At 38.8% G+C, this 68409-nt stretch overlaps 2 protein-coding genes and 1 long non-coding RNA gene across 10 annotated transcripts; 2 read left to right on the plus strand and 1 right to left on the minus strand.

The window, feature by feature from the left end:
* The first annotated feature begins 8001 nt into the window (after positions 1 to 8001).
* Positions 8002 to 29002, plus strand: RIPK2 (receptor interacting serine/threonine kinase 2). Of its 3 annotated transcripts, none has more exons than XM_041412669.1 (11): positions 8002 to 8358; positions 11992 to 12145; positions 13294 to 13449; positions 15702 to 15859; positions 18825 to 18874; positions 19218 to 19379; positions 20696 to 20781; positions 20985 to 21074; positions 21915 to 22020; positions 26004 to 26183; positions 27310 to 29002. In XM_041412669.1, the coding sequence occupies exons 1-11, from the start codon at positions 8168 to 8170 to the stop codon at positions 27633 to 27635; spliced, it is 1659 nt and encodes a 552-aa protein (XP_041268603.1). In that variant the 5' UTR covers positions 8002 to 8167; the 3' UTR covers positions 27636 to 29002. The 3 variants fall into 3 exon arrangements, with proteins under 3 accessions (XP_041268603.1, XP_041268605.1, XP_041268606.1); XM_041412671.1 differs by lacking the exon at positions 27310 to 29002 and adding an exon at positions 26973 to 27298; XM_041412672.1 differs by lacking the exon at positions 11992 to 12145 and having other exon boundaries at positions 8194 to 8358.
* On the minus strand, positions 26134 to 33478 carry LOC121340152. Its single transcript, XR_005953266.1, has 3 exons — positions 33358 to 33478; positions 26650 to 26710; positions 26134 to 26271 (listed from the first exon to the last, which is right to left on the minus strand). It is a non-coding gene; the product is annotated as an uncharacterized LOC121340152 (long non-coding RNA).
* Positions 29438 to 51166, plus strand: LOC121340151 (Y+L amino acid transporter 2-like). Of its 6 annotated transcripts, none has more exons than XM_041412675.1 (11): positions 29438 to 30691; positions 32367 to 32619; positions 38894 to 39411; positions 40833 to 40958; positions 43646 to 43790; positions 44654 to 44777; positions 45462 to 45565; positions 45839 to 45935; positions 46910 to 47059; positions 49297 to 49480; positions 50192 to 51166. In XM_041412675.1, the coding sequence occupies exons 3-11, from the start codon at positions 38910 to 38912 to the stop codon at positions 50281 to 50283; spliced, it is 1524 nt and encodes a 507-aa protein (XP_041268609.1). In that variant the 5' UTR covers positions 29438 to 30691; positions 32367 to 32619; positions 38894 to 38909; the 3' UTR covers positions 50284 to 51166. The 6 variants fall into 6 exon arrangements, with proteins under 6 accessions (XP_041268609.1, XP_041268607.1, XP_041268608.1 ...); XM_041412673.1 differs by lacking the exon at positions 29438 to 30691 and having other exon boundaries at positions 31707 to 32424; positions 32506 to 32619; XM_041412674.1 differs by lacking the exon at positions 29438 to 30691 and having other exon boundaries at positions 31707 to 32424; positions 32537 to 32619.
* Positions 51167 to 68409: the final 17243 nt, after the last annotated feature.

Genomic DNA, 68409 nt, shown 5'->3' on the forward strand with positions numbered 1-68409 from the left:
GCCAGCCTAAAGCTATTATCTCCCTCATGTCAGTCCAAGCTGATGGTCTTATTAAAAATAATTGGGCAACTAAGAGTTGCATAATAAATGAGTAATCAGGACACTGGAAGATTTTTTTTAAAATATCAGGTGCACAAAACTTATCTTACCTGTCCTCCTCCTTGTTATTTTCTCCCTCTTTCCCATCTATTCCTTGTACTCTTCAATTATCTTTGATCAATTTAGACACTATTTAAGAAAACAGAATATGTTGTTTGTGTTATTTGAAGTACAAATACTTCTAACCCGAGTTTAAGCCTTTGAATCCTAAAGAAATAATTAATTTAAAAAATTATTGAGTATTTTTGTACAAGAACTTTAAACCCTTCCAGCCTTCCACAAACAGGTTAGACTAAAATTTCCAATCTCAACTTGTCTCAGAAGTTCTCATTTACCTGAAGCATAGATGAGATTAATTTCCCATTTTGACACTCAAAGTGCAACAGGAAAACAAATTTCCTAATTGTCTTAAAACTGAAATGTTTTCCAATTTGAAAATCTAATTTTTTTTTAGGTAGTCAAAAATCTTCTATAATCATAACAGTTTGATAGATTTTCCAGAATCAATTTCTCATGACAACAGTTCCTGAAAAGTCAGTACTGACTAAATCCCAGTTGTTTCCTTGCCCATGATTCTACGCTAGAGATGAAAAGGATTAACATCCTAATATTTCCTCTTTTATTTTGCCTATATGTACCGCACAACTACTACAACAGAAATGCCTTCAGCTTGAAGGTGATGTTTTAAACTAATTTGTATTTGATACTCTTGAAAGGTACTCTATAAAACTCTTGAAAACTTGGGTTCAGTAAATTTACTGAGATATGAATCTATACTGGAGTTTTTCAATTATTGAAAATATTTACAGAAATGTATTTCCAGTTAGCCAAATCATACACAATTTCTTTTTCCTTGAAGACCACAAGGTGGCATGTGAAACATACAGTAATACTAACAACATACTTGAAAGAATACAGTAGAAAAATGGCATGCAGTTCTACTAGATAACCACAATATAAATACTTAAACAGTTTTAAGAACCAGTCTTTTGTAGAAGTTTGCCTTTTTCAGTCCAAGCTCTTTGCATTGGAAAAGGAACAAGATGTGCAAGTTCTTATTAACAAGAAGGGATTATTCTTTTTAATATAAAAGTATATTAAGGCATTCTAACAGACAGTGGGCCTTGCGACCCACAGAGTGATCAGAGTGAACTCCAACAAATTTCTTCCAGGATTTTCATTTAGCCATAAGAATCAGATGAATCATAAGATCATGCATGCAGCTGTGGTGTGCTAAATCTTCATTTTAGTGAAAAGTTATTAGGAGATTTTCTTAAGCATGAAACTGTATTTTAAAATGGAAAAATATTGAATCTGGTACTGTTTTGCTTCACCATGAAGTTCTGAGCCTGTTCACACTGATGTCCGAGTACAATAAAAAGTTTTTCACTTACCTCCCATACTTCTAAATTCAACAGATTCAGGAGATGCCATTGGGATGCCTAAAGGACACAAAAAATACAACAGTGTTAACTGTTAGGAGTGATTGTTGAGGTATCTTCTTCTCATATGCTTTACGCAAGACGATAATATTACATTTTTACCATTGCCAGCAAAAACTGAATCATGTTGATGCGTCCAGTTTTCTGAATTGAGCTCCAGAGAATCACCTTCATTCCTCAGATCACCTCAAATGCATTCCAAACCCAAATTTTCTGCTCCAGCCCAACTACAATCTCAGCCCTCTTGGGTCATTTTACCCTGTACAAAGGTGAGCTGTGGTAACCCCAAGCCAGTTAACTCCTTAAAGGCATTTCCTATATTGACCAAGTGTCAGTGTGTTCATGGAAGACAGTCACAGAAAAGGTCCATCTGCTCTGCTCTATAAACACTTGTGAAAGGCTCATGTTAATGACCTATGGGCATTCAGAAAAATTGAAACTGTAAGAGTCTTGTACCCTGTGTAAACAGAGCCCTCACTTAATACAGGTTTTGCATATATATTGTTCATGAAAGTATTCCACCTTCATTTCTGTTTTGGTTTTTTGGTCTGGTTTGGTTTGGGGGTTTTTTTGGCCTTTTTTTTTAGACTATTTTCTAGAATTTACCCCACTGCAAACTGTTACATTTGTGACGAAAATATGCCTTACGTTATTCCCAGATGACACATGCTAATTGTTTATAAAACAGGAAGAGAAGGCCATGTGTTTATGCCTCAAAAAATGATTAACAGGTTGATTCATTCTGTCTTACTATAAATTCCTCGAAGCGTAAGCACTGTTGCTAAAAGTCAGAGACTTTCAACATAATACTTATCAGGAAATACCTGCTCCTAAATGAGCAAGAAGTAATTGCACTTACTAAAGAAATTACTGAGGCTTTGACTACCAGAATCAAAGAATCTAGGCAAAATTTTTCCTTGGAAGGTTTTGAAACCTGGAGCTGGAAATTTGGGCTATATTTCCTGTTATGAATGCAGTCCTATATGCTGCTAAGTATGCTAAGTTCTTACAAGTCTTAACTTCTCATTTCATATACAGATAGGCTGCATCTTAATTTGATTCCAAAGCACATAGATGTTGTCAAATAAACATGCCAAATTTCCCCTTATTTAAGTGCCAACACAAACCCCAAAAAAAGTAAATGTAAATGTATAACATTTCCAACTCCCACATTTCCCACCTGGTTCTGTGCATCACTTGATTATCTAGACCTTGCCTTGCATTTTTGTAGTTAAGTAATGAATGTTGTTCTCCTTTATGACTCTGTCATGACTGATGGCTTGACAGCTATTTGGAAAGAATTGTAGCTATTCAAGCTAGAAGACAGAGCTCCAATACATTATGTATTTCTGAGAACTGAAATTACAGACCTAGCAGATTTGTTACACTCCAGGAGGTGCCTTGAATCATAGAATCATAGAATGGTTTGGGTTGGAAGAGACCTTAAAGTTCACCTAGTTCCAACCGCCCTGCCATAGGCAGGGACACCTCCACTAGATCAGCTCGCTCAGACTCCATCCAACCTGGACTTGAACACTTTCAGGGATGAGGAATCCACAATTTCTCTGGGCAACCTGTTCCAGTGCTTCACCATCCTCACAATAAAGAATTTTTTTTCTGATATCTAATCTAAGCCTACTCTCCTTCCATTTGATTCTATTTCCCCTGTAATGACATGCTCTTCTAAAAAGTCCCTCTCCATTTTTCTTGTACAGTCCTTTCAGATACTGGAAGGCTGCAAATAGCAAAAAGCTTTCTCTTTCCTAGGCTAAACAACTCAATTCCATTGTCTTTCCTTGTGCAAGAGGTGCTCCATCCCTCTGATCATCTTGCTGGCCTCCCATGGGCTCACTCCAACAGGTTCATGTCTTTCCTGTGCTGGGGATCCCAGAGCTGGATGCAGCACTCCAGGTGGGTCCCAGCAGAGCAGAGGTGAGGGGCAGAATCCCCTCTCCTGACCTGATGGCTTTGCATCAACTCTGCTGCACTTGTGTAATAGTGTAAATTTTGGAAGAGAAAATAAAAGGGGAAAAAAAACTTTCCCTAATTCACTGCTGAAAGACAATTTTTCAGTTTTCTCTCAGCTGAGCTAATTTTATGGGAAACACCAAGATCAGTAGCATTTTAGACTGAAAACCAAAATAAAGGTTAAAACCTAGGAGTAGGGGAAGGGGGAAGCTGAAGTATTTGAGGAAATACCCAGCATAAAAAATGCACATAGACTAATCCTGAATGCAGCAGACCACTGAACACCTAATGCTACCTGTGCTTGTAAAGTTGGAGGTGTCAGGGAATGCTCCCAGGCCTGACACTCATCTTCCAACAGGAGATAATTCTGTAAGAATTCTATTAGAATAATCCTTTTTGGCTCATGAGAAATCCTGCTCTCCCAACAATATCAGTGGTTCAGGAATTAGAGCTAGGAACTACTCTTAATGGCATTTCTGATGCAGATTCTGTTTCAGATGGATGACAGTCATCCCATGCTAGCTGTCCTTGTTGCTAAAAAATGGTCAAACACATTTTTATTGGATTCACACGTAGGATGGACCTGGGCTTCATCTGGCCCCAGAGAATCCACGTGCTAAGAAAGGTACAGAAGAGTACCACAGTGTTGTGTCTAAGGAGAATCTTTCAAAATCACCCCCTCTTTTCCTTCCTCCTCTGCCAAACTTTTGCCTCTGCATTACTTCCACACAGAAAGGTTCACTTGGTTCATGCAAAGCCAGGGGCTAGGAAGAGGACTACCTTCATAACGTTGCTCATTCCCCACAAGCAAGTGGAGAAAAGAAGAAGCTCAGTGAAAACAGCAAATAAGCACTGAAATGGTTAAAGTGTGGGGTGGCTTTGTTAAACTGCTAGGGCTGAAAAGAAATGTCATTTACTTTCAAAAGAGCATCAAAGAGTTACTTTCTTTACCTTCAAAAGAGCATCAAAGCATCATAGAGTTTATCCTGGTGTTACACTCATGATGTGTCATCACCACATGGGCACCGTAGCACAATATTGAAGTAAAAATGCAGGTGACTCAGAAGCCTCAAACCCCAAGCACTCCCTCCCTCCCTCCCTCCAAACTGCTAGAAAAGCTCTCAGCAGCTCTGTTCCCTGATTCAGTCAGCTGGGTAGTGTCAACATGTTGTAATAGCTGGATACAAGTACTTTCATGCAGCTCTCTTAATATAAAATTGTGTCAACAGACATCTAAAACCATAGGTAAGAACTTCCAAAAGAGCTCAGATGCTCAGGAACAGCCCACCTAGAGTTTGGCACATGCTAACAAAGAAGAGTTGGTTGAGGCTGGCAGGAGAATACACAGAGGATTTCAAAGGCTGTTGGTTTCCATGGTTGTAGGACTCATAACCAATAGATCTGAGCAAGTGTATCATTACACTGCCAGCGTGACAGCAGGCAAAACAGGATCTCAGCCAGAATCTAAGCACCTGATGCGTTATTTCAGAAAAAAAATACTTGCTTCAGTAAGACCAAACACAATTGAAGAGGTTACTACCAAAGTCCTTCATTCCTGCAATGTGGATAGTACAAAATATCCAGGCAAAATATTCTTTTTAAAAAGGCTATTATAACCTAATATCCCTCATTTTTTTAATGTAAAAGCTTGAAAAAAATCCCACAAAGTAAAAAGCAGGGACAAAGGCACTGTGATTATTGAATGAAAACTCATTTTCTAAAACAGGGTCTTTTATGCAGCTCCAAAGACACAACTAAGAATCAGAGACTATCAAGTGTTAAGGGAAAAAAAGTGCCATTTCCCCAAATTTTTCAGAATATTTAGTAGGCAACAGGGTCTGTCATGTTTAAGTTCAACAGCAAAAATATGGTAAAGTTGTTTGGGATATAAAATCACCATCATGCAACCACAGCTTTTTTCAATCTGAACATCTTGTCTTGACAACAAAGAGATTCCTGCCATTGTGGAAACACAGTCAATAGATTTGGTGCTTAATATCCATAAAAATGAAGGCACTAAAAATTTTTGGTGGAGGAACAAGACTGACACTGAAAAAAGAAAGTCTTTATACTAGCAGAGACATGCAGGTAGTGTGATTTTTTTTTAACCATACACATGACTGTAAACAGGTGCATGTATATCTATGTATAAGAGGCCTGGTTTTCAGGTGGAGGTGCACAGGGAGAGTTATGTACTTTATACCCTGTTCTCAACATCAATGTGAATACCAGTTTACAGTAGAAATGTAAAAGGTCTTTCCAGACTATGCTGCCCACAGGGAAGAACGTCAAAAAACAAATTCCATCTCAGTCTGGAAAGTGTGTTTAATTTCAGTTGTTATTTTACTTGATCTTTTACAGAGATACAAGGAATGGAAAGTGTTTTACAAGTCAGCATCATGATGTACTGATCACATAGTAGCTAGCTGCCCTCCTTGATTTCGCAAGCTGGAGGAAGACTAAGCCCATCACCATAGCTTTCACACTTTCAGAACTATTTTTTTCCAGTTTAAATTCAAGTAAATTACAGTTATGACAACAGTAATCAAACCACTATGAATAATCACACAGAGAAAAAGTATCCTCTTTGCTGTGGACTTCGCTTACCCAGTCGGGACCTTCAGGAAATTTCCATGTGAAAGGACAAGTCAGATCCAACACTTAAAAATGAAAACAACTATGTGGGAAAACTCACCAGTTAAAATCTCAAAGAAGTAAACCACAGGAAGCTATTTATCTGCCACATGCTATAAATACTGTTTCTATAATTTAGAAACTGTTTTTAACAAAAAACTTTAGTTTTATCAAAAGTTTAATCTACCTCAGGACCTCAGCCTCACCCCCAAGCTCCCATTAGGGTTGGGGTTAGGGTTTGGGGTGTCAGAAGGACTGCAGCTCCAGGAACACTGTACCTGGAACAGGCATGACAAGAGAAGCATGGCACTGCTCCAACAGTGCTGCCTCCACATCCACTTTTAGAATTATTATAATTTTCCTGGAGTTTAAGTCAGTGTACTTAACACTATAAATATACATTAAATCCACACAGCACACAGTAACAAGATGCACAAATAAATCTTCAGTATAGTGACATTTTAATGGCAAAGACTGTAATTATGTATCTACACAGTGGTTTTATAATGCAAGCTCATGGTAATTGTCCTTTGCATGTAATTTTCTTTTGGAAACAAAATCTTCCTTATACACCAAATTTAAAATGGTATGACTAATGGTACTACCAACATGGTTAATATAGAGAGGGATATGCATAAACAGATACCCAAAACTTGCGTATTGAAAACATTGCCTCAAGATTACAGTTTTGGGAAACCACCTAGTGTGTCTAAAGGACATGGATTAACTGAAAACTGAAAGTAGAGTAAGTAACTAAAAAATGAAAGTAGAGTAAGTCACTGGTTGCTTTATATGGTTGCTCATATGTTCATAATGCTGAAGCATTTGGAGGACATAAATCATCAAAGATTTATTGGAAAAGTCGTAAAACTAAAGTGTTAGGACCTAGATAGAGCTGAAAAGTTGTTGCCATGTCTTAAAATGAATGCTGTGAAATATTGAACATATTATAGCTTGAAAACTTAGGTCTTTTTCCTTATTCCATTCTCATTGTCCATATCCACAAGTGGGAGAAAAGAGAGGTGAAAAGCCACAGGCACCTAGCTCATGATCCAAACACATGGAAAGGCAAGTGAGTTGCTCTATTTACCTTTATTTCATCCTGCGGGACTGTCACTGCTTGTGGAAAGCTACAAATCGCTACCTTTAAGTTAAATTACTTTGTTAGTCTGTGAGAACTTGGCTTGGTGTACAGGCTTTAGAAAAGCTTCCTGTGCAACCTTCACATAAAGATCCCATAAATACATCCATGTATCAGCATAGGCAGCTCGCTATGAGCACGGGCAAGGGTGAACTTGCACTTACTGGAAATTTCGAAATTGTCTTTTTGAAATGTCGCTATCCTGAAAAATCTTCCTAGGACAAGCACGGAGGAGATAAGCGACTGCATGAGACAAAGCTTTTCTCACTTTGCTCGAGCAATGAGTACACACCAGATGGGGCTCTGAGCAACGTGGTCTAGTGGAGGTGTGTCCTGTCCTGGCAGAGGATTTAGGACTAGATGATCTTTAAGGTCCCTTCCAATCCACATCATTCTGTGATTCTATGCAGTGAGCCATTCACTGCGGCGATCTGCGCTCGGCTCTGGCATCCTGCATCACTTTTCGAGCGCAGAACTCGCCCGCGCCCGGGACGGAAGGCGATGCCTCCTCCTGTGCAGCGCAGGGCACGTTCCTTCGGGCGGGATGGGGGGACGCTCCATCCAGGGCCCGAGGGACGCGGCCCGCCACGGCGTTCCCGCGGGGGCCCAAGGGCGAGGCCGCGGCCCCGGCACGGCTCTCCGGGGCACGCCGGCACCGCGCTCCCCCGGCTCGCTCCTCCCATCCCGGCTGCTCCGCCTTCCCCGACCCGCGAACCGCGGGACGCTTTTTCCGTGAGGAAGTGGCTCGTCGGTGGGGTGGAAGGAGGAGAGAAGCGCTGGCCAACTGGAGAGCAGGCGGGGCAGGGAGCTGCCGGGGGAGAGCGAGGAAGTGGGGCCAGAGGAGCGGCGCTCCGGGCCCCGCTGAGCCCGGCGGAGTGCGAGCATGAGCGGCGGGGATGGCGGTGGGGGCCGGGCGGGCGCCCTCAGCTACGGCCTCCCCTCCATCCCCTCCAGCAAACTCCCGGACTTGCGTTTTATCAGCCGGGGCGCTTACGGGACCGTGTCCGCCGCCCGCCACGCCGACTGGAGGGTCCCGGTGGCCCTCAAATGCCTGCAGGGGCCGCTGCTAGACAGGTAACGGGGTGGGCAGGGGGCCGCCGGCGTGGGGCATCCCCCGGGCAAGGGCCGAGCCGAGCCCGCCTTTCCCTGAACCAGCCCCCAGAAAGGGTGGAGGTGCCGGTCGAAGATGCCGGCGTGGGTTTCGGAGATCTGTGGATCACATCCTGGTGTTTCCGTAGGCAGCCTTGCTTTAATTGCGCGGGGAAAGGGGAGCCCACGAGGATGATTCAGCTTGGGCCAAGAGAAAGCACGGACCGGTCCCGGAGCTTCCTCTCTTTCGATTGTTGTAAAGGAGTGGTTTCGATCTCGGTCTCCGAGACACTAAGTTCTTTCTTTTGGAGTTTTTTTTCTTCGGCACTGTGCACCTTGAACCCTCCTCATGGTGGGATTGACAGTTTGGTTTCTTGCCACAGAAGTCTTGCCAAGGGTCTGTTGGTTGCTAACCGTTTTCCTGAGGTATCCGATCGATATTAAAGTACAGTGATTACTGTAGATTTGGAGTTTACATAGAGAGAGGAATATCGGCAGTATACTGTTCTATCCACTAGAGATTGCTTCTAGAAGAAGCTTCTCTGAGACCATGCAAAATTGTTATTTATCCCCAGATGTCACAGTACTGAGAGAAGCTGATTTAAAATAATAGGCTTGTAGACCCCCCCTGTAAAACTGGTATCTTCCGCGTAACAATTGGATTCCCCGTTTTCCAGGAACTCAAGTGCCAGCATATTTATTACAGGAGCTGTCACTCATGTAAGAGCACAGCAAGTTGTACTTTTTCATTCATCACTTTCTTCTTCAATCCCGATAGTTACAATTTGTTAACATATCAATGCAAATTTGCCTCTTCTTAGGTTTTCTGAAGCCTACCTGACCATAAACCTGCCTCTGAGTCTTACCTTGCTGTCTTCAAGCTTTTGCCTCAGGTTTCCTTGATCTAGTTTTAGACCTTTAGATAGGATAGCTTCACTCAGAAAGGCTTCTAGTCTTGTGACTCAATATACTCGAATATGACAAGTTGTTTGTTTTAAGCTCTTTCACCTCTAATTGCCTAGGTTTGTGTATACACAGGCTTTATGTCTGAAATCTTGCCAGAAATGGAATCTCAGTTATGTTGTGTTCTCTGACAAGCTGGGAGAGGGAGGGGACTGACGGGTGTTGTGGGGGATTTTTTGTTTTGGGATTTTTTTAATGTCTTCTTAAATCCCAGCTAATTGGAAATACAGCATTTATCCTCAGAGCACAGCTAGGAGAAACCACCAAATCTATTTTTAGCCTTGCAAGAATTTGGATTAGTGGGACATCTAACCTGTGAAATTATGATTAGAGGGCAAGTGAGGTAATCAAAATAATTCAGTCACCTACCGTGATGCCTTAGGTTTTAGCTTTTATATTTTTCAGATTCTGTACTGCTTTAGTATGTAGTTCTGAGCTTCATATTAAGGGATGGTAAGCTCTCTTCACAGAGAAGTTAGACAGAGCAATTCCTTTCCTAGCTTGGAACCAAGGACAACCACCCAAATTTCAGGCACGAGAGCATAAACAATGTGGACTGAAGAGAGAAAAACAAGAAGGATCAGACTTCATAACCTAAAGCTATACTTACACAATTAACTCCAATATGCTAATGGACCAGAACTTATAAAAGTGTGAGACTTCGTGACTGGCAGTCCATTCTATGACCATTTTGGGTTCATCTTGGGTGTAGCCTTGGCTGGGCTCTTGTACTGCCCAAGGTGTATCCATTGACGCCTTCTAATAAATACCTACTTTATTCTTTAACTCTGTTTAGCTTCTGTTCTAGGTCAGCCTTGATAAGGCATCACCATATATTATAACACAAAGCCCAGAAATGCTTTCAGAAGACTCAAAGCTATGAAAAAATCCATTATACCCAAGTGTCAGCAGCAAGTGCTTTGTTGGTTGTACAGTAGGCAATATAAAATGCCAGCCTGTAAGTGTTGTCAGGAAAAGGGATGAGTTCATGATGCCATTAATTCCCTGAGTGGGAAGCATGTGCTGTGCATCCCAGAATATGGTATGTGACCAGGCAAAGAGCAAAGCCAGTTGGAAGCTGTTGTGGGAATGTGCTCATTTAGGCGTTACTCAGTGCCCCTCTGGCATGGAGCAGACAAAAGTGAAGTGACTGACAGGCACAGGAATAGACTGCAGTATGTCGCAATGCAATTCGTTTCCCAGCCACAGCTGAATCCCATGCTAATGTGCCTTACTGTCTGGGAAAACCCCAGACTTTCTCAAACCTAGTCATTTCTGGAGAGAGGGAGGAAGGTGTAGAGTTGTCTCTTCCATCCCGTGCTTGTCTCAAAGGCTGCCTTTTTACTTCTGTCATTTCCTAGAGTTTCCTGTAAGTCTTTTTCCATCACATAGATAAAAGGACCTTAATTTCATATCCAAATTCAAAATTTCCTGCTGCTAAGAGCTGCAGGCTTTAGTTCACAAGGCTTCCTCTTTTCCCCATGTATCCTGACAGCCTTTTCTTTGTGAGTGCTAAGCCCACCCTGATGGATCCAGACTGCCCTGAGTGCTTTGGGGTGCCCTGTGCACATAGCATAGTGCTGTGCTGAACAAATCGTGGTGGGCATAGCCCTGGCCCCAGCACAGCCCTGTTGCTTCTGAGTCAGACTGGCTCACATCCTAAGGATCAATGTGCTGTAAATGTCCTGTATTTGAATATCCTAGTCTTGTACTTGTGTCTGCACCAGTCTCCACTAAGATCTATGTGCTTTTTTCACTGAATTATGCTTCATGGTCTAACTATCCTCATTGACAACAAACCCATTGTTTTCAAGACTATTTGAGATATAAGGCATACCAAATGGTTTCTGTTTTCAGGGATGGAATCATTCTTAAATAAAACTTAACCCTTTAAAATCCACATGCTGCAAGGCCTGAGTTTGAAAAGATGCATCAAATCCACATTTATGAGGAGTTTTGAGGTACCGGAGTGGATCCACACAGTCAAATTCAGACATGCAAAGGCACCCATCATGAGGCTGGTCTGTTCCTGCTTCCTGTGCATCTAGGGGACGTTTTTTCCAGAGAGCAGTTCAAAGCAGGAGCTGCTTGAGGGAACAATTTATGTGAAAACAAAGCATGGTTAATTATTCCTTTTCCTTCATAAAGGAGCTTACTTTCCTTCAGAAGTCAAAAGTGCATTCCTTTAGCCCCTATTATATTAGTGTACATTAGAGTTGACTCGATTTATATGGTTGGAGAATCATGTGTATTAATATCTCTAGGAGGTAAATATTGGGCTTGAGTGAAAAGTCGGGGTTTGAAGGTGTTCAGTAAAGTGAGAGAAATGCAGATGGTTGCTGCTATTATGGTTACAAGGAATGGTGGAAGCTGGAGGTTCTGACTTTATCCTTATTTATTTGAAACATGGATGAAATGTGTAATGGGAATAGATTTGTGTGGTACAACAAAACCAGGGAAGCTCTCTTGTCTGCATTTGCAGATTCTGATTTGTCTTACACTGTCTTGTTCTCAAAGCAGCATGGTAGAAATCAAGTGGTGAAAATGTGGTGCATACAGGGAATTGACAGAGAATATAGTGACCCCAGCATTTGCTTGGAGTTTCATAGTACTGGTATGGTAATGTATTTTATTTGTTTACTTGTTTTCTTTAAGCGATAGAAACCACCTTCTAAAAGAAGCAGAGATATTACACAAAGCCAGGTTTAGTTACATACTGCCAATTTTGGGAATCTGCAACGAGCCTGAATTTCTGGGGATAGTAACAGAATACATGACCAATGGGTCATTAAACCAGCTATTGCATGGGGTAAGTGTACTTATGGTCTTTAAATATGATACCTGGCTGCTTCAAGTAGATTGCAATTTTCATACTTAATTAGTACAGTGAAGAATTTTATTTATAATATTTCATGCTAGAAGACAGTCAGTGTCTCTAGCAGTTTTGGTGCTCAGATAGACCTTCTGTATCTCAAAAACACAACTAAACTCAGCTGACTTAAGTTTTGTTAAACTTTTTCCTTTAATGTTGTGACAAGTTTTTGTGTTGAATTATTACATACAGTCACTTTCAGTCAAAAATCTGAGATGTCCTCTAATTAGATTCTGAAATACTTATGCTTGCTTCTGTCTGGGTTTCTGAATTACTGCCGATACAAATATTGATTTTTTTTTTCATGAGTTTGAATAATTTCTTTAAAAATGAATATTTTGAGTTTTGTTTATAGAAACTAAATATTGCTAATATAAACAGGTATGATTATTTCTTCCAGATCTTATTCTTTGAGTAACTTCTCCTGTGCTGAACTATCAGTTGCTCCCATTAGTTTGGCCTGAACAGTGTTGCTACTGCAGTTGTGTCTCAATAACACTAAAGTCTCTTCTCTGCCTTTAATCAGTACACATCTCATGCCTTACAGAGCTCAGCTGTGTTTTTCATAAAAACATTAGTGTCAATATAATTTTTAAGACTTCAATTGAGTTTTACTGCATTTTTCTTACTGTGTTATTATTTATAAAGGTAGTATTTTGTGCATAGTTTCAATACAGTTTTTTTGTTTTTTGTTCCCCAGTGTCAGTTTCAGATATAATTTTTGCCATTCTTTGTGTAGGACTCATAAGTCGTGTGTTACAAGTTTCATGCAGAAGTTCATCTGTAATTCATATTTCCATGTGAATGAGTAGTGTAGTAAATGTTCAATGTCATGATAGCTGTCATGAACTACTAAGTGAATGCTAGGAAATGGAAACATAGCACTGCATAATTAGTTTTTGATAACTTTTCTTTTAACAGCTAATGAGTCTTAATGACGATTACAATTTTTTTAAGGAGTTTGTGTAATGTGTGTTTTAAAAGATTACTGTTTGCCCAAGTCACTTTCTTTTTATAAAATAAGTCTTTGTGTGTGCTGTTAGAACAGAGGATGATATTCTGGTTTTGTGGTTTTATCTTGGCAGAAAGATGTATATCCTGACATTCCCTGGTGCCTGAGATTCCGCATTCTTTATGAAATAGCTTTGGGAGTAAACTATTTACACAACATGAATCCTCCATTGTTGCACCATGACTTAAAAACCCAGAACATTTTGCTGGATGATGAATTTCATGTCAAGGTAGGGTTATTTCATTCTTATGTTCTTCAGCATCCAGAATGAGTGAAAATGTTTTCATTATTGTAGAGGAGGAAGGGTGAGGTTGTGGCCATACAGAGAGGATGTAATTGTATGGTGGATTTTTAATTTTATCCTTGCAGACAGAACTTTAGAATTTCTCTTTTGGAAACTCTGTTACACAGTTGTGGATTTTATCTGTCTAAAAAGACCAGGAAGTTAGGCTGTTTCTGCTATAGCAGTAGCTGACACTCAGTAGTGGTGACACTCTTTGTTTGTCAGCCTTCCAAGGCTTGCACCATCTGGGCCTTCCTGAGAAGAAAACAGAAAGTGTTCCTGCCTGAGATGCTCTGACAAGTCACTTCTGATAGGTAGTAGGTCAAATTCAACTGTTAATGCTCGATTTGATACTTACCATGCAATATGGACAAATCTGTTCTATTGGTGTAGTAACAGAACGTGTAAAGCAAAACTTCGAAATCTTACTATGTTGGAAGGTGGCTTTTGGGAAGCCCTTAGAACAGGCAAACACAATGCTGAAGTATCAGTAGTTAAAAACTTTAATTCTGCCTGTTAAAGTATCACTGCCATGACGTGAAAAAGAGACGGAAAGTACTTCTGACAAAATGTTTAGGTGCTTCCATAATTGCAAGAGTTTGTTTTGTTGTTTCTTGTTATTTTAAAAAGATCTGGTTTTATAATTGATAGAATATATTACTCAAGTAAATTGATATCTTGCACTAAATTTATACTTGAAAAGTGAATGTTTCAGTTGCTACTGTAAGTTGACTCTCCTTGTGCAAAGATCCACTGCTGGTTTCTTCTTTCCCCATTGCACAGAAATTTTTCTTGGCACCAATGTGCCTCACGTGGCTTTGTCTCTGCTCACACCCTCAGCAGGTCATACTTGCTCCCACTCAATTGTGCTGGTATTGCCATCTCTCAAGCTTCCTGATAAACCTGATCAGGGAGCTAGTCCAAGTCATTTTTTTATCCACTCTCTTTTTAATCCCTAACAGCTTTGGTGTGGCCTGGTGCTCTGCCTGATCATATCTGAACAGTTTCTTTCCTGAGGCACTTGAAGGGAAGAGGTTAACTCTTGCATACCTGCCCTGCCTCCTGTAAGGAGTGTCCTTAGGGTTTTAAGTGAAGCAAGATTCTGTAAACTAGTACAGTGACAGGAAATGCAAACAAGATTTATCATGCGTGCCAAACAGAAGAGATACTGCATATATATAAAAGTAACAGCATTTGCAGGGTGCTTCTAATTGTCTCTGATCTACTGAATGAACAAGACTTAAGACCAATTACAATGAGGAAGTCTTGATGAGAGTGAGTTGTAGAGAAGGAAGGTTACTTTTCATTGTAGATTTTGATGTATGCCCTTCAGAAAGCTTGTTTCTGTTATCTTAATTGGCACAGTGCTTGCACAGGCATCTTTGTTGAAAAATGTTTTTGCTGTTGTGCAAATGCTGGACAAGTGCAGAGCTGGTAGCTGGCTGCTTATCTCCCATGTATGCCAGACACTGCAGCTCAGCCAGCAGGTGCATTCTGCTAAATGTCTCTCTCCTTATCCATAACCTAATCTGACATCTGTTGCCCTGGCTCCTGAATGTCTGAGGAGGTAAAGGGAAGTCAGTTGCTTCTTCATGTATGCACACTGTATCCTGTAGAAAGGAGTAAGGCCCCAGAGTGCACAGTAAAGAAAATATTCAGCAACTTTATGCAGCACAGAATTTCAGAATATCAAATTTATTAATTCAGGATTAATACATCTTAGTTTTGGGAGTGAGGTGAAGTGCCCTAAAATTGTTCTGTGAGAGGAACTGCCGTGGGATATTGGCAAACTGAGTTATGGACAACTACTACGATTTATACTAAACTTGTGCTTTCTTCACAATCAGGGAGCTACAAGTAATCAATGATTTTTTCGTTTGCTTTTTTTAGCACAAGAAAGTGATTTTCTTCATATGGCACAGCTATCTACAGCAGATTCCTCATCCATAGTGTACATGAGTTCTTCCTTAAAAGAACACGATAGGGCAGCTCTATAGGTATAGCATGAGTCATGACCTGGGAATGCATTATGGACTGGAGTTGATGTTTCCTGTTGCTAGGATAACCACATACTTTTTGTGTGTCAGCTTAAGAGCTTTGGGTGACCCCTTTTGCTGGGTGTATTTCAGGAATTTCTAACACGTGTCAGCAGATAAAACCAGTTTTTCTTCTCAGAGCAACTGATTTGACCTTTCCAGATTGCAGATTTTGGCATGTCCAAATGGCGTGTCATATCCATGTCCCAGTCCCGAAGTGAATCCTCCTTGCCGGAAGGAGGGACAATTATCTACATGCCACCTGAGGATTACAACCCCAGTCAGAAAACCCGGGCAAGTGTCAAACATGATATCTACAGGTAACTCCTGTTGTTCTCTAGTGGGGCTTGAAATCTGAGCTCAGATATGATTTACTGAACTTAGATTTTAGCATATTCTCAGCAATTTTATTCTTTTCAATGATAATGTAGCTATATAGGCTAAATGAATTGGGAAATAACGAATTGAGTGATAGATGGATTTAATGACTTCTGTGCTGTGACAAGTGTAATTTTTCGAAATTAAGCTGAGACTACAGAAATAGGTGGGGGACTGTTTTCTGTAAATGAGTGTGCACATACAGACAATGCAGGGAAAGACGAAAGCCATTCACACCATCAAGTCAATGCACATACTGCACAAATAACAAGAAGTTGTGTAATTAAATAACGTAATTTTTGGAATGTACTTGGGGAAAAGAAGAAAATGTATTTTTGGAAAGAAGGTGGATAAAAACAGGATAGTGGGGTTGGAGAAAGTAATTACAGTAATCTCGTTAATGAATAATTTACTTTATGAAAGTTGTGGTAGTTTTGTGTTGTCCTGAGTACAAGTAGTAGAATAGTAAATAGAGTGGTGGTGATCCATATAACAAAAGGAAATCTCTCTGAGGATATTGGAGTTACAGTTGGCTGGTCTAAAATGGTTTGGAGAGCTCAGAGATTACTTGAAGAATTTTGGGAGGAATTATGTGTAAAGGGAGATTGAGGAGGCATGAACTGGCCAATCACTGTGACATCATTCTGGTGCCACCTTTACCTTCACTGATCTCTGACATGGTTATATCTTGGTGAGAGATGACTCAGTCTCAGAGGGTCCTACTGACTTCCAGGGAATCACTATTTCCCTTAATTATCTGTTACGCTTAAGAAGCAGGTGAAGTTCCTTGACATTCCTGTCCAAAGACTACAGATGACAAGACACCTGCTTTCTTTACCCTTTGATGAGAAGATACGGATAAGGAAAACATTGAAACGAATAAAAGGTGTATTGAGGGGAAAGAAAGGGTGACTGGCAGCTTAATGAATGGGTGGAGAGGAAGAAAACACATGTTTCTTAGAAAATAATATTTTCAGAGGAATAACAACCAAATAGGAGGAAATATGAGAACACATCAGAAAGGTATAAAAACCAGATAAATTAGGAAGGAAAGAGATTATGTGAGAAGAAGAGAGACCGAGACAGCATTGGGAAGAGATGTTCAAGGCAGGAAGATATGAAGGTGCAGAGGCAATGAAGGACCATCAGAAAGACCACACAGGAGGTTCCATGCTTATGATCAGAAGGAGATGCTACAAAGCAGAAATAAGAAAGAAAAACAGGAATAGTGTAAAGGGGAATGCTGCAGTGTTGTAGAACTGAGAAAAAAATAGTCTTTAACTGCAGAGAGATTCCAAACTGAATAAAAGATACTATTAAATAGCAGGATATTTTCTGGATGTCAAATTAATTGATCACAGCTGAGTGTTGCTGAGATAGTGAAGCTAATTTGGGAGGAGGGATCTTTCTTAAATAAACAAATTGTTTCAACAACAGTCAAGCAGCTTAACTTCTACAAAAGGGATTATTTGCTATACCAATTGCATGGATTTGCAGGAATACATCAAAAGCAGACTTTTCTAACAGGGAGGACTTCTTTTATTAAAAGCTACATGAGTAAATTTTGTCACTGAAGAATGTTAAAATGTAAGCAGAGTAAATAGTTAGGAAAAATCAGTTTATATGGTTTGATTTTAGGCATCAGTTATTTGGTTTTACTTCATTTTTTTTAATTCTTACTTGGTAGCTGTCAGATGGTACAGTGTTTTAAGGCACTTAAATATAACCTATATGCAAAATTTCTTAGTGATGTAGGAAGGAAGCTCAGTACATTCATACCAAGGGTGGGGAGCAAGCCTTAACAGCAGTTGATCATGGTGATTATTTTCTGGAATGACACTGCCGCAATGCTTATAAAGACTTGGACTGAAAACATGGAAATACACACTTGTCAGCACCTTGTGTGTATTCTGAAGTTATGGAAGCACTGAAGCTTTAGCCTGGTTTGTCCTTTCTAAATGCAGAACCAGATCCTTGAATACAGTGCCGTGATTAATATTAGGATCTTTTCGTGGAATAGAGCTTCATTCAGAGTATGTAAGGAAAAGTTGCAGAGAAGGGCTGAGAGTTCAATGCTACTTTTAAATGAAATCAGCTAACCTTATTTAAATTACAAAGTTGTTTAAAGTTATTTCATTCTAATATAACTTGATGGCTGAAGAGAGTGACTAGTTCACTAAAGATGGGCAAGTTTGTACTCACTGAACGACTTGTCATTCATATGTGAATAGAAAAGGTCACTGAGGAAGCACATCTGTGTTCAATCTCATGGCATTAGTTCAGAGTAATCTTCCCAAGAGTCTGTTCTGGAAAGCAAATGCTGTGTGTAAGTGACATCTCTCCCTATGGAGAAGATTGCAAATGTTGAAAGCATGTATGGGGAAGGAGGAAGCTGGAGTGGGCATCCCAAGTGCAAGTTTGTATCTTACCTGTCTCTGTGACACTGTGTTGGGATAGAGCTGTGGATCAAAGCCATCCTCCCTGCAAATACCCAGCTTCCCTTGGGAATGTCAGGAACGTCAGTCCATACTGGGAAGATGCCAGAATACTGCAGTTAGGACAGAGCAGTTGGCTCTCTGGGGGTCACTTTGTGTGCTGAGATTTAAACTCCACGTATGTAATTCACAACGTATCAGCAGAGCCAAGTTGATTCAGATTTGGAATAGGAGTTTATATGCCATGGATCTTGTCTGTACTTGATAGCATTAATTAGTTCAAGATGAGGTCAGCTGCTGTTTTTCCTATATTCATGTCAACATTTTAGTTAGCTGTAGTCATGTGTCCCATGTGTCCTTGCAGGACCGTTTTAGCAAAATGTTTATAATAAAATGTAAAGCTGAGCATATTGTGTTGTTAAGTGTTGGTAGTCTAAAATAACATCATCTTTACTTTTTATGCTGTAAACAGTTATGCAGTTATCATATGGGAAGTGATGTCAAGGAAACAGCCATTTGAAGGTAAGGCCATGTCTTCCTTTAATTTATTTTTCCCGCCTTGCATAGAAGTTAAACATGAAACCTGGGGACTTGATTTTAAGGGTTACTTTTTAATAATTCAACTTGTAATCTTGTTGAAGTACACTTTGAAATAGCTTTCAAATTAGACTATTTTTTAGTATCTTTTTTTTTTTAATTACAGTGTTGTTTCATAAATTAAGAGTACCTTTTTGTTAATCAAGAAATGTAACCTTATTTTGATGAACTATAAATTCTATGTATGCAAATGGAATTGTTCCTCCTATACAGTAAGCTCTTCATATTGCATATATTTCTAATGACTTCACAATGTCTGTTTTGACAGAAGTTATAAACCCCTTGCAGATAATGTACAGCGTGTCACAAGGACAGAGACTAGACTTGAGTGAAGGAAGTTTATCAATGGACATTCCTCATCGAGGGCTTGTCATAAGACTGATGGAAAGTGGATGGGCACAAAACCCAGATGAAAGACCATCATTCTTAAGTGAGTTTACCTTGCCACATTTCTGTTGAACATGGTACTTACAGAGCAAGGCTATAGTCTTGAAAGGGAAGTCTTAAAGATGTCAGGAGATCTATGTGCGTGGTCTTGCTGCTTATCATAAAGTGCTTGGCTGCTTCCTTCATGTCTGTAAACAAACTTTTATGAATGGAATTATGTATGTGCCATAAAACCAGGTTGGTTGTTGGAGTCTTGTGCATTTACCGTCTCTTAATTTACCTGTATAAAAGCAGCATGTTTTGTTTAACTACTTATGTTTGGAGGTTTTTGTTTATTGTTGAAGATAATTTGGGGTTTTTTAAGAGGGGGTGGGAAAAGTAAAGTACAAAATGAGTACTGTGGGATTTATGAGCACCCAACCAACACCAATGAGCCACTGCACATCAGATAAGTTGTAGTGACTTCAGCTTGTATTTGCATCTCTGTGTAAATCTTTCCCTCACACTTTAATTGTTGCATCACCTTTATCAAGCAAGAGCTGGATTTTTTTTTCCAAGCAAGTAATTTAAGCGTGTGGTCACACTGAAGGGAAAATTATCTGGCATATGTACTATAGTATGAGCTAGCTTGGATTCTCTTTTTAGTGCCATGTGTGTAGTAAGATGGTCTTTGAAAAAAAAAAAAAAAAAAAAAAAACAACAAACAAAAACATGCATTGCTTTTGCCACTACTTTGCTATCATAAAAAGAAAGAAGAAGTTGCAAAACTATTGCAAAATTAGGGGAAGTGCAGCTCACTGATGGGGAACTTAAGCAATTACCATAGCATAGGGACACAGACACACTGAGGCCAGTGTCATTTGGTTTCACTGGATGTGATAGGTCAGTGCTTTGATTATCCCATCTTCTCTGGCCCTGCCTCATGCCTTAGGCATGTGTTCTGGATATTGCTGTGTTTGGGGTGTGTTTGTTTATTTTTCTGATATAAATCTTTAACACCTCTTCTGGAGTGAGAAGACAGCAGCCCACTCTGAGGTCTTATGGTGTGTGGGTCCTATTCTGCTAATCATGCTTGATGGGGCTACATTAAAACACATCAAACTCACCAATTGCTCCATTCCATGAGTGTGAGACTTGCATTATCCTGGTCCAGCATTATCGTGGATCTCTTCTGGTACACATTTCTTTTGGTGGTGTGAACTGTTTGAAGAGAAGAAATCAACTTCTGTTTTAGCAGCATAAGTGGTTTGATATGTGTCAATAGAAAAATTATTTTTGTAAATGTAAGAAGGCATTTTAATACAGTGACAACTTGATTTCCACTTCAAACCATTCACCAAGTACTCTTCCTTTGTTCAGAATGTTTAATAGACCTGGAGCCAGTTCTGAGAACATTTGATGAAATAGCTATGCTGGAAGCAGTACTTCTCTTAAAGAGATCAAAGGTAAGTGGCTTTTGTCACAGTCATGAGTTGGTCAAGTAAGTTGGTAACTTTCACTTGCTAAAAGAACTGTAATCTCCTTTGTCATTTCTCCTCAGTTTCCTTTGTCTAATCTAATCTTGTATCTGGTTGAAACATGCATTTGTGCAAGATCGTTGTCTTGTTTTATAGCAGAAATTTAATACAGGTAAATATTTCTCTTCCAGTCACTGTATGAATCACAAAGTATTTACAAGAGTGGAAAGAAAGCAAATGTGGAGCAGATACCTCTAAATATACCTCTGAATCCCGAAAAGGTAAATACTTTACATGTTGCATTTGGTATGTCAGCATCCTGAGAGATTAAAGGAAGTTTAACTTGGTAAGGGGAGCTGTTCTGCACTTTACTTCTTGTGCAGTCAGGAAAGGCATAAAATGCATTACTTGAGCCAGGTGTAAATGAAAAGCCATATATATGTGAAGATAGAAGAGGGTGAGTATGCAGAAATTAGAAGGGCGTCTAAATATGGGAAAGCTCTAAATATGGCATGAAGCTGTCCAGGGGAGGTTTAGGTTGGATATCAGGAAAAGGTTCTTCACCCAGAGGGCGGTCAGGCACTGGAACTGGCTCCCTAGGGAATTGGTCACAGCACCAAGCCCAGCAGAGTTTAAGTGTTTACACAATGCTCTTGGGCAAATGATTCTTGGGGTGGTCCTTTGTAGGGCCAGCAGTTGGACTTGATGATCCTTGTGGGTCTCTTTCCACTCCACATATTCTGTGTGTCTGTGATGCCCTCAAGGAGGAATGCAGCACATAATGCCTTCCAATAATAAGAGATTGTCTACTGCTCCCTTACACCTCTATGGAGCTTGCCTGTATAGGGTAATATAGATTTGCATTTATATTTTGATTCTTAATGCTGCTGCTTTTGGTTCTTACTGGTAGTTAAACTTGTATACAAAATTGCTGTCATGTTTGAAAATACATAAGTATTGGGATTGCATACTTTGTTCTGATTTACTGTATTTTAATTGTGCTGTTTATTGAGCATTTAGATAGCAGGGAAGACATGGATGATGGGAAGGTTATTCCCATCATCATGCAACTTCATATTTGTTTAATGTGCCTGTTCAATATACACCTGGATTTCTTTCAGCCAACGTACTCTAGCTCCATAGAGTGTGATGCACTTCCCCTTCAGAGCATTCCTCCAGATACATCAAAATTCAAGTCTATTCCCCAGTGTAATATCCTCTCATCAGGTGAGATACTCTTGACTTTGTGTAAATTTAAGTTGCCATTGCAGCTTTACATTCACACTGTGACATTGCATTTGTGTAGTAGAAAATTTGGTTTCTTTATGTCAGGAACAAAAGTCTTCGTGAACCTCGTTCTCTGGGTAAAAAACTAGCCTTTTTAAGCTCTGATTTTCTGTTCCTATCACCTGAGGAGTCTTTGCAGCTCACAGGTTCAGTTTTCCTCTTCAGAGTTGTGAGTGCAGAGCTAACATTTTCTTGTCCCTTCAGACTCTTGTCAGTTTAGTTAACTGGATTTGTTTGGTTGGTTGGTTTTGGTTTTGTTTGGTTTTTTTGTTGTTTTTGTTTGTTTGTTTGTTTTTGTTTGTTTGTTTGTTTGGGGTTTTTTTTGGGTTTTTTGTTTGTTTTTTTTTTTAACTACTTCTGAATATTAAAAAGGCTACATATTTTAAGACATTCTAGAAGCTGAGTAAACGCAAAATTTCCAGTGCAAGTTTCTAGATAATTTTTAATTCAGTAAGTAAAAGTTTTTAATAGACTGCTTTGCAAAAGTATCTGCACAGACCTTTTGTAGATGTCCCCTTTTATGAAAAGTTCCCTGAGAAAACTCAATTTTGAAGTTTTGTTGACATCAGAAGCCAGAAACATACAAAGGAACCCAGGTGGAATAGCAACACATTATGAAACTAAAACTGCATTTAAGTTTCTTCCCTTGATGGAATGTAAACATATGTCAAAAGAATACAGTGTTCTCTGGCATTGCAGGGACCAGGAGTATGAAAGCAGATGAGACTATTGACTTCACTGCTAAAAAAAATGACATCAAAAAGTATTCTGAGGTGCTACAAAACCAGAGATATTCTGATAGGAGAGCAAAGGCAGTTCCTGTTTCAGCTCCTGTTTGAAGGCATACACATTTTTGAACTTCTACTCGGTGTACTAGAAAGGTATAAATACAGGAAGAACTTGGGTAAATAAATTACTGGAGGCTTAAGGACTTCCAGTTACTGGGAGAAAATGGCAGAAAGCAAGTGCAGGGTACTTCAGCTGTACCTCAACTGAAGTATTTACCTATGCAGCATAAAAGCCTCAAACATGAAGAATAACTCATATTTACCTAGCTTAATAAGTGTGTTGTGATGAATTTTAGAACATGGAGTATTAGTTTGAGCATGAGCATGGACTCTAAGGGTAATCACATAAGATAACAAGAAATATCAGCCTTTCTTGCTGCTGGTTTCTGTGGTTTCTGTGGTGAATTGTGTCTGCCTGTGGAGGGAATCAATGAAAATTTATTGGTACAATTAATCTTATTGGTCAGCTGGTGGTTGTTTTATAGAGTAATTGCTCAGATTTTATTGTGTTTATATATAGATACTGTACAGCTTGTGAAAATAGTGCCTACAAAACTCTACTGCAGAAGAGTTTGTTATTACTTCGCCAATAGCTGAATCCATTAGTGTTGTAGTGGGAAGCAAGGCTGACATTAATCTTGCTTTTCAAACTCATATGCAATTGTTTCAGGTGAAAATTCTATTCCAGGTAGCTGTTAGCAACAGAGCAGTTTGGCATAGCACAAAAGCAGAAGTAAATGGCTACAGAGTCTAGCTGAGTTAATGACTATAGATTCCTGGTTTTTCTATCAGTACAATCAGAATACTTCTTCAGAAAATTGCTTCTTCAGAGTTTATACTTGTCTTCTAGCTTTAGCCTTTCTTTTCATCTTTACTTTTTTTTTTTCCCGTCCCTCATGAGCTTTTTTTGGGTATTTCATTAAGCAGCTCTTTTCCCTCTTCCCATTTCATTTCTGATACAGAGAGTAATCCTTTAATATACTTTGTTTTGCTAGATGAACAGGATGCACTCTTTTGAAATCCCATTGTAAAATAAACTTCTTTATTCTCATAGTATCCTAACTAGTCCTCCTGGTGCATGTTCTAACTTAAGTCAGTGATATAAGTATTATGAGAGATGAGAAACTTTTTTTGTCTACAAAAGCCCCCTTACTTACTGTACCTTAGAATTTTATTTTTCCTTTCTCACAAGTTCCTTCATTACAGAATAATCTACTTAGGAGTTGTTTTTATTCATCATCTCATTTCTAATCATTAGCCCCAGCTTGAAACAGAAAGTCTAGATCTCATGTTTTTCCTACTTTTTCTATTTCTGTTACTCCATTCTTCTAGGTCACCCAGGTTCTTTTTTAGTAACTTGAGTCAATCTGTTTCTTTCTGAATAACATCTGAATAACTCTCAGTAGCATTTTTTTGAGGGAACTGGGGTTGTTTAGCCTGGAGAAAAGGTGGCTCAGAGAGGAAATTTTGCTCTTTTGCTCTCTGCAACTACCTGAGAGGAGGCTATGGCCTGGTGGGGGCCTCTTAACTGACAAGCAATAGCAGCAAGCAGTAGGATAAGAGGAAATGACCCTGAGTTGTGCCAGGGGAGGTTTGGATTGGATGTTAGAAAAAATTTCTTAATGGAAAAAGTTGCCAGGCATTGGAACAGGCTGCCCAGGGAAGTGGTTGAGTCACCAGCCCTGGAGGTATTTAAAGGATGTGTAGGCGTGGCATTCAGGACATGGGGCAGTGGTGGACTTGGCAGTGCTGGACTCAGTGATCTCAAGGGTCTTTCCAACAGAAACAATTGTGTGATTTTATGATTGCATTTTCTTATGTTGTGTTCACTGGTCCAGGTATTCTCTCCTACTAATTTGTTTTATATTATGTACTGGTATTCTCTCATACCAGTACAATCCCAGTAGTCTTGTCTTTATGTTATGAAATTAAATTTGTGTGCCTAAAAATGTATAACAATCTATCCCAGCACAGCTGCTTAGAATACTTCCCTGCAATGATCTTTCACTCACAGTGGTTGTCTCCTATTCCCCTTTTTCATGCAGTAGATAATATCTGCTGCTTTACAGTACATAGCTCTGCCCAACTTTCTCCCTTGATCATAAAATAAAATACTAGTTACTATGAGTTCTAGTCCACCATTTTAAAATACTGAGAATGGAGTTTCTTCCACATTTTCCTATTCCTGCTCTGTGTACTTACAGACATATTCTTCTACAGGTCAAGAAAGAGCTGGGAATACAACTTCAGATTTCCCCATTGGACAGGTAATCTCAAGTTGTCCATGGGGCTACCTTGTTGTGTCTTGAGATGCTCATCTGAATTCTTGCATCTCTGGTTCTTAGTTACCATCTTAGTTATTGTGTCTTTATCAAGTGACACTGTGAAAGTCTAATCAAAGCTATTTGCAGAGTTAGGGACAGGTCCTGTAGTTTTTTTCTCACCAGCTGTTTGATATCTCTTCCTTGTGTTATTCCTACTGCTGCTTTCATATCTGTCACCATTTCTACTATAAAAAAATTCTAAAGCTAGAAACTGTTAAACTTCCCCCCGATAGAAATCCTTTCTACTTTTATTTGCAAAAGTTTACTTGTAGCTTTCCTGAAGTCATATCCTGTTTTGATGGACTACAAAAAGCTTCTATTGGCTTCCCTCTGAATGTTAACTTCTCCCACTGTTCTTCATGTCCTTTTCCCCCATCTGAATCTTTATATTTTCATCTTTGATACACTGCCAATCTTCATCAAAATAAATTAGTCTGCTTTCCTGCTGACTTTTAGTTACCTCTCCAGATACTCAAAGGATTTATTTTATTCTTCTAGTCCCTACAAATATTTTCCCTCAAACAGAGTTTTTTCATTGAAGTTCACATCTACCAGATTTATACTCCCAATATTTCTTTAAAATAAAGCAGGACCCCAAACCATAGTCAGGCCCTGGTAAAATATGAGGGGCATAAATGTACTCGGAATTTGAGTACACGGACTAATTTGTTGTATATCATGTAAAAGTAGTTGGTTTATGACTTCTTTTGTGAAATTGCTCTAAATAGTCTCCAATGGGTGTATTTTATTTGTCTGCAGAAGTAATACAGCTTGTTCTTTTTCTTTTTTGTCTCCTTTTTTTTTGTCTAAGATGGAAATTCTGGGTGTCTACACTCTCTTAGCAGCCAGAGTGTGGATGAAAATCTGTCTGTAACTCAAAGTGCCAAACTCCTTGTGCATCCATACAGTGCTGGTCTCTCATCTGCCAGGAGTATTTCAGATGCCTCAAGTTCTGCATCCCGTGTGCTGCAGTCATCGCTGATTCCTTCAGGTACAGCAATTTGAGTCCAAGACCCACAATAAGTGTTTTAACATTGAATGTATGTCTGTATGAAATGGAAACTGGAACTGTTATTCACCTGCAAAATGAAAACAAAATATCTGCAAATTAAGAATGCAAAATTAAGCAATTCTTCTGTCCTTGTAGACTTACATTACAAAATAAGCAAAAATGTGTAAAATGTGGCCAAGTACAGGTATCTGTAGCTACTAGCTTTTTTTCTCTCCTCCTAGTCAGATTCCTGCTGCCATGGGTCTTCTTTATCCCATTCCCTTTGCTCATAGTATTTCTACTATTTCCTACTGCTGTAGCAGTGCTACAGTCCAGCAGAACAGGAGGAAAACTTAGCTCAAACTTAGTCACCTTGCTGCCTGTCACTTCTCACTTTTTAGGCTTTCCCGTCTTCCATTTACTAATGGTGGGGCTAAGAGAAGCAGCAACTGTGTCAGTATCTCACCTGTAATGATCCTCTGTGTTAGTTGGGAGCCCACTACATTATATTCTTGTGCATCAAATAGCTGTTAAAAGTTAACACAAAAGTTAACAAAAAGAAACTTTAATGATTAATTATTCAGATACATTTTTTGAGGGGCATCACAATAACATGCAACTTTATAAAAATCTGTTGCTTCAACCCTCTTCTGGAAATACAAGAATCAACACCCTTTCACTGTGTGAAACCTCACCTTGAGAAAAATACCAGGAAACTACAGGGATGTTTTCAGTAATCTTCAATAAAAATCCCCCTGGAAAGTGAATTTACCACCTGTTTCTTTTTAGTACCAGGTCGGGTTGAACACTGGAACAGGTTGCCCATGGAGGCTGCAGAAGTACCATCACTTGGAGATGCTCAAAATTCAGCTGGACAAGGTCCTGAGCAACCTGAGTTATCCTTGAAATTGGCCCAGCTTTGAGCAGGCCATTACATCAGATCACCTCCTTGAGGGTCCCTTCTAACCTAAATTATTCTGTGATTCAGATAGAATAAATGCTCTAGCCACTAAATTTGTCAAATTGGAACATTTTAATAGGTTTTTTCCTGCTTGTTCTTTGTTCTGTGGCAATATTTGTTGACAGTTACAATCCCTTCCTTTTTTCTAATCCTTTCCAATCTCAGATTTTATATTGGAAACCGTACAAAAGGATGTAGCTCATCAGTGGATCCAATGTAAAAGAGAAGAAATTATTGATCAGATGACTGAAGCATGTTTGAATCAATCACTGGATGCTCTTCTATCAAGATTTTTACTCATGAAAGAAGATTATGAACTTATAAGCACCAAACCTACAAGGACATCAAAAGTACGACAATTGCTTGATACTTCAGACAGCCAAGGAGAGGAATTTGCCAGAATTATAGTACAGAAGTTGAAAGATAACAAACAGCTAGGACTTCAGCCTTATCCAGATATTGTATCTAATTCTCAAAGACTGCATCTTTAAATTTATTCTTTCTTTATGAAACCATGTGAATATTTCTTACAACATGATTCTTGTTTCTCTATAGTGTTTTATTTATGTGCAGCTTTTTTCTTTACTGTGCCTTTGTAGAATATCAGAAATGAACCTGAGTTCTTCTAGCCTGCATTTGGTCAGTGACCAATTAATAATTTCGAGTGCAGTCATAAAGCCAAACAATTGATGGTTGCTGACTCATTTTGTAAAAGTATTTTGTTTATACATGACAAAGATAAACATTAAAAGTTCACCATTTTACATATTTGCTGTTTATACACATCCTTTCCTTTCATCTCACGGGACTGAGACAGCTAATCTTAATCTTAACATGGCATGTTTGCTTTTCTCGTTCCATCTGCTCTTTCTCACAGAGGAGGGAAAAAAAATCTAGGTGCTCTTTTCCAGGGCTATTCTGCTGTGTGTATATTAAACTTTCTTCCTTAAACCATGCTGGTGTGCACACAGGAGAGGAGTAGCAGGTGGGAAGAAGATTGTATTTCATTTTTGCAGGATTTTTTATTGGTTTGGTTTGGTTTGGTTTTTTTTCCCATTTTGTTGCCAGAGCAAGTGCCTCAGACCACAGCATAAGAAGAATTTTAGTCCAAAAAGAGCCCAAGTGGAAGGAGGACGTTGTGTTTGTCATCTTTGTTCTGCTCAGAAGTGATACAGGAGAAAGGCTATAGCTATAACATGTTACATTGTGTGGTTATAACCACTTGAGCTATTCCTGAAATCATAGTAGGATGAGATCCAGGAAGAACTTACATAAGGGCATCCTCACTTAATACCTCTTTAACATTCCCTTGGTCATCTGCCTTGCCTTTGTCACTTGCCATCCTACCACCCCTCACCTTTGTCATCTGCCATAAATACTTCTCATGTCATGTTGCTAGATCAAACTTCTAACTCAAATTTATTTTATTTATTTACATAATGAACTACATAAGTAGTTGGGTCTGTACAAAGATCAATCATGTCCTGCCTTGCCACGCTGGATGTGCAGGGGTCTCTTCTGCTGTCACCTGCCTTAACCTTCTCCAGATCACATCTCTGCTCTCCTTTTTGTCTGAAGGATGGTGACATGTTGAGGCACAAGTGGGGCCACCTGAGAGGAAAAGGTATGTGGTGTTTTCTTCAGTTCATTTCACAAGACCTTTGTGACTTTATCTAGATGACTTCAAAACTAGTAAAAAAATTATTTGTCCTAATTTGTCAGAACACAGCACAGGCAGATTGTTTTTGCAAGCACTAATAAATAACAATTTCTGCTCAGGCTATCTAAAATTTGGGAAAATCCAAACTCCACATACAAGAATGGTGAAATATATTACCATATAAAAAGAGCAGATAAATGAAAAATCTTAAGTGATGGCTGTTTCAAAACCTATGCAGATGTGAGATCTGCCCCATTTCAATTATTCAAGTTTCAGTGTCGTTACTGGTTGCCAACAGCTTACTTTTTTCAATATCTTTATGATCTTGTGAACTGAATCACAAGAATACAATGTATAGTTTATTGGATAAGAGAGGTTTAAAATTGTTTTTAATAAAGAAAGTTTTTTACATAAACTGGGTACCCGCCTTTTATCCTGCTTCCCTCTGGAAGCTGTAAGATTAAAGTTAGATAGCTGAAACCAGGACTATAGTGCAATGAATGGCTGTGCTTTTCCTAGAGGAGACCTAATGATGTCGAGCAGGGAGAGGTCTGAGGAAAGCTGGTGCCAAAACTGTTTCACTGAACATTTTAAGCCACATTGTTCATTATTATTGGTGCTTAAAATAAGATTTGTGTCTTGCAAGGTGGCAAAGTAACATTTCTTCAATGTGTGTCCAAAATTCTTCATGTATTAGGAAGTTTCCTGAGGACCCACTGTAAGGCAGCTACGTGAGGGGAAAAAAGCATCCTGCAGCTTTCAAAGTGTCCCTGCTGACTCCTGCCTGTCAGTACAGAACTAGCTTGATTTGCCTTAATTACAGTGATAAATGTGACCCTATGGAGTCACGTTCAGGAATGGTGCTGTCACACTGCTGTAATCAGTATGGGCTGCTCCTCTTTGTGTGCCATCACCCTGAGGTGGCACAGCTGCAGAAAAAGTAATTTTCTAGCCCAACTCTGAATATACCCACATGTGTAAGGTGATGAGCATTCCAGCCAAAGCCCTCCAAGGAAACCCTGAGAATATTCAGTATAAAAACTCAGGCCAATCTCCCTCCTCTTTCCTTGGACCCTGAGCCTCTCTCCATGATGGAGTACAATCATGGAGTAGTTCAGGTTAGAAGGGACTGCTAGTGGTCGGCTTGTCCTGCCCTTCTGCCACGGTCAGGGACATCTTCAACTGGATCTGGTTCCTTAGAGCCCTGGCCAGTGTGACCTTGAACGTTTCCAGGGCATCAGACACCACCACTCTGGGCAATATCAACCAGCCCTCTCCATCGTGTTGGGCACACACAAATTTCCTTGAGTGAAAGGGAGGGGAAGGCAGCCACAGTTGGGTCTTGAGCGATACAGTCAAGGACATAAGGAGAATGATTTGGGGTCAGTATGGGGGAAGAGAAGCGGAGGTTGTGTGCTTGGCCATGCAGAGTGAAGGGTTTATGGAGGTGACAGACCTGAGGGTCAGTATAAGCCACAATCTGACACTTCTGTTGTTTTACAGTTGTTTTAACAGTATTTGTACGTTCCTCATTTCTTCATTGCAATTCCTAACAGATTTTCCTGTTTTTTCACTCCAAGGGGAAAAGCTGCTGATGTTTCAGACTGACAGTAAAAGCTTTTCTCTGAGTAGTAACAGCTCACTGAAAGCCTTTCAAAATGTGCATGTTGAAATGTCTCTTTGTACTTACACTGGGGAAAATAGAAACATAAGAGTGCACATATTATTTAGTGTTTTTTGGCATTAGATTTTGTATGGTATTTTAGCACCTTGTCACTTAGTAGTGACTGCTCCTTGTGTTCTGCTCCCATACCTGAAGTTAACATGGTTGGAAGAAGTTTGTTGGTCTGTGAGCTACGTTCTCTCCTGCATTGACTTCATGGCAAAGTAAGTAAAGATCTGATTTTTACCTAGACGACACAAATGGTGGCCTTTGTCATTCAGAGTCTTGCAGCTAATGGTAGAGGGTGTTTGGCAGTGTGTTTTCAATCAGGGTTCAGTGTAAGTGCATCTGTTGTGGATGAGGATTGCAGGGCCTGTGCTGGCTGAGGCACAGAGGGCAGCGTTATGGAACAGGAGGAAGCAGAGGACTTGGCAGGGGCACCACTGAGCTGTTTGCTGCAGCTGAGCAATGGTATGAATGAAGAGAGCTCTGGAAATAACTGAAGTAGCCTTGTTTCCAGTGCAGAGTATGAAAAGTTTTCCTGAGCAGTAATGGAAGTGTGGGCAAGAAACCAGAAAATGCCACAGGTTTATTCAGGCAAGCATGCCTTACTTTGCTGTTCAGTCAGAAATGTGTGTTTATATGTAACTTAAGACATACAGAAGAATTACTGTGAACAGTAAGTTGGTACAGGAGAAGCTTCACTGCAAACATTTTTATCAAATCCTGAAAAACTGTAAAACTGAGTAAGAAAAACTTGTTACAAATGCATTCATATTTACTTTTTTTACATTATCCATCTTGCTAACTTAAAATGCAAGATTAAATGTAATCTTCCTTGGCAAAGGAACTAGATTTGGTGTTTACAGAATAATTGTTCAGGAAAAATCCTTTTTGTGCACAGTGCATGCTTTATGATTGCTCAATGTTGATTTATGTGCTGTTCCTGCAAATTTATGGCAAATGTCCAGTAGTGTGTAAACATGAGGGTCAGACCAATAGAAATATGGGAGACATTCATGAAGAAAAGACTCGGTGTCATGTTCCAACATGCAGCTTCTACAGACTTGAAACAAAGGGCTGAAGCTGGCTCAGGAGCAGGATAAATGGACAATATAAAGGTGGTCTAATAGCAAAGTCCCTCAGTATAAAACACAATCAGAAAACCAGTTTGGTGCTCCAGATCAGAAACAGGACAAACTCAAGTTCAAATTTCAGAGTGAAAGTAATTACGCATTATTGAAAATATACATTCTGGGCTTTAGGCTATAGTTTGTGAATATTGCCCTGGCAGAATAAAAAGACTTTAAGATGACAGAGGCCCTGAGTAAAGAACATGGTGCTCAGCCTCTGTTTGTCCAACAAGGAACAACATCCCTGCAAAACGATCCTGTTGCTAAAAAGCTTCTTGCTACATTATAATGTACGTAACCACACACTTGCAGGCAGCTGGAATTGTGCAATCTTTTCTGGCAGGGAGACTTAGAGAACTCTCATCCTTCATAGATAAAACAGCTTGAAAGCTGTTTATTCAAAGAATTTGTCCTAAACCTGCTTTGAATAGGGTTTTTAAAAAGCACAGCCATTTCTGTGTGAACATTAAACGTATAGCTGTCTCAGTCTATCACAAAAAGCATGTTTATACAAGATGTTACTTTGAAATGAAGAAGCAGGAAGAGCACTGGCTTATAAAAGAAAGATTTGTGTTGTTTTTATTATTCCTTTTGGTCACCGTGGGTTACAGAATGGAACGTGCAACACGATTCTATGCTCCTGCTTCTTTTCTAGTTGGGCTGCTCAGGTGTATTGGAGGGATACCTGTACTTGGATTCAAATATTTTACTTTCCTGTGTGGATTAGTGGTCCAGTCTGATGAACTGCTCTTATCTGGTGTCTCAGCTCTAGTGACAAGACTCTTGACCTGCTGGATCAGCTCCTTCTAGATGCCCTTTGACACGTGAGTACATCATTCTTCATGGAAAACAAAAATCCCAGGTTAGTGTTCTTGCATTCATTAACTTTTCTCTCTGCCAAGAAGATTTTATTTTCTGGATGTTTACTTGTTTCAGTAGATATTATGCTGTATACCATACTGGCTGTGCTACAGGACATCACAGGACAACCTATTACTTCAGAAGACTGAGTACACTGGGTAAATAATTTCTTTCTTTGCTTATTTTTATCCTAGGGTTTTTTGGGTTTTTTTTAAAGCTTATTTAATTAAAGTAAGATTTTAACACCAGATCAGCCTGTTTTGTGTCTCATACATCATGTCATAAATTATTATGAAAGACACAGATCTGTAATTCTGAAAATAAGAAAAATAATTGGGTTGATTAATATCTAACAATGCATATATTAAACTTAGAAGAAAATTTGGAAAAAAAAAAACCAAACAGAAGAACATTTGAAATTAAATAATACCTTTGAATTTCATTTAACCACAACTCTTTGCTAGTCTAGCCCTCTGAAAGACTTTCTGACTTAGCAAGTTATACCACCAGAATAAGTAGTGTTAGTTTGAGTAGTGTTAGTAAAAATTCCATTGTGGCTTTCTAAATCAGCAAGAAGGAATTAGACTGCATTAGTTATTCATGGTTTCAGTGACATATGGATGAAGGATTTCCCCCCCCCCCCCCCCCCCCCAAGTTTCCTTTTGTTTTACTTCTATCACAACTTTCTTAGGAATAGAGAGCAGCAGTTGCTGCCTTCTGCCTGCTTATGACCTCAGCTGAGGCTGTTTGGAGAAACCAAATTCCAGGAGAGTCTGAGATCTTTCTTGAAAGCTCTTATTGATTTCAATATTCATGCTACTGTAATAAAAATAGCAGGTAAGGCAAGGCTAGACAGAGAGTGAGAGAAGAGGCTATTCATATGGGTGTTAACTTACCCATCCTGGTAAAACACAAGTGTTTATTTAGAGCGGTAGCCTGCGACACTGTTCTATTCCAGCAGCCTTTCTGCTAAAGGAAGCAAGCATATCACCTACTCTCTGGTAAGCTGCTAGCTTTTATTTTTAATCCTCTCCTTAGATTTGGGCTACAGTAGCTTTTCTCTCAAATCTCCTCTGGGATTTGCTTTGGGGTGGGAGTGTAGTGCTGGGGGCGGAGCAAGTCCCTCCTGTGGGAAAGGCAGTCTAGGACCACAGCAATGCATTTGGAGCATGTGAAGCAATAATTCATTAAATGTTTTTATAAACACAGAATTTGAAAACCAAAAGGAAATATGCTTGTTTCCTATTGAGTGAGAAATGTTTGCTTCAGATGAGATCAAAGTGGATTTTTTGTTGCTGTTGATTTTTTAGTATTATCATTTCTGAGAGTATTTTATTTTATGCTGTTTCCTCATACTGCATAATCTTGTTTTGTTTGCTTTACTCATTGGGAAATGTCCAACAGTACAATCTGCTATGAATACTCCCTTTGAGACCTGTTGATGCTCGTACTCATTAGTAGTGTTTTGAAATTTGAACTTCACGTTTTTGGTCATGTTGAAAACTGCTTGCTCATCTGATTTCATGTTCCAATAGCTATTAAAATAAATGTATATGTTTGGGTTTTTTTAAGTTTTGGTCAGTCTTCTACAGGCAGGAGAAAATTGCCCAGAATGTACTTGGAGAAAATAAGAGATTGCTCTTGACTTTTTAGAATGGCTTTCTACATGCACATTGATTTATAATGTGCACATAATTAAAATGTCCTAGATTTTAATTTTAAATGTTATTCTTAATCTTACTAATTTTCTGACTGACACTGGAAAATATTGGGAGTTTATCAGTTTTCTTAGCTGGTTTGACTTTGCCTGGTTCATTGGTGACACTTTCATTATTGAGAATTTTGTACAGGTAGAAAAATTCACCAAAAGAAAAGACCATGAAATGAGGTGTAAATCTGATGGCCAGCATGTTCCAATAATTTTCATAGGAGCTGACTTTCTAAATGCCCTCAGCTTCCAAGGGAATCTGCCAAAGGCAGCAATAATTTATCTCTGAGACCTTATTGATTTACTAATATTTCTTGAATTAAAAGATGAGAATTGCTAAATGCTCTAAAAAATAGAGGCATCTCAGTGCCTCTGGAAGCTGTTTGTAAGACTTCACAAGTCTGTAAGTTCCTATGGAAGTACATAAGCACTTCCCCGACCAAGCCTTCCTGAATCATTTCGCAGAGGTGAATTACTTCCTTAAGAAGGAAGCAATCACTCATTAAATGTAGACCCCTGAAGAAGGGGAAGTGTCTGAGAAAATCCTGTCCTACCAAACCAACCCTACAGTAATTTATGGAAGAACTGTCTTTGATTTCAGCTCTAGTTTACAACTACTTGTCCTTTCTTCCTTCACTTTTGTGTATGACTTTTGGAAGTGGCTTAAGAAACAAGCTTTTGAGAGTTACCTGCATGTGATGTTATTGTCTTCTTTAACTTCTCAGGTGCTGGTCTCCAAGGTCCTTTCTGTTGCTCTTTGCTTATACAGCTGTGAGATAAACAAAGGATTTAGGGCCATTATGGCTGTCTGGGCTCTCAAGGCATTGTGCTTTCCCTGAGAGTAAAATTTACCACCATTTATTGGGAGAGAGCCTAAGAAAAAGGAAGACCTGAATGAAAATAGGGTTCTGAAGTTGTGTAGCGGAGCTGACTTGCTGACACAAGGCAGAGGCAAGTGCTGGTAGCTGTGTCATTCAGCCTGCTGTGGCCTCTGAGGCACACTGATTCCAGAAACCAATAGCTCCTTCTGCTTGTCCCACTCCGTGGGACCAAGACAGCAAGGATCTTCCTTAGCATCAGGAAGCTTTTATGCTTTGTCTTCAGACTTCATACTCAAGAGTTACTAAAATACCTGTGCTGGTAATTTTACTGCCATAAAGTTTTATCATCACAACACCCAATCATGTTAAAGCAGAATGCAAAGAACCTCAGCTTTTTAATTACTGCATGAATTAAAACTTTCTGGTTCCAGGAAGCCCCTCTGAATGCTAGAAAATTCTTTGTAAATATTTTTCATCATTATAATACAGGATTTTACACCTTGAGATGGCCACTTCTGTAAGAAATCACCTTATTACAGCTCTGATTATTGTCCCCAGTAAGCTCTCTCAGTTAGTAGCTTTTGCTGTCTCTCACTTGGATTATGTGCACCCTCAAAATGTGACCTAAATGTCCAAAATATGGAGAAGAGCTATTGAAGCATTCTTGTACATGCAAGCTTCTCAGCTTAAGCTTCTTGGCACACCAGTTTGAGGCAGAAGCAACGGTGATGGTCCCAGGAAGGGGACATGGTAGCATGAGGATGAAGTGATACCGACAACAGTAGAACAGGATTATTGACCAGATTCAGTAGGAAAAAATAGCAGAAGTTATAAATGAGATAAAGAGTTAGACAACAGACACTGGGCATATCCTCGAATAGTTTTCATCATTGCCTGGAATGCAAAAGCAGTAAATTCTTTATACACTTGACAAAACATTTATTCTTATGCTATTATACAGGGGGATCTGTACAGGAGACTATTTCCTATATCCCACTAATTTTCTTAATAGCATGAAAACTTTGCTGAGGACAAGCATTAGTCACAACTCAGTGAATCTTGTTTATTTAATAAAGACATAATCCTGAATAAAGAAATCAGTAACTGCTTCAGCATTATGATGACACTGAATAAAATTAGTGCACTATCAAAGCTGCTAGAAGTACTACTGTTGTCTTGGTGGAAAAGGACAGGCAGAAGCTGTTTAAAATTTTTTGTTCAAAAATTTCTGCTTTCAGATGATATAAATTAATTACAGTGAGGTTGCACATCTTGGTTATGGGAACTGAATCTCTTACCCTTTGATTCTCAGGCCATACATATTTGTGGGCTTATTTGAGAGTCTGGGTAAAGGTTTTGCTAATGTGACATGTCTCAAAGTTCTGAATTTTGAACTGTTTCTTCTAATTGTTTTTGTTTCATAATGGTTTCATCCACAGTCTCTTATTTATGGAAGAAATACTTCCCTACACAGCTCTGGTTACACATTTTAGAAATTGGAAATAAACTTTTGGTAGCACAAGAGATAAGAGAAAAATATTCAAAGCATTGTGTTACTTCAGAATATAATTTAAACTTTACCTTTGTGCTGTCATGAAAGCTGCAGACTGTAAAAGTGCTACTAGCCTTCAGCAGCATTGCCAGTTTAAATGATCAAGTTCCCTTTAGCTAGCAGGCCACCTGTACTAGACATCCAAGTTCAGGTTTGATACCATGTACAAGTTACCCATACCTATCAATTACTTGATGTATTCTTTTTTACAGGAAAATAGCTGTACTTATCAGTGAGACTTCATTTCAAGAAAAGTGATAGCCCCTGGCTTTGCTCACTGCTTGCATGGCTCCACATTAACATCACCTGGGTGACAGCTGAATTTTAAATTCCCACATCCTTTGAGCTGTGCTGACTGAAATAGTTGTGCATTTCAGCTCACAGCCAGAGCTCGCATTTAAAAATCTGAAAAAAAAAATTTAAAAATCATACATCAAGCATAAGAAGCATAGGATCATTTTAAACCAGCTATGCTATAAAAGGAGTATTAATACAGAATTATGCCCAGATTTTTAGCATGCTACTGTCTTGATGAACTCTCCTAACAGTTGCCATCATGGGAGGGGTTTCTGCTGATATTTCACATAGCCATCGAGAACAGAAATGGAGACAGGAGGTTCTGGAAGTATTGGCCTGTATTTTGGGGTGGGGAGGGTGATTTTTTCCTCCTTTCTGTCACACAGAAGGAAACAGGTGAGGCTCATCAGGAATTTAAAGGAAGATATATGAATGGTGTATTGGATGCATGAAATTTCTCCCTGCAAAACAGGATGATATTTTTTATTCATAGAGGGATGATGTGAGAAGTAACAGGAGTGTGTGTGAGGAGGAGGCCAAAAACACAAAAGGGAGGCTGCAGTCATGCTTGAAAACTTTTGGCAAGGGTTAATATTTAACTTTATTCCAGTGTTCCCACAGTGTTCCTGTGGTTAGAGGAAGTGCCATTGGGATGAGGAAAGCATTTAATCTTTAAAGAGATTTTGGCATCTTTTAATTGGATTTTAGTACTTGTCAGGCCTTGTTCTCTATTTGATCAATAAGGAAAGTGAGTTGCATCAAAAAAGCTGGGAAGGAACACACAGAATAATAATATATTCAGGGTTGCTAAACCAGCCAGACTTTACAAAGCAAAGTAAACCTTTCAGGAAGTTTGGGGAGGGCAGATTATTTTAAACTGGCCATTGATCCATGTTTTAGCAACACAAATTTATGAATCATGTGTAATGTGTAAATGTAATGGGTAAATATTTGTAATCAAATGGGTTTTGTTTTGCTAGTGTCGCATGGATGAGCTTTGTTCTGCTCAGGGAACTTGGATCTAGGTCATAGGATTTTGAAGAAATTATCTTCAGAAGTGCTTTAGAGTGTGTGTGGAGGGGAGAAGGGAAGGAGAAACAAATGTCTTCTGGGACAGATACCAAAACTTAGCCATTGGTCTAAGCACCCTTGTACATCAGTAGGACCCCAGAGCTGAGGCAGCCACTGCACTCCTGGGTTCCTCATCCCCGGGACCTCAGCCCCAGAGCTGTGCATGTGTGCACAAGGCAGACTGATCCATGGAGCTGAGCAGGCAGGTCATGCTTCCCAGCTCCCAGCACACTTGGATCTTGTCCTGCAAGCACCAGAGGGAGATGCTTTTACAGGCATGTTTTGTTGGACTCTCTTCCACAGAGGCGTTCCAGGGACAGAGTGTTCCAGACTCAATCCCTGTGAATGTTAGTGGCTTCTCCTGAGTTAAGTGAGGTTAATAGCTAACCAAGATGCATTATTCACTGCAGCAGCAATCTCATCACTAGCAGCAGTAAAAGGTTTTTTTTTTCCCCTCATGTTAACATTTATCTTGTGAGTTGAGAGGTTTTGAGGTTCTTTTTCTGTCTTTTCTCTGGTGTTCCCCAGCAGAATGGTTTTCAAGTGAATGTCATTTGATGAAACAAATAAGAATGAAATTAAAATTTGTTCTGAGATAAGAAGAAATTTTAGAAAGAGGTATTCTTGTAGAAGATACTCTAGCTGTATTAGAATATGTTTCCAGATATACAGTGTCTCCTTCCTTAAAATATTTTCAATAATATAACATAGAATTACAATTCAAGACAAATAATAATAGTGAACTGAGAGTTAACAAAACCTTCAGAATCTGTAACCAAAGACAGTGGCCTCATATTTATGCATTGAAAAGATATGCAACCATGTAAGTTAAGGAAATTCACTAGTGTGCTGTTCCTGAACTGCAAGATAAAATCAGGCAAAATAGTTGTTCTTTGTATCATTTATGCCTTTGATGTTAATTATCTTATCTGTGTCTCTGATGCCACATGCATTACAAAAATGTTCTCTCCTCTTGTTTTCAGGTAATGTGATTTGAAGATGCCAACCCCTTGGCAAATGTGCTGCAATAAAAAGTCCAGAACTGAGAATGCAAAAGCTGAAATGGACAATATGGCAGAGACAAGTGAAAAAATGCAGATGAAAAAAGAAATCACACTACTAAATGGAGTTTCTTTAATTGTAGGGAACATGATTGGCTCTGGCATATTTGTATCACCCCGAGGTGTTTTAATGTATAGTGCTTCCTATGGACTCTCATTGATCATCTGGGCTCTTGGTGGGATTTTTTCCCTGTTTGGAGCTTTGTGTTACGTTGAACTGGGAACATCCATCATGAAATCTGGAGGCAGTTATGCCTATATTCTGGAGGCATTTGGGGCCTTTGTGGCCTTCATCAGACTCTGGTCTTCCTTGCTAATTATCGAACCAACAACCCAGGCAGTGATAGCAATCACATTTGCTAACTATATTGTTCAGCCAATTTTCCCCCACTGTGAGCCACCGTATGACGCTGTCAGGTTGATTGCAGCTGCGTGTATATGTAAGTAGTTAAGAAGAAGTTAAGAGCTGTAATTATACGTGGTCAGAGAAGGTTTTGCTAAATTTCTATTTCTTTGCATTCTGTGAATGCAATTATTCTGTGAATGCAATTATTAGCAAAATAATTGTTATGTATCAAAAACATGTTCTTAATAACTAATAATCTTTTATTCAGATGTATTGTGTTTGGAGCTGGTATTACTAGAGGGGAGAGGAGAATTACAACAATTTGGCAGAGAGAAATTGTGACTGATGATTAAAGGTACATGTGTGTCTATGGTTCACTGGCCTAACTGGCTGATAGGACACTGTCACATGCACAGATTAATTTATGAAAATGAAGGCAAGAAGTTCTTTGAGCATGTGTGGTTGCATGCTGGTGCCCTTACTATATAGAATGATTTCTAAATTATTTTCATTTTGAGCATTACAAAACTCTTTTTCTTCCTTTCAAAACTGAAGTATAGATTACAGGCAGGTCAAGGAAACAGAAGCAAAGACCAACAAGATTTCTAGATAAGAAGTAGCCCACTTTGATCCATGCCACAGGTGACCATGCCACATTTGGTTTGCTCTCTTCTCCATCAGCTGGACTTCATACCTGGTACCAACACACACCATTACCCCTCCTCATCTATCTCTGTTTTGAATCATGAGATTTCAAGAGGGAGAAGTTGCCTGTGTTGCCATTGTGTGCTAGAGTGAGAGCAGATGGGCACATGGCTCAGCCCTGGCTGCACCTGCTGCCAGCTGAGGGACAAACCTGACTGCAGAGAATATGGCAAAAGGAGGAAAGGAAAACTGTCTGCTCCCACCCGCTCTCTGCAACCAGCTAGTTGGGTGTTTTTGTTAGATTCTGTTAAAACTGGGACTTGAGATGATTCTGTAAGTGCTATGCAATTTTCAGACTCGGGGCCAAAATGTGAGTGACACTACTTCTAAGCCATGAGCACACAGTAATAGCACACTGGCTCAGCTCAATTCAGTATCTTCTCACAGCATGCAAACTGTTTTTGTGGAGTAGTTGTCCTTATTCTGTACCAAAACTAGAGCTTAACTCAGCAAGAAGAAATTTTTGATATACAGGATATAAAGAAATACTATCATTTGCATGTAAACAGCTCTTGTTGAGTTTATTAAAACTTAATTATTTAAAAGGAGAAGGAGCTAGTCCTAAAGTTCAAAAATTGATGTGTTTTGTCTTACCTACTGTCATGAAAGCAGTATTCTTCAGAAAACCATTGTGTAAATTTTAAACCAGGTATTTCATTTTAATAAATCTGGGTGATCCTGAAGTGGGGAAATTTGATTCTCTTTTACTCCTTGAAAGAGTATTGGTATCTGGAGAGTTGGGTTTGAAATATGACTTAAGTGATGTTAAACATCCAGTGATCCTTTCATGCATATTCTTTTTCTCTGCAGGTTCCTTAACATTTATTAACTGTGTTAATGTAAAGTGGGGTACCCGTGTACAAGATGTTTTCACATATGCAAAAGTCATGGCTCTTATCTTGGTGATATCTGTTGGCCTTTACAAAATTGGCAAAGGTAAGAATAATTTTCATTTACCTAAATTCTATTAAATGAATCATATAAGAGTTTCAAAATCCATGTAGGGAGATCTTTAAGACTTATATATGAAATATTGTTTATTCTGGAAAAAACCCAATAAAGTCTGCCATAGGAAGATCAGATGTATTTTATGACTTGTTAAGCAATAGGGGGTTCATTATTCAGGACAAGTCCTGTGCTGCTTGGTCTGAATAGCAAATAGCAGCTGCATTAACATCACTTTACTGCTGACTAGTTAAAGTCAGCCTCGGTGTCTGACTCGTGCATTACTACCTGTCCTATAACAGGACAGGGAAACAGAAATTGCATTGCTCCTCAGAGTTCCCCCCACCACCATTCTCCCCCCACCTCACCCCACTGGCACCACCCCGCAGCCACAGCACCCTGCCCACAAGAGGACCAGAGAGGGTAAATCATAGCTGGGATTTGTGGGAGGGCATGTTTGTTCCTAGAAACAGAGGAGGAGACTGTAACAGTGCAGTTCAGTGAATTACTGTGGCATGGTGTTACTGTAAGGCATCACAGGGCAGATGAGCCAGCTCCCTGTCAGCAATAACTGGACTGAACACACTGCAAAGCTGAAGAGCAATTTATTCTGGTGCTTCCTCAGAGCTTTGCATATAGCAATAGATTTGATTTTATTAATATGGGCCTCTGGTGCAGTGAATTCTCCTCTAGTTCTAGCTCCGCTGCTAGAACTAGATTACTAATGTTTTTACATTTTCATTTCCTTTGAAAGTCTTAAATTGCATAGCCATTTTATCTTTCTTCCATTGAAATAAAGGTGGTTTCCCCTCTTCAGTTTAGGAATTTTCTTTTTCTCCTGCTAAATTAGCTTATAAAACCTAACAAGCATGCTTTCTTTTCCATGTTTGCTGGCCTCCTCCTTTCCCTTGCTGCAGTTGCATCAGCTGTTACACTGTAAAGCTACATTAGACTTTAGGAAAACTTTCTGGTTTAGCCATTGCCTCTGTATGTCAGTTGTCACCAGCTGGTTGAAGTCTAAAGAACCCTGTACAACCAAACCCAGCCCTAAGGGCAGAGACGTGAAGATTCAGAGAAGCAGCATTGCTTAAGGGTCACAGTTGCATGAAGGAGTAGTTCCCCTCATAAAACTGCTGCAGCTCTGCAAAAGTGTGGTTCTGTGATGTCACCTCTGTAGCAGCACTGTCCTTGCTTTCAAATTGCCTCCTTCAAAATTGCCTCCCCTCCTGCTCACTGGTGTGCTGCTGAGTCCAGGGGCTGCTCCCTCTGGTCCCACACAGTGCCCATTTTGTTTCCTCTGCTTTGCTCTGTGGGCTCAGGGAGGGCTGAAGCATAGAGGGAACTTTATGGTGAGGCACAGAAAATGCTGAGAGCTTGCAATGGTAGTAAAGGTCTCATCTCTGCTTTGTTTAAGCAGAACTGAGCACTTAAATACAGGAAAGACTGGGAGGAGGAATGATGTTGATTTCTGGAGGAAGCTGTGATCAGGTCAATGACCCTTTTAAACTCAGCAGCTGTTTTAATGAAAATAATAGTTATGATGTTTTAGCCCTGCCATATTCTTTCTGATGTGCTTGGATACACTTCTTGTATTAAAGGACTGTAAATATATCTGATTTTGAATATGAGCTGTCATTACCAAAAAAACCCCCAAAACAACAACAACAACAACAATCCCAAACAAACAAACAAACAAAAACCACCAAAACACTTTTCTTGAACATTTTGGATTTTTTTCTTTTCTTTATTTTCCAGCCATTTTCTTCTCCAAAGTATGTGTACATCTCATAGCTTCTTTTCTTTGGTTCAGTCTCCTGTTCTTCAATGACTGAATTGCTTTTGTAGTATCTATAAACTCCCGAGTTGAATCAGTGCTTTCATTTTACAAAAAAAAGACATGACTTTCTTTCCTAACTGAGGTTTCAGCATGTTTCTGTCTTCTCTTAATACTTAACCCACTTCCATTTTCATTAGATAGTAGACTTTCCTTCTGCAATCTCATTAAGGCCTTTCTTCCCCTTTCCAGCACAGCAGTGAAGGTTTATGCAGTTTCACTAACATTTGGCCTATTTTGCAGCATTCTGCAGGTTGTCATCTCAACCGATGGGGCTTAGCTAAAGCAGAATTTTGAAAGGAAAGATTTTTAATCTCATCTTTAAGTTTTGGAAACACCCTTGTGGGTCAGAGCATCCCACTGAAAACTGTGAAGGAGATCCCACTCTAGTGGCCACGAATTCATCTGGTGAAAATAAAAGCACAGCTGTCAGGAAGAAATACGAGACAGATTCAGGAACTGAAACTGAACTGGGTTTGCCAAGTGCCTCATCCTGGCTGGCAGGGTACTTCGTGCCCTTGGTATGGCTCCCTCCTTCGGTAGGGTCAGCAGTAATGTCAGGAGAGGACTCTGAATTCTGGTAGAATTGCAAAAGTCACATCCAAACAACAAACATGAAAATGTTCTGTCTTCTCCCTGTGCAAGAGTAGCTGTGGGAACATCTGGCTGAAACTCTCTTGTTTGTTAATTAAAAATGTAAGTTGTGTAGTTTTAGATACAGTAATGAAACCTGGGTGCAGTGGGATGTTATTTCCCTTTTGCTAGCTGACACTTCAGGTGTAATGCCCTTCTGAGTTGCAATCCTTGAAATGTAACAGTCACTTGGCACCTGCCATTTGTACAGGGGAAACTGAAAACCTGAGAGCTCCGTTTGAGGGCTCCACAACAAACCCAGGGATGATCGCCCTGGCTCTCTACTCTGCCCTCTTCTCCTACTCAGGATGGGACACGCTCAACTATGTCACCGAGGAAATGCAGAATCCTGAGAGGTAAACACAGGCTTTTCCTTTGAACCCACTGACAGGTGATGGCAGGACAAGCCACTCTGTATTTGTTTCTGATTAGTCAAATTATTTTCTCTTCTCTTCTCTTCTCTTCAAATGAAGGAGTAAGTAGGAGAACTCTTTCTGATCATTGTGCTCATTGATATCACACTAATGAATAATTTACCTGTATATGTGTATTTTACATCTTACACTTCAGACTGCAATTTTTAAAGAAGAAGAAATCCCTACTGAAAGCAAGGAAAAGCAAAGGTGCATCTAGCCCTCTAAAATTCCCTGCTTCTTTTCAGTTAGGCAGAATTATTTTTCCAAGACATTTTTTGCCACCAGTAGAGTAAGACTGTGTCAGATTTATGGCTTTTATGATGTAGGTATTACTGTTTATGGGCAAATACAATCTCTTCCCCTCTGTAGGGATGTCAGCCCTGTGGGAGTTGGCTTGAGTCATCCACTCAAGCTGAATAGTTGATCTTGTCTTGGGACATGCATAGGTTATGAGTCAGGAAAAAAATGCCACAATCAGGAAAATACCTAAGTCTGCACTTAAATATCATTGTTTCAGAGCTCTCTTAGACTGCTGCATATAACAGACAGTGTATTAAATTTACATGTATGGATGTTTTAAGGTTTTTTTTTTAAACTTGTGACAGACACACAAACAACAAACTAAGCTTTTTATGGAATAGTTTCATGCATGGCTGCCATGACTCCCATGACTCCCAAATGATGGATTACAAGACATAATGGAGGTAGAAACATTCACAAATGCTTGAATCTGGGAACAATCTTCTATTTAAGTACTTCTCATTTAAATAACATGGAATAATTTTTCCATTTTCCTTTTGCAGGAACCTACCTCTTTCTATTGCAATTTCAATGCCTATTGTAGCTATCATTTACTTATTGACTAATATAGCATACTATGTAGTGTTGGACATGTCAGCTCTCCTCACAAGCGATGCAGTGGCTGTGGTAAGTTGTGGAACATAACCCAAACAAAAGACACAAAATTTCAGGTAGCATGCTTGGCAAACAGCTGAAATACTGTCATGCTGAAGGCTGCTTAAAACATTTTTTTTCATGTTACAGTACCAGTATATTAGAAAGTGCATATCAAGAATATATCCACTAAAAATGCTCTTGAAAAATTGTCTTGTATACTCTTTAAATCCTGCTCTTAACACTACATCATAGGAAAGATGTTTTTGCCAGGAGCAGGACCAAGGGGCTATAGAAAGTCTGGGTGGTTAGAGAACCAGGTTTTTTTGTTATCATTCTAATGTACAGTATGTAATGTTTAACACTGCACAACCACAACAATATTTTCAGTGCAGAAGTGTGCACTGAAATGTTTTTTAAAACCTTATCAATATTTTATACAGAAATAAAATGATAATTCATAGACTACTACAGTTGGGATTTGTCAGAATACTAGGCTTAGGGGGTTTTTAAAAATATGTTTTAATGTATCTGCCAATTTTATTTTGATGCTGATCAGCTTTTCCAAATTCTAATTTCCTAAGTCATTACTGGGTATCATCAAAAAGCATGGGCTATGATACTACATTTGGGATAATGTGTTTTCATGAGAGTTTCTCAGAATTCTCCATATGCCTAACATAGTGGGCCTCACCATTATTTTTTTTTCTGTTACAGACATTTGGAGGTGAAACCCTTAGTCATGCCAAGTGGATAATTCCTATAGCAGTGGCCATGTCTTGTTATAGTGGCTTAAACTCATCAATTATTGCAGCATCTCGGTATGAAATAGAAGATTTATTTGAAATAATTGAAAAGGAATCATTAATCCGCATTCTTTACTACTGTTTGGTAATTTTTGCCATGCCAAGTTGTGCATTTATGATGGAGGTACTGTTACAATCTGATGTCTTCTCATGATAGCACCATTTAATAAACTAAAGCCACTTGAGAAGAGAGCAGCACTTACAACAGAATAATAAAATAATTATTTCTTTGCTTTATCAGGAAACAAAAAGCTATTCCTATGGTTGAGTTTCCTTAGTCTTTTTTAGGCTTTTCTATGTTGGAGCCAGGGAAGGACACCTCCCTGTCAGTCTGAGCTTGATTCACGTGAAGTGCTTCACACCAGTCCCTGCTCTCCTGTTCAACGTAAGTAACGCTCCAGCCTCGTGCCTGGCTGGGCAGCTGGGGTTTGGGCCTCGGGTGAAACATCCCTGCTCTGCCCTGGACTTCTCACAGACTTCTCCTGCCCTGGAGACATCTTCTACATATGCCCACAACTTCTAGAATTCACTGAGGGGGTGGGAGTGGTGTTATTTTTTCTGATAGAGGGGTTTTTTCCAGTGGAAAGAGAATGGCTTGATTCATTCATATGCTCTCCAAACAATATTAAGGAGAAGTACAACAGCATTACTGAGAAAACAGAGAATGGCTAAAGATGTAATGGTATAGACGAGAGCTTTTAAGTCTTTAATGTGAGGTGTTAAAGTGTCACTGGAGGAGAATATGTCAGGGACATCTCTTTGACCCTGCCATAGGCTGATGTTCTACAACTGTAGTTATAACAGGAGTGACAAAGGTCTTAAAATTAAATTTCTACCATTGGAAGCCTATAGCCCTGTTGACTTTTTTTCTGCTGTCACTATACAAATGAGATCTTGTGACACAAAACTGTGGAACCATAAATTATGGAATTACTGGAAATTATTTTCATAAATAATCCACGTATTTGCATGCATTTTATTTGGTGTCTGCCATTGCCCTGTGTTACATATAATTTATGAATAGATTATCATACTCATCCTGTTTGACATCAAATAATTTACTAAAAATTATAATCTCATTATGAAGACTCTTCTCATAGGGGCTCTGTTTGCACTAGCAAGTTGATTTATACTCTCTTAATATACCACCATTCACATTTTTCATATGGAAAGTGGAAGTTTTTTCTGCTCATCTGTTAAAATAGATATTGAAACCCTAGGGCACAGAATTTACTCTAATGGTCTCAATTTATGATTGGACTGATATCCTAATACAAATAGGTTTGAAACAGGACAGTTTATAATTTTACTCTGTCTTTATTTTCACATTAAAAAGTCTTTGTTTTTTATTATCTCCAGGGCTTAATGACTTTGCTTTATCTCCTTGTGGAAGATGTTTTCCTCCTCATTAATTACTACTGCTTCAACTACTGGCTCTTTGTGGGTCTGTCTATTGCAGGACTAATATATCTGAGATATACTCAGCCACATAGACCACGGCCTGTTAAAGTAAGTAAAAAAGACAGGAAGAAAGCTCTAAAAACCAGCTAATGCATGTGTTTGTATGACCTTTAATATCACAACCATAACGGTACCAGTTAATATTATAGATTACTTATTAGCCATAGAAATTCTTTCAAAATACAAGATGAAGGAGCAAAGCCCATTAGAGTCCACAAGAACATCTGTTCTGGTAGCTCTGCTGTGAGATAGAAATTATATACACCATTTATTCTTCTTTCCTTCAGACTTATAATAATTTTTGTTTCAAAACAAATAAGGAATAAATATATGTCTGGGGTTTTTAGCCCATCCTGGAAGAATAGCAGAGCTGGTGATGGAGGCTCCAGAGAGGTTAACACTCTGATAAAACCTATATGATTTAACAGACACAGTAAAATCCCTCCAAAGCCCATAAATGTCCACAATTCTGCACACACAGAAGTTAAGTTAGCTTAAAAAATCAAATATATTTTGAATGTTCCCCCCCACTGAGTAGTGGTCATAGACAGTAAAATGCAAGTTTAATGGTTGACTTAGAAGAGCATTTGACTATCAGTTAGACAGGGGAGACTGCACAGAAACAAAGTGTGCCTAAAACCTGTTTCTAGTTTTAATCCAGCGATTGTCCAGGAAGCAAGGATGGAAACACACAGCAGGCACACAAAACCATGCACTGACTCCTGTTTGTTGGCTCCGTGACCTGCATTTTGGGTCTGCAGTGATGCAGTAAAAATCAAGAGAATTACAAATTAACACCCCCCAAATATTTCTTCTTTGTCAATCTCTCTTCCTAAACTCCTGCATCATTTTTACAAACACATTTCTTTCCATTTAAGTGTCACATCCTGATTAATTTTTAAAAAGTTCAAACAAAGGCATAAAATATTCTAAGCACCTCCTGCTAGAATCCTTCCCAATTCTCCATAGCAGACCAAATTTTCCTGAAACATGTTCACACTCAGTTTCCAGACTTTCCCACAAAATATGTGGAAGATAAAGATTAAATCTTGCCTTATTGGCAGTTTTGCCTCTGATTCTACTAAGGATTACAGTCAGATTTTGCACAAAGAATGTTTCATTCCTGTCAGCATTTGCCAGTCAACACCACAACTCCACATACACCATTTCCTTTTCTGAAACGTAGCAGATGGTTTTCATCAGCTTACATTTTTTACATTTATAAGCAAAAGAAAAGTATTTATACCAGTAAACTCTCACCAATTTTAGCTGGTATTCATATGTCAACTCCTGGACCCTTGAGAAGGCTCACTACTAGAGGCAGAAAAAAAATTAGTGAAAAATAAATTCATTAAGAGGGTTTTGAAACTTTCATAGAATCATAGAATCATAAAATGTCAAGGTTTGCAAGGGACCTTAAAGATCACTTAGTCCTAACCATCCCTGCCACAGGCAGGCACAATTTCCACCAGACCAGGTTGCTCAAGGATTTATCCAACCTAGCCTTGAATTACTGCCAGAGTTGGGGCATCCACCACCTCCCTGGATAACCTGTTCCAGTGTCTCACCACTTTCACAGTAAAGAATTTCTTCCTAATACCTAACCTAAATTTCTCCTCTTTCAGTTTGTACCCATTATTCCTTATCCTATCACTACAGTTCCTGATGAAGAATCCCTCTCCACCTTCTCTGTAGTCCCCCTTCAGACACTGGAAGGTTGCTATGAGGTGTCCATGCAAAATTTTCTTCTCTTGGCTGAACAGCCCCAACTTTCTCAGCCTGCTGTCATAGGGAAGGTGCTCCAGTCTTCTTATCAGCTTCATGACCCAGCTTTCCTTATTTGTGATATGTTATTTGTTAAGTGCCCACACAAAATGGTTGTAAACCAGTCCATTAGTTCTACAACATCAAGATGGCAATTGAAGGTTGAGAGATAGTTCCCAACCAAAACTACATGTAACAGTTCAGAACTGAAGTTGGAGAGAAAGCTACCTATTACTTAAAGCACCTCTTTCAAAGGCTGAACTTTTACTAATTGTAAAGGAACTGAGTTTATGCAGGTGTGAAAAAAACAAAATAGATGCTCAGATGTGTACCAAATAAGAGGCTCTCAGCAGTGTACACAGAAGTTAATAAATTATGCTGACTGTAAGCAGACAAAAAGATTCAGTACCTATTTTTACTGTTGACCTGTCTAAGTTTAATCTGCAAAGCCTGACTTTTTCCAATAGAGTGTTTGTTGCATCTTTTAACAAATGCTGTATTTTTTTTTTTTGTCTTCACAGCTTAGCCTCTTCTTCCCTATAGTATATTGTTTGTGCTCACTATTCCTGATTATAGTGCCTCTCTACAGTGACACAATCAATTCCCTTATTGGTGTTGGTATTGCCCTCTCAGGCATTCCCGCATATTATTTGGGAGTCTATCTGCCAGTTGAAAAACGACCTAAATGTCTACTTTGGCTCTCTGGTAAGCAACACTGTGTCCCAGTAACCATGTCAAAATCTTGATCAGAAGAAGGAAAGAATAATTTTCCCTAAAATCCTTATTTCTATGAAGTTTTGCTATGCTTTGGTATGTGGCATGTCTGAGATCATCTGCTTTATCACATGGTCCTGAGAACAAAACCATGCTTACCTGTACAAAACAGTCCAATATGTAGGACTAGTCATAACTATGACTCAATATAGTCATAACTATGCTGGCCCAACAAAAGCCATGTAGGCTTGTAAATACTAAACCTAATCTTTTTAATACCCTGGAAGGCAGAAATACCAGAACATCTTTGCTTCACTTTCCATCCAAGGAAAGAAACAATCCAAATCAGAGGAGTGCACAGATTTTCAGAAACAATGAAATAATTAATTATTGGCTTGGAGGGTAGTTGCCAGTCCTCAAATTCAGGTGGTCTTGAAAAGCAAATCTTTAATATTTTTATTTATTATACTTTGAATTCAGCTATCAATTCAATGAAAGTGTTGATGAAAATCTGATTATACAAGAATTTCAGTTTAATTATTGGATTCTTTTGCCTTTAGCTATTTATAACATATGCTTAATTGTACTGATTAAGGTGTTTCAAGATTTTCCTAATATCTATGTAGTGTTTTCAAATCCTCAAAATCCGGATTTATGTCTAAGATATATTTAAATTTCTGTCACACATTTTTGCCAGTACAGCTACAACAACGAAGTACGTTCAGATGCTCTTCTACTGTGCTCTGTCAGACCTGGACATAGACGTGGAACCCACAACAGCTAAGAGTAAATAGAATTGCCTCAACATTGAGAATTGTGCCTTGACATCTCCTGTCTGGAACAATTTTTATCATCTGAAGTTCTCCTCATATGTGCAGTCATACTGGAGCACTAACCCCTGTACTGTGCATCAGTTTGATGTCAGTTAAGTTGTGATGGTTTTATAAAACACTCTGTTTTCCAGGATTTCCTTTTAAAATTCTGTTTGTTAATAGTGAGTTATCATGTAACATGCTGAAACTATAAAGCACTTGGTTGGAAAGGATGAAAGTTTGACAAGAAAGTTTCACAGATATGTATGCTTGGCAGAAAGCTCTTTGAATGTAGAACCTGAGAACGAAATAGAGATGGAAGCAAGTTTTGATATAGAACAACAATAGATGTCTAAATTTACAATTGCTGAGCCAGTAGTTACTGGACAACTAAGAAAGCAAAGGTTAAGTCAAGTTGGAAAGGTGTTGTATGACTAGAGCAAAGGACATGTTGACCACAAACAAAAAGATGCTTTTACCAAGCAGAAACAGGTCTTGGGAAAAGGAGAAAGATACCACAGGTGAACAAGCATGCCAATGTGGCAAGTAGAAAAAAGGTCTAAGAATTTTCTGCTGCAAGAAAACTGAAATACTTTAAGCTTAAACTGTAACATACTAACTGATGTGATTGGATAGTATTGACCATAATATGGTAATGATAGTAGTTATCATAGGCTATAGGTAATAGTAAAGGTTATGTATTAAATTGCTCAGCAAAGAAAAATATATAATGCATTGTAACCAAAACTAAAGGGTCTTCAGGCTTGTCTATAGCTGGAGCTGACAGCTGTAGGCATGGCTCTGTCACCCACAACCCAAGACTGCTTTAAAATCTCATATACAAATAAACAGCATTTTGAAGAGCCATCTGGAGTCCTGCATCTCTGTCGTGGGGTGACAGCCTTTATCCCAACTTGTCTCAGGCTCTTACTAATGGCGCCCACAGTTTAGTAGGAAAACTCGGACTTTTAGCAGTAAGAGACCTCCTGGTGAACTCAGAAGGAAGCGCCTGCAAGGACGAACAGACTCCTGAAAGGGAGGTGACCAGGGCCCAGACAGCTGTTGCTGCTGGACAGTACCTGGATCCAAGCCTCAACATACAGCACCTGCTGCAAGGACAGCAGGTGAGCACCGGGGAATCAACAGGGCAGAATATGTCTGCCAATCAGAGAGATGTGCATCAGCATTGGAAATCTTTAATTAAATCCAGTCCAAGTAAATTACCAAAACAAGAGCTTAAAAATCTTCTACCATGGACTGAGACCAACTTCCCAAATGCCAATTCTGCAGCTGTCTTTAACAGAGACTTTTGGGACTCCATGGGGGCCAAATTATATAATGCTATTTCTTGCCTCAACAAAACAGCAGCAGATTTACTCCCTGCTTGCCGTGTGCTTGTAGAAATCTTTGCTGGGAAACCCCCGCTGCAGTGCCCTTTCCCCACCATTCCACCTGAACCCTCCCACAACTTCCCTCCATGCCGCCTCTCCAGCCGCGAAAGCGGGAAGGAGGAAGAGGAAGAAAACAGCAACTGCAGCTGCAGTAAGAGAGGTAGACCAAACTAAAAGTTACTCTGCCTTGGAGGATGAGGGGCATACCTTAAATCCAACATCAATAAACCCCGAAAAAACAACCAGATTTGTTTCTAAATAATCCCAGGGATTTCCCCGTGACTGGAGGAGATCTTTTAACTAGGTTGCCATGGCCAGCAAGAAGCACTGAGGGACCCAACAAATCATCCCCCAGATCTCTTATGCCTGAAGCTTGCAAGGCTTTAGAGAAAATCACCAATGCTCTGCAAAATAGACAAGCAGATTGCTGTGTTCCAGATAAACCTTTTTTCCTTGCAGTTTTAGGAGAAATGCTGAGACTGTATGGCTTCATCTTTTAATGGCTCCTCTCAAAATGATCCTTTGTTGATAATTGAATGGGTTTTTCTTTTTTACAGGTCACCAAAGACAATCTTTACATCTTTAGAGATGATTTCTCAAATCATCATCAAAGGCAGACCAAGGCTTCTTTCTATAGCAGGTTGCGTATTTGAAGTCATCTATTTACCTATAATTAAATCCTATTTTGATTGGGCATGCAAAAGTCAGAAGATATGCTATATGCCTTGTTAGATTATCCAGCACACAAATTGATCAAAGCTAAATTATGCTACAAAGAGAAATCCCTGTCAGTGAAGAATCTTTAGATGCAGTTACTCTCTTCACTGATGGGTCAGAACAAACACACAAAGCAGTAATTACATGGCAAAATAAAACCACTAAATCCTGGGAACAAGATGTTCAAAAAGTCGAAGTTTCTCCTCAGAGTTTTGTATTGGCAGCAATGGTAAAGAGCATTTCCACTCTTTCCAGAACCTTTTAACCTAGTTATGTTACTCCTTATCACCCAGTTTATAGAAATATGACTTCTTGGTGGTGTCAAACTAAGCTTCTCACATATCATGAATGTCACACAGATCATTTTAACAGGCATCCAATTCGATTTCCTAAAGGAATTTGGCTCATCTGTGGAGACAGGGCTTGGCAAGGTATTCCTTCAAAACTAGACAGTGGCCTTTGTGCCCTGGGAGAACTTATGTTAATTGCTCCCAGTGTCAAAAAAGCAATCAAAAAGAACAATAGAAAAATAAGGTCTTCCTTGGGGCATCATTATGAGGGCAACTGCGATAGTGATTTTCACCCTTGGAACTCTGGAAAATCAATTGTTATAAGTATTTTTTTGCCTCAGCTTTCCTCAATTGAAACAGTTAAACTGAAAGTGTTAAAACAAATTAGGGTGTTGACTCAGTAAACAAGTAAATGCCACCTCTGCTATGATTAGTGATTTGCTGACAGATGAAGAGGCAGTCAGACATGCCACTTTACAAAACAGAGCTGCTATTGACTTTCTTTTACTACCACATGGACATTGCTGTGAAGATTTTGAAGGGTTGTGTTATATGAACTTGTCTGATCATTCTACTTCTATTCATAAGCAGCTGCAAAACTTAACAGATTTAGCTAACCAAATTACAACAGATGAAATATCTTGGCTAGACAGTTTGTTTGATGGTTGGAGAATTGCACCTTGGCTGAAAGAACTTTTAAAGTAGGCTTGATTCTTTTAGTGGTGATAATTGTAATTATGGTAGTGGTACCCTGTGCACTTCAATGTGCGCAGAGAATGATGAATAAGATAGTTTCTAGCATCTTTGTTGTTCATCAGAACGGGGGAGATGTTGGGAAGGATCAAGTCTGACAAGTTTCACAGATATGTATGCTTGGCAGAAAGGTCTCTGAATGTAGAATCTGAGAACGAAATAGAGCCAGAAGCAAGTTTTGATATAGAAGAATAATAGATGTGTAAATTGAGGTTTGCTGAGCCAGTCTTGACAACTAAGAAAGCAAAGATTATGTCGAGCTTGAAAGAGATTTTATGACTTAGAGCAAAGGATATCCTGGCCAGAAACAAAAGGATGTTTTTACCAAGCAGAAAGATACCACAGCAAAGAAGACATGTCAATGTGGTCAGGAGAAAAAAAGTCTAAGCATTTTCCACTGCAAGAAAAACTGAAAAACAACTTTAAGCTTAAACTGTAACATACTAACTGATGTGATTGGATAATATTAACCATAATATGGTAGTGTTATGATAGTAGTTATGATAGGCTATAGGTAATAGTAAAGGTATAGATTGGTTCTTATGTATTAAGATGCTCAGCAAAGTATATAATGCATTGTTACCAAACCTACAGGGCGTTCAGGCTTGTCTACAGATGGAGCTGACAGCTGCAGGCTCAGGCTCTGTCACCCATGACCCTGGACTGTTGTAACATCTTGGATACAATAAATTGCATTTTGAAGAGCCTCCCCTCCCACATCTCTCATCTCAGCCTCTTACTAGCCACACCTATGGTAGGAGGGAGGGAGGGAGGAATGGCAAAAAGAATTTACACTGGAAGAAAACCTGCTTGGTGATGTTTGAGAACATTCTACCTACATGCAGAGGGGGGGAAAAAACAAAAAGGCAAAGAGCATGTACTGGTTTAAAACTAATCAATCTTCCTCTATGTAGAAGTGCAAAGAGTAATTTAGAAACAGAAGAAAGACAAATTTGATAGCAATGGTCATAAGTTAAAGGACAAGCTGCTGAACCAGATGTCTGATTTGTGAAAGAATTTCAGAACTATTGCAATGCACAGTGTGTATTCAGGTCAAAATACAGTCTTCATAGTGATATTACCTTATTTCTGATTAGACCTTCCTCTTGCCCATATTGTGCCATCATATGAGGAATCCTGCAAATTACATGCATCTTTCTCTTGCTATCTTAGGACTGAGGTCTTGTCTATCTCTGAGACTGGGTGATAATGGAAGAAGAATGTAAATTGCCAGTGGAGTCACATTTGACTCCACAAGAGGGAGAACTCCTCTTCCTGATGCTCTCGCGAAAACTAGCCTGCTGTTTTCAGATCTTCTGCTTGGAGCAGTAGAACCAGAGCACTGTGTCTATTCCTGCCCCCCACAAAAGTCCTGAGATGTACAGGCTTAACTCCACTGTAAAGTGGCAGCTACATATTCTGAATAATATATATGTACAACAACCTGCTGCAAGTCCAATGAAGATGAGGTTAAAGTTCAAACATTCCTCTTTCTTTATAGGATTGCCTTGGTGTCTGCAGCAGCAGACAGATTTTTTTCATTCTAGCTGTTTCCAATATGTAATGGCATGAATGAAAAGGATCGAGGACATCCTTTTCATAATTTCCACATTAAGCATAAATAATAAATGAGCTAATCATAGCTAATAGATAATAAATTAGCTGTTTTATGGAAATGGAAAAAATTGTTCTGCTTGAATGTCTGAGTAGTTTTCCATCCTTATACTCCCACTTTTTCTTCTCTATCTTTTTGTCAGATAAAACTTGTGAAATATTCAAGCCTCTCTGCTATTTGGTAGTGGAGAAATATTTATAAAGGCACTCTTTGGAAAATACAATGTTAATATCAGATGCCTGTTGACCTCCTGCCAATATGGTGTCAGTACATGGGCAGCTATGGACTTTGTCCTATAGTTGCGATTTTTCCATATCACTCTGTTGAATTCACTTCCACTTTAACTGCCTTCTAGAGCAATCCCCTAGCTCAGCTCACTTAGCCATCCTTGCCTTCCATCTCAGCTTATGATATCCATCTGCTGCCAGTAATTCTCTCGATACATGAAGGTACTCTTAATCAGCTCCTCCTAGTAATATCTGCAAGTAAACAATAGGCACAAAGTGGGCAAGATATCTGTAAGAAGTAGGCAGCAAAAGGTAGCAAAAGGGGAAGGGTAGGCAGATTTCATATTCTTTTCTTCATTTTGCTTACTTTACTCTCAGGCAGATTACCTTATTAGTTGTACTGCTTGCTACAAATCCAGATGGTAAAGAGATGGAAAGACTGTGGGGATGCTTCCCAGTTTTGTATGGATGAGGTCAGGAAGGCCAAGATGCAGATGAAGCTGAACTTAGCAAGGGATGCAAAGAGAAATAAAAGGGTTGCTGCAGGTGTGTCTGCCAGAAAAGGAAGCTCAAAGAAAGCCCTATCCTGGAAACATTCAAGAGCAGCTTGCATGGGACTCTGAGCAACCTGATCCGGTTGAAGATATCCCTGACCATGGCAGAGTGGTAGGACTCTTAAAAGGTCCTATTCAACCCAAATTATTTTATGATTCTATGAGTCTGAGTCTATGATTCTTCATTATGGCTAAATTGCTGAGTAGAGCAGAGGGCGCACAGAGCTCCCGCACTGTAATTTTTTTTGTCCTGTTGATATCCATGGGAATAAAACATTGTTTCAGGTTAGAGAAAGGATGGGGACTGACAGCTCAGCCTCCTGAGTGACTGGGAAGATGTATCAGCACAGGTCAGGATGGCATAGTGCAATCTCCTCAAAACAGCACAGGCAATCAATTTCTGCTAATTGTTCAAAGCAGGGTGCATTTGCAAAATCAGTTCCCTAGAAACACGACATAGGGCAAAAAATTTTGACAGTGAATCATCTCCATGGCTTCAACACACTGGGCTCAAGCCATGCTGGTTTTCAGCTGCTCTGTAGCTCTACCGCATTGCTTTGGTAGAACAAAATAGGCGGTAACACAAACATGGGCACTAGGAAATAATCAGCTGGGAATGATTTCTGTGTGAAGTAGGGCCACAACATATATTTCCCACCCCTAAGTGCACTGTAGGGCAATGTCAAAGAAATGCTGTGCTCTGGCTGAGCACAGGCATCAGAACAGTCCTGTGGTGCCAGGGAGATCTGAGGATAAATGATAGTGGCTTGAGCAGAGCTGAAGATGACATCCAGGTAGACAGAGCAATATCATTGCTGAGGACATGAAAAGGGGTACAAGTAGCTTTCTGCACAAAGGCAACAGACACTCAGCATCCTTAAGCCAGGACAGGAATATTCACACTCTGACATCTACCAGGATATAAATAATCCTAATAAAGTGGCTGCTGCATTGATAGACTGGAGGCTGTCAGCCTTAAAGTGGTGTGAGCTATGAGCTTCTGCTGCTTTCTCTGTGAGAGCCAGCATGGCTGGGCAGTGCCTGTGGGGAGCAAGGGAGGACAGAGCTAGTATTCAGGCTCTCAAATTAATTAACCTAAAAAAACCCCTGAGACCTAATAGAGCAGTGCTGAATTCTTTTCTGTCAAGCCTTTCAGTTTCTCTGTTTATTCTTTAGCTGCATTTCAAACCTTCCACTGCAATAATGAGGCATGGAAAGGGCATTTGTTCAGGTAGGTTTGTTCTTTTATTAGTTACTTTTTGGTTTTAAAAGGAGAAAGTACTATAGAATCAAAAGATTCAAGTTCAGGTTTAACCACAAATACAGAACAGTTAAAAGCAGAAATGCAATTAACAATTGCAGAATGCAGCGAGCTGATATGGAACAAGAGAAGAAATCAGCAACCAGTGTGGAAGGATAACATCAACCTTTCTACAACAGCTATGCCAGCAGAAAGCCCACAACAATTTTAGAACGCCGTATGCCTGGGTTTTTTCCTTTCTCCTTTCATATACCAAATTTACTTCTTTTTATTTTCTTTCCCTTGCTTTTCCCCTACCCTTCCTTTCCTTACCACTTCACTGCCATAACTAGAATTCACATGAGAATGATTTTACTTTGTACAGAAGTATTAAGGACAGTGATTTCTTCTCATTGCCTCCTTCTTCCCCTCCTCCTCCTCAAGATTTGCTTTAATGACTTGTCCTAATTAAGTTTGAAAAAATTCTTTATTATGTTCCCAATATTATTTTCTGTGGTATGATCACTTAACCTGTAAATTATAATTGCAGATTTAGTACCCATGCAGACTGATTATTATAATTGGTACCCGCTACCTCCCTTTTAGCTTTCATTATATCTTTGCACTCAAGGAAACTAAAACAGTTACATTTTAGGAATAAATATGATAAAAAAATAATATGTTTGCCTTTCAAGTGAATGTTGTTTTCATATAATATTATTAATTATTAAAAAGAGAATCTGCTGAGTATTATCTGGGTATGGTAAGAATGAGACCGCAGCTGGAAATTAAAAAATATTTCTGAGCACATTAGAAATGGATCAAAAATAAAATCAATGTTTGTAGGGTCAAAAGGAAATATGTTACCTGAAAACTTGACCAAATATATTTTCAAAAGCAGGTCTGTCTTGCTGTTGCATTGATAAATCCAGTGCTTTTCACTGAAAAGATAAGTGATGGATGGTACAGGCCTTCTTTCAGTAACTTAGCTTCCTTGAAGTCTTCCATATAATGAAGAGAACTATACAATATCTGAGTTAAAGATTTTGTAAGAATGTGCTGTAAAGCAGAAAAAATCAAAACAAATTGATCTGCGTTTGGTCTAGCAAGGAAAGGATGAAAAGAAAAGTGAAAGAAAGCTCTGAAACAGTCAAAATAGGCTGGTTGACAAACACCATTAAAATTGTCACTCCTTTTCATACAAATCATGCTCCTGTAAAAAGTATTGGACATGAAAAATTAATCAAATAATCTTCACAGACACTGGCTAAAGTTTTAATTGGTGATCATTTAAGATTTTTTTTTCCTTTTGTTCACTCTGAACTTGGGTAAAAGGGTAGAAGAAAAGTTACTGAATTAGAAAATTATTTTAAGCTGTGATATTTTTTAATTACCAGAACATCATTGCTGATGCTGGGTAAAAATAGCCCATTTTCATCTGCTATAAATGGCAGAAATCAATACAAATTGACATTACTTTCTTGCCACTTAATAGTATGAAAAACCAAGACATGGATTTAATTTATAACATTTTTTGGTTTTGTCTTTGATTGCTTGTTGTACCTCTTGTCCATTACCATTTCATTCACAATAGCACTTAGATACCAGCTTAAAGGTTTTTAAATGTTATTGACGTTGTATCTGTATCTTCATTGACCTATCTGATTTAATTCCAAACTTTTTTCTTTATCAGACCTAGCCTGAAAATTTTGCTCTGCATTCTCATTCTGAAGGGTGTTTTACATTTCTGTCTGTATTCAGTCTTAGGAGATGCAGATTTGCCAATGGAATGGAGAGCTGCAAAGGCCTTCTATTGCCCTTGCCAACACATTGTTTCCAGCATCAAGTTTTTCTTATTTAGTTCTGTGCAGATTTGATTCAGATGGGGCTTGTCTTCCTTAGAATGAGAGAATCATAGAATCATTTATGTTAGAAAACATCTTTAAGATCATCAAGTCCATCTGTTAATCCAGCATTGTCATTGAGCCCTAAAAACAATGTCTACCATCTTTTAAATAACTCCAGGGATGGTGACTCCACCACCTCCCTGGGCAGCCTGTTCCATTTTCATCAAATTAAAATGCAGTACATAAAATACATAGGATGATAAAAGAAGATACATGAGAACTACACTACTACAGATATGTACTGTTTCTATAAAAGAGAGATATAAATAAAATGTAGAAATATATTTCAGCCACTGCTATTGAGCAAGCCATTTAATCCTACTGGTGAAATAGTTTTTGGTACCAGCACTAGCTCTGCCCTGTGGCTGTCTTATGTATTCACAGGTTAGTACAGCTTTCCCAGTACAATGATAACAGAGACATTCTGCAACTCATCCAGCAGAGAGACATTCTGCAACTCATCAAGCAGAGCCCAGCAAAGCAGTACTATGTTCTCCCTTCAACATTTCCTTTTCTGTGCAGCTATTCTCCCTTCCTAGGGAGCTTGTAAGGAAGCTACCTGTTTCTCCTACCATTTCTGTCTTGATTTCCTAATTCCTCCTTGCCCTGATGCCTGTCAGCTATCACATCATTCTCTATCCAGCTGTATTTCAGCCCTCCTCTCCCCTTTCACCCAGTCTTGTTTACAAGCTGTGTGGGATGTGGAAGTTCAGGGTTTGCACAAAGCATTGCACCTGTGATTGTTGCAAGCTTATTGTCTATAATGCAGGCAGTCTTCTTAAGCTATTTGCAAATTCAAAATTCACTGTGTTGTTGCATATTCATAAACTTTCAGGTGAAAAGCATTCCTGACTGTTGTTGTAAGCATCAATTCACACCATGGGCATAAGAAATCACCTTGATGAAGTAAATTGTTTCCACTGGTGATCATGCTACTTTAAAAGGATAGAGACTCTGTTCTATCACAGAATACAGACATATTATCGACACATCTAGATTAATTTCAAGCTGTGAGAGTATAGACTATGTCAAGTTTTTCACAATGCGTAATGTGCTAAAAAAATAAGAATCAGAGTGAGGAGTGAAATCTGCTGAAAAATTTATTTTGGCTGTTTTTACCTAAGGAGAAACCATGTCCTGCAATGCTGTGGAGGGAGTTCTCCTACAACTACTGGCACAGAGTGGAAAGTTCCCTTTGAAACCCAGGGAGGGCCACTGCTGGGACCAGATGAAAGAGAAGTAATGATAGCCTGGAGAGGTGGGAGGGAAAAGCCCAAATGCTCCAGAAGAAAGAGATACAGGGCTAGCAGGTCCCCACAAGTGAGCCACAGAGCCATACCAGCCCTTGTTGGATATGGGTGGCCATCCCAGTCCAGATGACAGCATTCAGAATGGATTTACACTCTAAGAGCCATGTTATTTAAAATGAAGTTAAATACTAAGTAATGAAGCTGGACTTGTGCTAATAAGTGGTAAAAAGTGGCTGAGAAAGGCCTGATATCCACTTGTCTACAGTACACTTGCCTTCAGAAAGAAGTAGGCTGCTAGGTCATGGAGCTTGGTTTACTGATTGTATTGATGCTGGCTTACTCAACTAATTAAAATCCTCATTAGTGAACTTAACTGAAAGTCTACTATTTTCAGGTCAGGCTTCTGCCTGCATTCATTTGTCTCATCCTGGGGTTAAAGCACATGGACTCAATAGCAGAAAATAGCTCTTCCCAGACACCTCACTCTCTTCTGGTGTGTCCTTGATCTGTTTGACTTTCTTTGCCAGGTTGTAAATTTGAAGTCAAGAACTTCCCACTCGTCAGATATGCAGAAGCTAATTTCTTAGCCTTTGAAAAATAAGGTCTCTGATAAAAAGGTATCAGTTGTATTTATTCAGTCACTGACATTAGTCTGAGCAATGTGTAAGCACAAAGAGGGTGACTAGCTAAGTCCCCTGAAGACTTGGTGTTGCAGCAGACCTTAAGCTGTTTACACACAAGTTGCAACAGCACTCTGAAAATCAGTGACTGAGATACCCAGCAGTAATATTGTAGTGTGCAGGTAGTACAGACTAGCGTGGTTAAACAGGGAGAGTGAAGGATTTGCATACAAAGGTGTGCAAGATGAACGCTGTTGAAAGTCAAGTACTGAGTCATCAGCTTCCCCAAAACACACTGATGAAATAAGTTTTCCATGGCTTACTCTGTCTTTAAAGGTCTGAACAGCCTTCTGTTCTTCGGGTAATCAGTTCACAGTACAGTGTGGCTGCAGTGCACTTCAGGATTTCTGCCTTTAAAAAGATTATTCTGAGCCTTGTATACTAAATACAACTGCCAAGATTCATGCTGAGTGACATAAATGAATGTCTGCTAAAGCTGAATGTAGCTACATAAAACAGAAATGGTACACTAGAGTTTATGCCCTCTACCTTCTCCTCATTCTCTCATGAACAAAGATTAAACTGGGTCTAAAAACATTTCAAAAATTTGTGTCTGTGAGGAAAATCTTACCCTGTTATCTTGTCACCAAGGACGCTTTGCAGTTTGTTTCACCCATATTTGAATGTGCAGTCCACAGCTGCAAACACAAAAAACAAAATAGTGAAGAAATCTTTCCTTATTTTTAAAATACTGTATGTCTATAATGTACAACATCTCTTTAAACTTTGCTGATTAATACTTTATTTTCTACTTTAGAATTATTAATTATTATTCATTAATAATGGCAAAATCCTAGTGTAAATTGCATTTCTCTGGAAAATAAATTTTTAACAGTTGCTTTACTGGAGAATTGCATCGTACTCTCAGCTAATGACAAAACTACATGCTTTCTGTAATTTTTTAAACATGAGAAATAAAGCTCTTTTCCAGATGACAAATCCTAATACTTTAGAAGCTTATAAGGGGTCATCTGGAATGAAACTATTTTTCTACATCCCATGTAGGATATAATGACCCAAACACATTCTGAAAAATGATTTCATATTCTGAATGATGATTTCATAGACCAAAGAGGAATATCACTCAGGGAGGTGATGGCTTTTGAGCATGGTGGTGACTGGGGGCTAGTGTGAGAGGACCCTCGAAGGTGTCACCCTGGGAGGGAGAGCCTCTGCAGGTATGTTCTCGGGGACTCCTTATTTTCAGTCATTTCTTCTTCCAAAAAGCACTAAGAACTTATCTGACATTATATTTTGTATTCAACATATGCCATTACAAATGGCTTTCCATAATATATGTCTCTACTGGGAAAGAATGAAACAATTCTGGTAGAGCCAGCTGGAAGGTATAGAAAACACTGTGGGAAGTTTTGACATTAAAGAAGACAATTTTAAAACAAAATGTTTCTGCTCAATATTTTAAAATCAGGCTATGAAATACAGGTCACAAGAGCCTTTATCCTTAAATTAGTACCCTCTAAATGCTAAAAACACCAGCACACAATGCCCTTATTAAAACCTCATGTTTCCTGTGATTTTGTAGGATAAAAAAAAAAAAAAAAAAAAAAAAAAAAAAAAAAAAAAAAAAAAAAAAAAAAATTTATTTTGGAAACATATTTTCCTAGCAGCAAATTAGACAGTTGCACAGTATGAATTACTTTGGAAGTGTCTGGTTTCTAGTGAGAAGCAGACAGAGAAACAACTTCTATTCAGGAAGAACTGGAGATCAAGAACTTCTGCAACGCTCCATGCTCCTTTTTTACTATTGTTATTTTATTTTCCCATGGAGAAGTGCTACCTTTATCTTCTCAAAGCTCATGGTCTGGCTGAATGTCATCCCTTCTTTCCACTCTTTTTAACCAATGAACCCTTAGAAAAAATTCTGCCCCAACTTTAAGTTGCTCAGATCCTTCTCTCAGATGGGACACAGTGAGAACATTTTTGCTGCCCTTTGCCAAATAATTACAAGCTCTCTTCCCTTGTGCTCCACTAAGAAATATGATGCTTTGTGGAAGTTTTCCTGAAAAGCACTGTCATCTCCAAACCCTGAAGAATTACAAGTACTCACAGCACCTCTTCAGTACATTTTCCAATGGTTAATACTAAATCATTTTGCTGATATGGTTTGCTGTAATACTCATGTTACAAACATCACAAAAGCCAATTACCCACCTATACTATGTACTTGATGAAATTCTAGAGACTCCCCTCTTGTGGAACACGTGGTCATGAACACAGAATATGCAACTGGAACTTCAGAGAACAAGGATTTGAGGAAAATACTTGGCTGAAAGAGAAGATACCATGAGACAGCTTTATGGGAAACCAGGGAGAAGTGGATTGTAAATCATTAACCAAATAGAGGAAGCACAGTTGCATGGTTATTTAGACACAGATTGGATTCGCTACAGTGAACAGGACAGGGTAGGCTATTCACTTGGACTGTATGGATAGTATTTCAGCGCTGTCACCAAGAAAGACCACTGGTAGTAGAAGTGAAAAAGTTGATGAAGATAAGGTTAACAAATGTTAACAAGGCTCATACACACTGATCATCATGATGCACTCCTTCCTAAACAAAAAGATTTAGGGAAAAGGTTAAATGCAACACTAGTATCAAATCCTCCCCCATGGAGTGATTCATAAATGTTGGTTTAACTACAGTGCAATCAACATTCTTGACAAACAGCGAGGCAGACAGTACAAAAGCTAATCTTAACATCATGTATTCTCTTTTATTTCATGTTAGGACCTCTTTTTTAAAAAGCAAGGGCAAATTATTTAGGTTTCTATTATTAATAATATATTTTATTAGACTGACTGCTACAAGTAGAAAAACAGGTCCAACTGTTGGACATGCACATTGTTGAAATAGTGTAGTAGTAGCAAATCCTCAAGCCCTTGTACATCCTTCCCACTTGCAATTACATGTGCTGGAACACACATACAAGCATTGAAAGATGTGTTAGAAAACAATCCTCTTTTGAAATAGGGCTCTCCAGATCCTCCCTTCCAATTGCACAGGCCCCAGCCTCACTAAAACCACTAGGAGAGGCAAGCTGCCTGTGGCCAAAACAAACTAAATGTATTTAGGCACTTCACAAGTATAAAACTTAACCAACATCTCTCCACTACCAGCACAACAAATATGCCTTAACAAAGAGCAACCAAATCCAATGCCTGTAATTCTGGGGACCTTTTATCAGGTGCACTGAGGGCTCTCAGGGTAACTATGCCAGTGAAACTAAGGAACTACTGGGCAGCTGAAAGAATGAACATATACAAGTAAAGGACAGAAGTTCCCCAGTTATTATGGAGAGAGTATTTCCCAGAAGTATATTCTCTTTTAATCTTAGGCCAGATCCTCAAGGATTCCTACCACATTTTCCAAAGAAAAGCTTGGATGCTTTTACAAATCTGCTGGATACCAAAACCCATGAATTCAGAGTCAGTGTTTCTCTGAGAGAAAAATCTCCCCACCTTCCCCTTGATGTATCTGTTCCTCAGACTCTTTTTTTCTCTTACTGTTCCTTCCTTTAACTTTCCCTTTGAGACGGTCTGAGCACAACTAACGTGATAAGACAATGTGCTCAACTTGTACTTAGCTTTGAAGACTTCTGCTTCTATTTCAGACTTGAAAAAGGACTCACATGCCCAAAATCTCATCTAATTTTGCCAGTGGTAGAAGCTGGTCTAATAAAAGATACTGATTTCAGCAAGAAAATCTGTCTTGATTATGTCTTTAGGCTGTCATAACAACAGCATCACCACCATTATTTTTCATGTGACACAGTCAATCAGTAGATATTTTCTGTCTTTCCATAAGTGATCCATGAAGCTAAAATAAACCAGGCACTGTTTGTTTTTTTGTTTTTTTTTTTTTTTTCTAGCCTGATGGCTCAGAGAAAGAAGGAGAGAGAACTACAAATAGTACTCCAACCAGCAGAGCCATAATTCAGACAGAAAGTGTGTGTGGGAAAGGAAGGGGCAGAGGTGGGGAAACTTGTGGTTTCAGAAGACATATACAAATACCTGAATTAAAAAATTAAATTCAGAACCACAGTATGGGGATAACAGACAGATATGTTCAACCAATGACATTTAAAGGACAAATAAACTCATGAATTAAGTAAATATTATTTGTGGGAAACTTATAATGGTAAATTAAACTGCCTGTTACTCTTAATCAAACACCGAGGTTGAATACTTTTGCTTCCAGATTTCTTTTTATTCCTTTTAAAGACTCACATCTATCAGGAGTGTCATTTTGAGAAGAAACAGAAGAAAAAAACCCCTGATATAACAAGAGAAAGAGACAATTTGCCAAACCGAAATTTGCTGAATACAAGCATAGAGTGAAAAAGGACATAAGCAAAATAAGGAGTCAAGAAGGTTTGAATAAGCACACTGAGGAACAGAAAAATGGAAAAAATAAAAGAGATGCAAATATTTTACTAGATGTCAAAAAAGGCAAAAAATTGGTGATTCATGACAGGTACATGACGTAGATCAAAAGTACCTGTGAAGGGACAGAGGGGAATGATACACATCTTGATTAACAAGAGAGGAAGATGATTCCTGTGGCAGCATTGTAACCTCCATAAAAGACCATACAGCAAAAAGAAACAGAGCCAATAGCTTTACTAATTATGCATCAGAAACAGAAATTCAAGAAAGCTGATTTTTGTCCACTGTTTTCACATAATTTCTGTTATAAAATGTTAAAATTTAATGTAAAACTACAGCATTTATTACAAAATACAGCTTCTAAATGTGATAACTGCTTCATCTATTCAGATTAGTTTACTTTATTGAATGCCTGATCTGCTAAATGTAAAGCAAAATGTTTGCTTTACATAGGTCTTTTTCATTGACTACTGTACTGCTTTCAGGGAGTAACAGCAACCTGTTTCCAAGTACATATTTCCTTGAAATGGTGTCTATTTAAAGAAATGAGTGGGGTGATCTTCACATATATTTTCAGACTTCCAGCTTGGATCCATCAGAGTTTTAGTCATACAATCATTCTTCAGCTTTCTCTAAGGACAGTCATAACAACCAGACATCTGAATTTCAGCACAAGAATGTAACTCTACTGAGCATCATCTTCTACCCAGGTGCAATTATACTCAATTGCCAGTGTTAAAAAATGTGGATAAGTCAAGAATGCCTGTTACAGTGCTCCACTCCATAAAGACATGGAACTCTCAATAAAAACTCTGAGATGTTCATTACCCATTCTGTCTAATGTGTGCTCTTCCTCAGGGTATTTGAAACATAAGTCCTGAGCTCCCCAACACCATCTGAGCAGCAGAAAGGGTGTTTTGAAAAAGACACTGAGCTGGGCAGTGAGAGCATAGAATGGTGACAAAATTTGCTGCATTAGGTTTCCTCTGCAAGATAATGCTCCTCAGCTATCCTGTTGTGGTTTCCTTTCACTGTTTCAGGTACAGTGACCTTCTTCTTTGATCTTGTTCCTTCTTACATATTACTTTGAACTATGAAGAGCTTACTTTCTTTTCTCATTTATATTTCAAAATACACATTATGCTTGCTAACTCTTTTGCATCCCATTTAATTTTTTAAAGTTTACATTTTTCCTGTTAAAAAAAAAAACAACAAAAAACACCACATAAAAAACATACAGAATACCTCAACCTTAATGTCACGAGTCCAATTATCCCAGGTCTTGGATAATCATCAGGAGAGGTCCTGCTGAAATGTACAGAAGTGAGCTAACCACATCAGTAGGTTAATACAAACTACTCAGGTTTTTTTCCTCAAGAGGCTCAACAATTGCTAAAGATACAGGCATGTGGCAGAAAAACATTTAATTTCATAAAATAATGCTGTTATTTCTTGCATTCTGGTCTTTCCCTACTAAAAGTTTAATTATGTGAGCATTTTCCATAAGAATTCCTGTTGGATTTTCTGGTCATGCTTTTAATTTTCTGTTCATGTAATCATAATAATGAATTACTTGTGCTGCAGCTTTCCTTCTCAAGAATGAGGTGTCAGCTGGGTTCATTTGTAATCTGAAATATGTGCACCTAGCAACCAAGCTTAAAAAATGCTGTATTCAAATTCCAAACTGTGTATTCATTACTTCCAGAATTCAACAATCATATCAGCTTATTATAGAAGTGGAAAGTCTGATTGAATGATGTCAATTTAAAACAAAACTATTTTGGTAAATTTTATATTCAAATTCAGAGAATTTTTTATAAACTTTTCACTTTAAGTACTCTCAAAAAAAAAGGAAAATAAAAAAAAACAACAGCAAAACAATTTTTTGCTTTTTAGTATCTCTGTTAACACTGAATATCTACATGTTGGACAGTCTTGTAATTTAATATTTATAGAAATTAAAGTCAAATGTAATAGTTCTGCCAATAGAGTAAACTTTGTACTATGCAGCATTTATTTTTATAATAATTATATCTTTAGACTGTGACAAATGACCAAAATAATTCTGGTCAGGCAACATGGTGAAATCCTTTACTACCGAAAACTCGTTTTATGTATGAGCTCTTTCTTGAGTGAGACACATTAAAGCAAATAATGTATAAGACAATTTCTCCTTACTTGTTGAATTGCTCATTTGTAGTAAGACTACTGTGCTTAAGTAAGACTGCCTAGCCACAATAGTGTTTTTAAAAATAATAAAACAGATGTAGGTTTTGGGTTTTTTTGCAAGTAATGTTTGTTCAAACAGTAATAATGCGGCCTCTGATGAAAAGACCATTACACTCAGTCTGTGATTTGCAGTGTAAATCTACAAGTGTAAATCTGCAAATACAAGAGGAAAAAAAAAAATAAAGGTAGCCTGCAGTGGAACATATTCTTGCTCTCAAAATTCATCACTTTCTGTTCTAAACTGAATTATTAGTAATACTTGCAGAAGAGACTTCTAAGTTACAGCTTCCCTACCTTCATTTTGATGAATTTGTAGGCATGAACAGGAGTCGTACATAAAAATAAGGCTTGTGGACTAAAATCGGAAAACATTTGCACTACCAGCATATTTAGGTATTAGCTTATGCACAGTTGTCACTCCATTCCTATTTCCAACCATGATCAAATCTTTCAACAATGCTTTCACCAATCAGATTATATTTCTTATTTGAAATATGATTAGGCTCTGTTGATGGGTGCAGACAGTTCACTGTTATGGGGCTCCTACCTGACTTTTTCATTAGATTAGTGTTGTACTTCTGCTAATAAAGTCCTCTGGAGAGCAGGGCTTAGACACAGTCATTTATCCAACTGTTCCGCTTTCAGACCAGAGCAGAATTAAAATCTTGCCACACAGGCTACAAGCAGAGCAAACACATACCTACCTATCTGGAGATACCATTTTATTTTTCTACAGTCACAGGAGATGCTTTATGCAATATTCATGTTTGGGGCTTTTCCCCCATATTTGGCAAAGCATTAAAACTGAGAATCAGTAAAATTATATTTTAAGTATAATAGAAAAAAGG

This window comes from Onychostruthus taczanowskii, unplaced genomic scaffold (assembly GCF_017590055.1).
Source record: "Onychostruthus taczanowskii isolate IOZ18803 unplaced genomic scaffold, ASM1759005v1 scaffold4, whole genome shotgun sequence".
NCBI lineage: Eukaryota > Metazoa > Chordata > Aves > Passeriformes > Passeridae > Onychostruthus > Onychostruthus taczanowskii.

Bases quoted from the DNA above. Each gene is read 5' to 3' on its own strand.
- RIPK2 (XM_041412669.1), top strand. From the start codon at position 8,168: ATGAGCGGCGGGGATGGCGGTGGGGGCCGGGCGGGCGCCCTCAGCTAC. The intron at 21,075-21,914 runs GTAAATACTTTA...GATTTCTTTCAG, and splicing joins TACCTCTGAATCCCGAAAAG to CCAACGTACTCTAGCTCCAT. The intron at 26,184-27,309 runs GTACAGCAATTT...TTCCAATCTCAG, and splicing joins GTCATCGCTGATTCCTTCAG to ATTTTATATTGGAAACCGTA.
- LOC121340151 (XM_041412675.1), top strand. From the start codon at position 38,910: ATGCCAACCCCTTGGCAAATGTGCTGCAATAAAAAGTCCAGAACTGAG. The intron at 45,566-45,838 runs GTATGAAATAGA...AGTCTTTTTTAG, and splicing joins TCAATTATTGCAGCATCTCG to GCTTTTCTATGTTGGAGCCA. The intron at 47,060-49,296 runs GTAAGTAAAAAA...TTGTCTTCACAG, and splicing joins ATAGACCACGGCCTGTTAAA to CTTAGCCTCTTCTTCCCTAT.